Source organism: Cornus florida, unplaced genomic scaffold (genome assembly GCF_030987335.1).
Source record: "Cornus florida cultivar Cherokee Brave unplaced genomic scaffold, ASM3098733v1 CherokeeBrave_3.0.0_Hap2_Chr04, whole genome shotgun sequence".
In the NCBI taxonomy this organism is placed as follows: domain Eukaryota; kingdom Viridiplantae; phylum Streptophyta; class Magnoliopsida; order Cornales; family Cornaceae; genus Cornus; species Cornus florida.
In genome coordinates, this window is record NW_026775574.1 from 1,650,202 (window position 1) to 1,721,733 (window position 71,532).

Consider the following 71,532-nt stretch of genomic DNA (forward strand, 5'->3'; position numbering starts at 1 on the left):
CCTCGGTTCCACAATGAGTCAACTCCAGATCCCTTCCTTCAGTAGGAAGAAGGCTCTTCCCAGGGCTGTGACGACTCCTGTAGTTTCTTCCTCTCCAGCCTCAGCATTGTCCTCTACTACTACCTCCAGCACAACTCCAAATGCAATAAATACTAACCCAATCATCAATGTTCCTTCTGTCAATCCGAGCACCGCTCCTCGGACTTAGGGCTCCTCTGCCCCCGTTGCACCCGCTTAAGACAAAGAGTAAGGAAAAAGTCCCCAAGCTGATAGTGAGGGCAATCCTGATGACCAACCCCTGATGAGGAGGGTTCGGACTTCAGGGCCGAACGTGCCCATTCCCCTCCATATCAGACTGGTCACTCCTTTTAGAACTAGCACGGCCACTGCTTTTGCCTCTGGTGTAGCACCATGGACTTCTCGATTCGTCCGAATGGATGGATCGGTTGTTAAATCGAGTAACACCATGTTCAAAGATGGCCTAACCGCTATGGCCTACTACAAGAACATGTGGTCCCCAAAGATGTTGAGGTTGCCAAAGCTCTTTCCCAGAAAGAAGTGTTCAGCTGTTTTCCTTTGGCCGCTATGGAGGTAATTTCCTACCCAGGTCTTAATCACCTCAGAAATATCTTCATTTTACAATTTCTCTGAACATACGTTCGGCTTAATTAGTATTCATGTATTGTTTTGCAAACTATGTTTGGCATGATGGCCATGCAAAAACATGTTGAGGCTGCCAACGTTAAGGCACGAAAGTTTGCCAAAGACGTTAAGGTAGGTCACAAGAAGAACCAGATCATTAGCACCAAAAATGCTGAACTCATGGTGTAACTGAACAAGGTTGAAACTGGGAGGGATGGTCTGAAGAAGGAAGTAGACTCCCTTCAGAATGAGAAGAACGCTCTTCAGCTTGAGAAGAGTATCTGGCAGACCGAACGTGAGTCGCTCAAGACCGAAAGGGAAAACCTTCAGCGCTTGTTTCACGACGAACAAGCGGAGCACATGGCCTTTGAGAAGAGGGCTCTAGATGAGCGCAATGCCTTGCTTGGCATTATTAGCAAGGTTAACAGTGGGGTGGCAGCTCTGCATGGTTGCGTCTCCAGAATCGGTGCCCTGAGGTACGCTGAAGGATTCAAAAAGGGTTATAATGACTATCTTCCTACTGAGGGTCAAATCGGTTCCACTCCGGATGACATTGACAATGAACTCAACATCGATCCTCCAGGAATCTATACTGACCCAGACTCTTCTCCTGCCAAGCACATCTTTGATGAATGCCAGGAGATTGCATCTTCTGGGGTCATTCCTGCCCCTCCTTCTCCACCTTTGAACGCTCCTCCTCTGTCTATCATAGTTCCATCTGCAACCGCTGCCGAGGATGGATCTTGCAGAATCCTCTATCCATCGTGGTTCCATCCACAACCATTGCTGAGGGTGGAATCCTGCAGAATGAAACAGTGATCCAATTGGATTCCCCCCCTCACAGTGATAATGCAGCAACTGATGAGGAAAGGAACGCTAGCAACCCCGAGGGGACTGTTGAAGCTGAGCTGGTTGATAAGGCTGAGCGAGTCAATGAGGAAATGAGCACAGCTTGATTGCACTTGTATTTTCTTTTTATCATCTTTTTTGTAACTCTCATAGCTCTTTATATAAATGAAAATGATGATTTCCATTACTCATGATTTCAAACTTTGCATCGTTTGTCAATAATTGTTTGTATGAATGAGTTGCCACTTTATTTTGCATCATTTGCCTATTACTGATTGGCAAGTGTTTGGCGTTTGGCTCATAGTGCCAGCTGCCACTTTCCTTGCATAAGTGCCTGGCACTCGGCTTGAACGCCACTTGCCACTTGGCTTTTTGCTTTTTGACAAGTGTTTGGCGTTCGGCTCGTAGTGCCAGCTGCCACTTTCCTTGCATAAGTGCTTGGCGCTCAGCTTGAACGCCACTTGCCACTTGGCTTTTTGCTTTTTGGCAAGTGTTTGGCGTTCGGCTCGTAGTGCCAGCTGTCACTTTCTTTGCATAAGTGCCTGGCACTCAGCTTAAACGCCACTTGCCACTTGGCTTTTTGCTTTTTGGCAAGTGTTTGGCATTCGGCTCGTAATGCCAGCTGCCACTTTCCTTGCATAAGTGCCTGGCGCTCGGCTTGAACGCCACTTGCCACTTGGCTTTTTGCTTTTTGGCAAGTGTTTGGCGTTCGGCTCGTAGTGTCAGCTGTCACTTTCTTTGCATAAGTGCCTGGCACTCAGCTTAAACGCCACTTGCCACTTGGCTTTTTGCTTTTTGGCAAGTGTTTGGCATTCGGCTCGTAATGCCACCTGCCACTTTCCTTGCATAAGTGCCTGGCGCTCGGCTTGAACGCCACTTGCCACTTGGCTTTTTGCTTTTTGGCAAGTGTTTGGCGTTCAAGAAGGCAATGCTTCTACCAATCTTTCGAGGTTTTGTCAATTTGCAATTATACACTCTAAAGTAAATATTGCTTCAAACAAAAATTTATTTTCATTGATAATACCTTTTCAAAGATGTGGCATTCCAAGGCTTGTTTACCAGCCTTCCAGCCATAGTTTCCAACACATATGCCCCATTTCCTATAACTTCCGCAATTCTATACGGTCCTTCCCAAGGTGACATCATTTTCTTGATAATTCTAACTTTTCTTTTCAGAACTAAATCACTGAGTACAAAATCCCTATGCCTCACCTTCCTGTTATGGCTATTCATAAGTGTTTGCTGATATGACGCAAGTCTTTCTACCGCAGCATTCCTCTTTTCCTCAAGCAAATTGAGTTTAAACCTCAGCATATGATCATTCTGCTCCTGATTCAATGCTAGGCTTCGAACAATGGGAACTTGATGCTCCACCGGTATTACTGCCTCGATACCATACGCCATAGCAAACGGGTTCTCCCCGGTCGGTCGCCTCGGTGTCATTCTGTATACCCACAGAACGTTCGGGAGTTCATCCAACCACTTCCCTTTCTCATCTTCAAGCTTCTTCTTTATGCAAGTGAAGATCGTTCTATTTATGATCTCAGCCTGACCATTCGCCTGTGGATGGCTGACCGCTGCTAACTTCTGATTGATTCCATATTCTTCTAGTAACTCTCTCACCTTCTTGCTATCGAGGTTAGTCCCATTGTCCATGACGATTGACCTCGGTACACCAAACCGACAAATGATATTACTCCAAATGAAACGCCTCACGTGAGTCTGAGTGACACTAGGGTACGGTTCTACCTCTACCCATTTGGTGAAGTAATCTGTTGCGAGTAGAACATACTTATTTTGTGACCTAGCGGTTGGTAACGGGCCAACCACATCCATCCCCCATTGCGCAAAAGGCCATGGTTTGGCCATTACGTGCAAGTCTTCTGGTGGTTGGTGGATCAGGGGTCCGTATCGTTGGCACTTATCACATCTTCTCGAAAATTCCTCTGCGTCCCGTGACATGTTCGGCCAGAAGTACCTTTGTGTCATTGCTTTGTGCGCTAGGGATCTCCTAAATGATTGCCATATACGCCTTCATGAATGGTTCGCAATATTTGCTGAGCTTCTGCAGGGGTTACACACTTTAGATAAAGCCCTAAATAAGACCTCCAGTACAACTGGTTGTGTACCACGGCATACTTCGCAGCATTCGATCTGATCTTCCTTGCTTCATCCCTTCGTTCAGGCAAAACACCATCTCGGATATATGCCATAATTGGATCTATCCAGCTTGCCTCATATGGTATGACGTTTACCTGCCATGGGTCCGAACTTGACGACTTCTCCAATATAGATGGCTGGCGCAGTACACCAACTGGAATCACCCTTGCCAATGTCTAACCCGAGCTCGATGCACTGCAGGCCAAATGGTCAGCATCTTCATTGTGCTCCCGCGGCACTTGCGTGAACTTGATCTGATCGAAATTTCTGGCCTCGTGCATAACGGCTGAACGGTATGCTTCCATAGTCTCATCTTTGGTACCATACTCCTCAGTCACTTGTCGAATGATCAGCTGCGAGTCACTGAAAGCGACTAAGCTTTTGACTTTTAGTTCCTTGGCCAACCTTAAACCAGCCAATAGCGCTTCACACTCTGCTTCATTGTTGGTTGCCCTAAACTCAAGCTTGATTGCTTGGCTGAGCGCAGTGCCCTCTGGCGTTTGCAGTTTGACCCCGATTCCTACCCCCATTTGATCTGAGAAGCCATCAACGAAGAGCTTCCATGAGGATTCTTGTAATACCCCTAGTTTTAAAAAGGATAAAATGGGAATTTAATTTGGATTTTTATAGCATTTTTATTTAATTATGTGACTTATGTGGTTTATTTGCTTACTTGATTTAGTGTGAATTTATTTTAAATTAATTGGTTACTTGTAATTATTTATTTGTTTTATTTAATTGGTTAATTGTAATTATATATTGGTTTTATTTCATTGTTTAATTGTGATTAAATTTACTTATTTGATTTATGGGTTTTAAATGAAGTGTATTAGAGTATGCTTTGTAATTAATGATATTAGGGTTTTGTCCTATGAAATTAGATTAGCCGACAGATGGTTAGACTAGATTAGGATTAGGGTTGTTCATAGGTCTATATATATATAGAACATTATATGTCGGCAAGGGTTTTTGGTGAAACACCTTATTCACGTATTGGAAAACAGAAAAACAGAGAGGTGAGGGTTTACAAATATGAAGGAAAACTGGGAGAGGTTTCCAGCCATGGATTGAAGCTCATGTCAAGGAGGAAGGTGGGGTTTACTGTGAGATAGAACTAAGCAGTAGGAAGGTTGCCGGTAGTCGTCCGTTCGTCGGAAACTCCATAGACGGCGTTATAAGGTTTCAAACCGAAACCTAAAGGTAAGTTTCATTCTATCTCATTCCTGTAAACTTGTGTTTTGTGCATTCTATACAGTCTCCAGGAATTAATTAAATTTTTAAAACTGGTGTTTGATGCATATTTGCCGGACTATAAACTGATTAACGTATAGACAACTGAAGTTTGTTTTCTTTGCATAAACTGTTTAGATTATGTTTTAAACTCTTGTAAATTAATTCATAAAGGAATGTAAGGAGTTTCTAGGACTGTTGGGACTTATCTTGCACCTTAAAAACTTTAAGAAAACTTTTAGAACAGAGGATAGAATTTTACCAGAATCAAGGAAGACGAACAGAGAAAACATAAACTGTTTTTGTTTTCGGTTTAGATTTTTGTCAATTAATTCATAATGGAATTTGAGAAGTTTCTAGGATTGTTAGGACTTATTTTGAACCTTAAAAATCTTTAACAAAAGTGGGATAGAGGACTGAAGTTTTGCCGGAAGCCGAAAAAGGCAGACAAAGGAAACGGAGAACGAAAAACGGAGGTTCAAAAAGTGGAGGAGCCTCCACCCTTCAATGGAGCCGGCTCCATTGAAGTGGAGCAGGCTCCACACTCTGCTCCATTGAAGGGGAGCAGGCTCCACACTCTTGTGGAGGCGGCTCCAAGAGGGTAGAGCAGGCTCCACACTTTTGTGGAGCCGGCTCTTCTTTTGGAAATGCACAGTAAGTGCGTTTTATTGATTTTTCTTGTTACAGGGGCTTAAATGAAATTAATGGAAAGTGATATGGGGTTATAAATGTGTAAAATTAACCTATTAAAACCTTAAAATAGTTAGTATATGCTAGTGTATTAATATTAATGGACATCATGAATTTTTAAAGATTAATGTGCATGCTGTCCAGGAAGGAGGAAGTCTTAAATGTCTAGTTTGGTTAGCTAATTGAATGGACTGGAATGAAAGATATTTTAGGGATGTTGTATTAAAGATATTTATGATATATTTAAGTTCCATGAGGGTTGGTTGGGTTGTGGTTGTGGACGTCATGTAATTTAAATACATTGTTGCATGCTGTCAGGAGTGGATGAGCTTTTATTTGCCGGTTTATTTTAACCAGTTTATTTGGGTAAGTATAAAATACCGTTGGGGTTTTATATAATGTGCAGTGAGACTTCTTAGTTGACATATTATGTCAGGCACTGGTTTTAAGATGGAGGATTAAAAAGGACGTCATGTAATGAAACGATAATTCTCATGCCGTCAGGGATTAGGGAAGATTTCTATTACTAGTCTTTGTTTTAATAATTTAAATGAACTAGTAAGAGAGTATGGTTAGGGATGTCTAGTATAATGTGCTCAGGTCATGTTGCTGATAGTCATTATACCATGATGTTGATGTTAATTGATGAACTGTTTAATTTATGTTTTATCAATTATATGGATGTGGATAATATAAATTATTTATCATTAATTACACAATTTATTTGGAGGATTTATGATTATAACTATTTAATTTATGTTTTATTAATTATATGGATGTGGATGATATAAATTGTTTACCATTAATTTAACAATTTATTTGGAGGATTTATGATTATAATCATACACATGATGCATGATAGGATTTTAATAATATCTGATTTCTATTATGTTGGTTTCTGGATTTATTTGATGTTCATTTGAGTGTGCATCATTTGTGGATCATTTGCATTATATGTACCGGTATGGGACGGTGACATATCAGGGATGGATTAGATAAAAAAAGCTAAGTCCTACCCCTTCATATATAAGGAATGGATTAACTAAAACAGTTAAATCCTATATGGATGCATGTCCTGTCAACTAAAATAGTTGAACGACATAATGGATATTTGTTCTATCTGTTTGCACTAGGAAGGAATTTATATATATACTTATGGGATTGTGATACGAGCTTGAGTCTCCTGATCATAGTTATGGTGCGTATATCGCAAAGGTTGGTTAGCTAGATATAGCTGATGTTCCCTGGTAAGTCTAGGTACTTGGCCGCTGGAAAGCGTGTTTTTATGTCACCTTCTACCCAGGCTGAACTATGTTATAGGCTAGTGAGCATCCTATAGTGTGTGTATATATATATGGACTATTTTAGATATTACCGAGCTATCTAGGATATATCTGCGTTTTGGGTTTATGTACGGATTGTAGTAGGATGGAACTTGCATGTGGGCCTGACCCACCTTTATTTTTCAGGTGTTCGTGAGTACCAAGCTTAGGGCTTGATCGTGGTGATGCAGATACTAACTACTTACTCTTCCGACTATATAAGATTTCCTTTCTTATTTTAGTTTTGAATTTGTATCTTGTAAATTTATTTAACAGTTGGATTTATTAGGGGTCTACTGGATGGATTCCCGAGTTATACGGATTTGAAGGATTTAAATAATATTAATTTATTATTTAAAGTTTGATGATGTTTATTTTAGATTCCTTTCAGCATTATTTTATTTTTAATTCAGTTTTTATTCCTGCTTGTTTACATATTGATTGTTTGGTATCCCTCGGATCTGTACTCGGACTTGATCACCCGTGGCTCTAGAATCGAGGGGTATCACAGTTGGTATCAGAGCACTCCAGGTTCTAGTGTCCTTAGGAGTGTCTTTCGTTAGAAGTCTTCCGCGTTGCGTCTCTTAAAAACTTAAAGCCATATTAGGAATCGTTGTACTCTTTTACGGTTCGTTAGGAGGACTAGGTGATGTCAATTATATTTCATAATTATGGAACGGTTGACACTAGGAGGAGGATGGGGTCCAAGGCGACAGCAATTCAGATCCAGAGGAGTAGAGGAGTACGTTATCGAGTTCTTTATCAGAAGCAGAACTTGGGATTGAAGGTTTAGTTCCGGTTGGCGCTACTTTTAGAAGTATAAGCCAAGGAAAAATTAGGAGTGTGTTTTAGGTCACCGTATAAAGGGACCAACACGATTTCAATTGTTCTCATAAAGGAGACAACCAGGGAATAGGAGTCCAAAGAGGATTCTAGTGGGGGAGTTTTTAACATACCCCAAAAAAGAGGGTATTGAATCTTGGAAAGCAAGGATCACGCGAGCGTGATCTTGTTCCCTAATAGTATAGTGAACGATACTTGTACAGTTGGTGTGGATTGACCTACATATAGTTAAACTTTCGTTTTACCTTAAAAAAAAGGTAGATAAAGAAATGCTTCAAGGGTTCAGGAATCGGATGGAGTGCTTCTCAAAACGAGACAATGATTTTATATCACGTTTCGGGGAGTATGGGAATTAGGTTGCGACGGTCTAAGTTGCTTCATTACAGCCTCAGTAGACGGTTTGCATTCCGTGTATAAAGAGGATGAGGGTTAAGTCTTTGGAATTTGTTGAGGCAAAGGGATTTTGTTTTGAGCTATGGTTTGAGCTTAGGTTTCAAGGTTGGATGATTACCTCCGAAACTGTAAAAAGGAGATTGTGAACCAATCAGGTAAAGTTGATTTCTAAAAGAGATTTTCTTTGCTAGGAGGAACGATGTGTTACGTAGATTTTTATTGTGTTTTTTTTGTGTGTTTGCATTATGTGTTTCATTTTCGTTAATTAGTCAGGATCGGGATTACGGTTTAGTTGGGAACACAAGTGAGTGATCAATCAACTACCGTTTTGGAGGAATAGCATTAATTACGCTAGGATTTTAGGCATATGGTCATGGGATTTGGTATGTATACCTAACTTTAGCCAATCTAAGGAACCTAGAAATGCGTAGTTATAGTATGTTTCCAGGATCGGATAAGTAAACTGGCAGTTCGAGTCAAATGATATAGGTTCATTGGATAAATTGTAACGTCACGATGGTTTATAGAAGGAAATGACTTGGCTGAATATCTTTTCGGAAACTTTAAACAGGTGTTCCCAAGTCAGCAGGAGGATTTTGTATTAAGTACTTGTTGGAACGACACCGACTAAGGATAGTAGACGGATTAACTATTCATCGGTCTATCCTTAATCAAGAATTTGGTTCATGAAGGCGTGTCGTTAGGAGGAGTTACCGGAGTTGTATATTGAGGATGAAGCAAAGTCTCTTCATTGGCATAAATAATGTGGAAATTTTTTTTTAGGTCACAGTTCGCAACAAATAGTTGTTGCTCGGAAACTGTTGACTAATTGGAGGATGAAAAGATCCCATATGCGTTTGAAGTTAAACAAAATGGGAAGAGGATGTAAGGACTGAGGTTCACAACTCTTAGTTCTTAATGGGTTTTGGAGGAAACATGATGCTTCGTAAAAGGCAGCAGATGTTTGGAAGGTAGGTAGGAGGAGGGACATAGTGATTTGTCTCAAAGTCTGATATCTTGTAGATAATCTAGATAGCCCGTCAGATATCAGCAGATCCTTGCAGCTACTTCTTATACTCGAGCAGGACTGACAGAGTAGTTTCCACGGATCTCGATGAAGGATTGCTGATTTTACACAAGGATCAGGATTCTAGTTGGGATATTGGTTGCCTGATAAAATTAAATCAGTTTCACTTTGTCTATTTTGGAACTAGTAAGATATTAGTTCCTATGAATAGCACGGATCATGTGACGGCTTAGATGGATAGATATGGTGAGTCACACTTTGCATTAAGTTTCATCTGGTGGAAGTAATAGGGAGGAGGATGATCATATTAACCGATATGGTAATTGAACCTGCGGTGGTTATTACGCAATACGTTGCATTTTAGCACGTGGAAATAATAACACTTGCTATTACTAGGGAAATGGAGACGGTCAACTTGGAATATTTGGGCTGACCCCACAGGAGGTAGTATCTTACTCAGATGCATTTAGGGTACTGAAGGAGGATTGTTAGTTGTTTTTCTGATTCTAGGAAGGTCGGAGTGACTGAGATGTAAAATTCATAAATTTTACAGTGCAGCCAAATGGATAGAAGTTACAGCACGACTTATCAGGTTCGTCTTGGTGAGCCAGTACGGATAGAGACATGTATATCACTGTCTCCAATGTATCACCTGCTAATAAGGTGGAAAATTGAGGCTTGGATATCATTGGAGATTTTAGCCACTTCCTATATCAACAGAGAAGTAGGACTAATCAGGAGGTGGATGGTTGGTAGAAAGTACTAACATTGGTTGACATTTTAATTCCATATGGATTAAGAGTCATGGATCAAGCAAGATCGATTATGGACATCATTGTTAGTCGGGTTTGTTTTGACGTGTTGTGTCAGTTCTATATTGCACTGATCACGAAATTATAGTATGTGGTTATCTCTTATGGGAGCTAAACATTGCTATATCAATGGAGTTTTCGAAAGTGTTGGAGCAACAACTACGCTTCGCATCTCTGGATGGAAAATTTGATCACAATATAATATTGGATCATGGCAAATATGCTTAGGATGTATATCCTGGGTTGGCAAGGGTAATTGAAAGCGTTACTTATCTTTTCAGTTATTATCTGTGCTATTGTTGGCATAAGGAGGTTAATGCGACAATGTTTGGAATTTTGGATAGGTTGTTGTACGGATCTCTCACTGGTTGGTCTAGTATGGAAGCAAGGTTATATAATAAGACCTTGTCTTCTTTAAGGATACATCGGAGAAAAATACTCTCTTTTGGTAATGATTGCGCGTAGGTTGGAGGCGGCAGTCAGAGGTTGTAGATAGTTGAACTCGTACATAGGGGTATTCTATTAGGAAGTGGTTATTTGGGAGGATTTCTGTATAGGAAGCAATGTATTTTGGAGGAAGGTTAGTTTTTATGTATTACATTAACTTTTCATGGATTTTGTTAATCGAGTTAGGCAGATGACTATACTATAGCGTTACCAACTTGTTAAGCGCTGGATGCATAGAAATTTTATGCGTTTGTTCTATGGAACTTGGAGGACTAGGGATTGTTACCCTTCGCTACATATTGGGTAAGATGGGATCGTTGATAGATACAACCTAAGAGTTATACATTTATGCTATTTTCTTATACATAGAAACTTAGTATATTGTTGGATATGTTGGAAATTTGGTGGAGCTCATCTAAAAAGGTTGTGCCACACAAAAACGGAAATGGATTTTGCAAAGTCATTAATTTAGAGTTTCGTGAATTCCAAGGACGGAATTCCTTTTGTTAGGGGGGAAGAATGTACTACCCCTAGTTTTAAAAAGGATAAAATGGGAATTTAATTTGGATTTTTATAGCATTTTTATTTAATTATGGGACTTATGTGGTTTATTTGCTTAGTTGATTTAGTGTGAATTTATTTTAAATTAATTGATTACTTGTAATTATTTATTTGTTTTATTTAATTGGTTAATTGTAATTATATATTGGTTTTATTTCATTGTTTAATTGTGATTAAATTTACTTATTTGATTTATGGGTTTTAAATGACGTGTATTAGAGTATGCTTTGTTATTAATGATATTAGGGTTTTGTTCTATGAAATTAGATTAGCCGACAGATGGTTAGACTGGATTAGGATTAGGGTTATTCATAGGTTTATATATACATAGAACATTATATGTTGGCAAGGGTTTTTGGTGAAACACCTTATTCACATATTAGAAAACAGAAAAACAGAGAGGTGAAGGTTTAAAAATATGAAGGGAAACTGGGAGAGGTTTCCAGCCATGGATTGAAGCCATTGTCAAGGAGGAAGGTGGGGTTTACTGTGAGATAGAACTAAGCAGTAGGAAGGTTGCCGATAGTCGTCCGTTCGTCGGAAACTCCATAGACGGCGTTATAAGGTTTCAAACCGAAACCTAAAGGCAAGTTTCATTCTATCTCCTTCCTGTAAACTTGTGTTCTGTGCATTCTATATAGTCTCCAGGAATTAATTAAATTTATAAAACTGGTGTTTGATGCATATTTGCCGGACTGTAAACTGATTAACGTATAGATAACTGAAGTTTGTTTTCTTTGCATAAACTGTTTGGATTATGTTTTAAACTCTTGTAAATTAATTCATAAAGGAATGTAAGGAGTTTCTAGGACTATTGGGACTTATCTTGCACCTTAAGAACTTTAAGAAAACTTTTGGAACAGAGGATAGAACTTTACCGGAATCAAGGAAGACGAATAGAGAAAACATAAACTGTTTTTTTTTTTCGGTTTAGATTTTTGTCAATTAATTCATAATGGAATTTGAGAAGTTTCTAGGATTGTTAGGAATTATTTTGAACCTTAAAAATCTTTAACAAAAGTGTGATAGAGGACTGAAGCTTTGCCGGAAGCAGAAAAAGGCAGCCGGAGGAAACGGAGAACGAAAAACGAAGGTTCAAAGAGTGGAGGAGCCTCCACCCTTCAATGGAGCCGGCTCCATTGAAGTGGAGCAGGCTCCACACTCTTGTGGAGGCGGCTCCAAGAGGGTAGAGCAGGCTCCACACTTTTGTGGAGCCGGCTCTTCTTTTGGAAATGCACAGTAAGTGCGTTTTATTGATTTTTCTTGTTACAGGGGCTTAAATGAAATTAATGGAAAGTGATATGGGGTTATAAATGTGTAAAATTAACCTATTAAAACCTTAAAATAATTAGTATATGCTAGTGTGTTAATATTAATGGACATCATGAATTTTTAAAGATTAATGTGCATGCTGTCCAAGAAGGAGGAAGTCTTAAATGTCTAGTTTGGTTAGCCAATTGAATGGACTGGAATGAAAGATATTTTAGGGATGTTGTATTAAAGATATTTATGATATATTTAAGTTCCATGAGGGTTGGTTGGGTTGTGGTTGTGGACGTCATGTAATTTAAATACATTGTTGCATGCTGTTATGAGTGGATGAGCTTTTATTTGCCGGTTTATTTTAACCAGTTTATTTGGGTAAGTATAAAATACCGTTGGGGTTTTATATAATGTGCATTGAGACTTCTTAGTGTTTTAAGATGGAGGATTAAAAAGGACGTCATGTAATAAAACGATAATTCTCATGCCGTCAGGGATTAAGGAGGATTTCTATTACTAGTCTTTGTTTTAATAATTTAAATGAACTAGTAAGAGAGTATGGTTAGGGATGTCTAGTATAATGTGCTCAGGTCATGTTGCTGATAGTCATTATACCATGATGTCGATGTTAATTGATGAACTGTTTAATTTATGTTTTATCAATTATATGGATGTGGATAATATAAATTGTTTATCATTAATTACACAATTTATTTGGAGAATTTATGATTATAACTGTTTAATGTATGTCTTATCAATTATATGGATGTGGATGATATAAATTGTTTATCATTAATTTTACAATTTATTTGGAGGATTTGTGATTATAATCATACACAGGATGCATGATAGGATTTTAATAATATCTGATTTCTATTATGCTGGTTTCTGGATTTATTTAATGTTCATTTGAGTGTGCATCATTTGTGGATCATTTGCATTATATGTACCGGTATGGGACGGTGACATATCAGGGATAGATTAGATTAAAAAAGCTAAGTCCTACCCCTTCATACATAAGGAATGGATTAACTAAAATAGTTAAATCCTACATGGATGCATGTCCTGTCAACTAAAATAGTTGAACGACATAATGGATATTTGTTCTATCTACTTGCACTAGGAAGGAATTTATATATATACTTATGGGACTGTGATACGAGCTTGAGTCTCCTGATCACGGTTATGGTGCGTATATCGCAAAGGTTGGTTAGCTAGATATAGCTGATGTTCCCTGGTAGGTCTAGGTACTTGGCCGCTGGAAAGCGTGTTTTTATGTCACTTTCTACCCAGGCTGAACTATGTTATAGGCTAGTGAGCATCCTATAGTGTGTATATATATATATATATATATGGACTATTTTAGATATTGCCGAGCTATCTAGGATGTATCTGAGTATCGGGTTTATGTACGGATTGTAGTAGGATGGAACTTGCATGTGGGCCTGACCCACCTTTATTTTCCAGGTGTTCGTGAGTACCAAGCTTAGGGATTGATCGTGGTGATGCAGATACAGTTACTTACTCTTTCGACTATATAGGATTTTCTTTCTTATTTTAGTTTTGAATTTGTATCCTGTAAATTTATTTATCAGTTGGTTTTATTAGGGGTCTACTGGATGGATTCTCGAGTTATACTGATTTGAAGGATTTAAATAATATTAATTTATTATTAAAAGTTTGAGGATGTTTATTTTAGATTCCTTTCAGCGCATTATTATTTTATTTTTAATTCAGTTTTTATTCCTGCTTGTTTACATATTGATTGTTTGGTATCCCTCGGATCTGTGCTCAGACTTGATCACCCGTGGCTCTAGAATCGAGGGGTATCACAATTCTTCCAAGCATGCCTCTGGCTCTTCCACATCACACTCTAGTAAGAAATCAGCCACTGCTTGCCCTTTGATGGCCGTTCGGGGTTCATACATGATATCAAAAGAGCTTAACTCTATCGCCCACTTCGTCATTTGTCCGGACAGATCGGGCTTATGCAGGATCACCCTTATGGGAAATGTGGTCAGAACGACTATTGGATGGGATTCAAAATAGTGCCTGAGCTTCCTTTTTGCGTTCACCAAAGACAAGATCACCCGTTCGGCCTTTGAATATCTTCGCTCTGGCTCGGCCAATGTTTTGCTTACATAAAAGACTGGGAACTGCTTACCCTCAGCACACCGGAGTAGAACATCGTTGGTTGAAACGCTAGACACTCCGAGGTATAAGAAGAGTTTTTCACCTGGCTCTGGGGCATTCAAAACTGGTGGGTTCCGCATATATTCTTTCAGATTGGTCAGTGCCTTCCTTTGCTCATTCCTCCAGGACTACTTTCCGTGTCCTCTGATTATATCAAAGAATGGTTTACACCGATCAAATAACTTAGAAATAAACCGACTCAATGCCGCTATGCGCCCGGTAAGAGCCTGAACTTCCTTAATAGTGCACGGTTCTGTATTGTTAAGCAGGGCTTCCGCTTGGGTTGGGTTGATCTCAATCCCTCTGTTGTTAACCACATGGCCAAGGAATTGCCCTGATCCCACGCCGAATGAGCACTTTGTCGGATTTAACCTCATTCCATACCTTCTTAATACATTAAACACTTCTTGCAAATGGTTCAAATGATGTCCCTTCTGCTTGCTCTTTACCACCATATTATCGATGTATGCCTCCACTGTTTTGCCCATTTGCTCTTTAAAAATTTTGCTAACCAACCTTTGGTACGTAGCCCCAGCATTTTTCAATCCGAACGGCATGACCTTGTAACAATAGATCCCTCGCTCGGTGATAAAAGAAGTCTTTTATTCATCGTTCGGATCCATAGGAATTTGATTATAGCCTGAATAAACATCAAGAAAAGTTAACAGCTCATATCCTGTTGTAGCGTCCACCATTTGATCAATCTTCAAAAGTGGAAAGTTATCCTTCGGGCAGGCCTTATTTAGATTGGTGAAGTCAATACAAACTCTCCATTTTCCATTCTTCTTTTGTATTACAACCACATTTGACAACCTGCTCGGGTATTGTACTTCTCCAATGAACCCAGCCTCCAACAATCGGTTTACCTCCTCAGCAATGATCTGGTTGCGTTCCGGGGCGAACCTCCTCTGTTTCTGCTTCACAGGCCTAACGTTCGGATCAACTTTAAGGGAGTGACAAAAGACAAAAGGGTCGATCCCTGGCATGTTTGAATGGCTCCAAGCGAACACATCTGCATTTTGAGAAAGGAAATCAATTAACTGGCGTTTTTCCTTATCTGAAAGTCGCGATCCTACTTTGTGGTTCAGTCTAGCCTCAAATGATCAATTTGAACTTCATCTAGAGGCTCTTCGGTCAGCATCATGGACTCCTCCTCCCTGCTCATGCCGAGGGGAGGTTCCTGTAATTGCTATTGGGCATCAACTGATTAGATGGGAGCCTTGCCCTTGCCTGCGGCCCTCAGGGTCACTGAATAGCATTCCTTTGCTGCAACCTGATCCCCATGGATATCAATCACCTTGCTCCCGTCTGGGCTTAGGTACCTCATCACTTGGTGTAGGGTTGAGGGGACTCCTTGTACCCTATGGATCCATCCTCTCCCCATCAACAAATTGTAAGAGGGATAGATCTCCACTACGACAAAACTTTCGACCAAGTCCCTCTCAGGTGCTCGGACCACCAATTCCACTGTGCCAATCAGTTCAACTCGTTTGCCATCAAACCCCAACAACGGATTTCCAGTAGACTTGAGCTCCTCCGGCTTAATTTAAAGCCGATCAAAAGTGACTCTAGGCATAATATTCGCACTGCTACCCAGATCGACAAGCACTCTGCGTACCAAACATTCTGCCACTGTCAGACTGACAACCAAGGGATCCTCATGTGAAATCTGAACTCGCATCAGGTCTGTCCTATCGAACCGTATCTGCATGGCCGAACTCTATTGGTGCAGGGTGTTGACATTGCCTACTCACCTCTTCATTTGCGCTTGGCGGAAGCGTGTTCGGAGCAATTCCTCAGATTCTACGGTTTGCTCGGGTCGGCCATGGATTGCGTTGATTATCCGTACGGGCTAAGCGTTATGGTGGTTCGGTTTTTGGTTTCTCTTAACCTGCTCAGCTGGATAACTTTGCTCTTGCACCGATCCTTGAACATACCCTGCAAACTCTCCCCTAGCGATCAACATCTCCACTTGTCTCCTTAAGTTCCTGCATTCATTAGTCTGATGACCAAAATCACTATGAAAAACACAATGTTTGGATTGATCCCGCTGCTCAAGCGGTTGTCTAATTGGTAAAAGAGGGCGAAACTTATCTTTGTTCTCTTGGTATAGCCGAGTGTAACTTTGAATGGAGTAATCAGGTCATCCTCTCTAGACCTCTTCTCTGTCTTTCAGGAGGTCTGACGTTGCGTAGGAACTTGCTTCTGCCGTATTTTCGCTTTGGACTTCTCTTCCGTGGAGATGATGGATAGCTTCCTAGTGTTAGCTGCTTCTTCCTCTTCCAGGTGTACGAAACCATCAGCCCTCTCATTTAGCTCGTCCATTGTCTTCGGCGTGTTTACCACCAGACTGGTATTGAATGGTGTCCCTCGGGTCATAGCTAACTTGAACACCTGAACTGCTGTGGAAGGATGGCACTCTATCACCATGCTCTTGGTTAGGTTAAACCTAGTAAGAAAAGCTTGGAGACGCTCGTCGTCATGTTGTTTCATGGTGAACAAGCTGGAGATATCCTTTGCCGGGCGCTTATTCCCATAGTATTGGCTTATGAATCGATCACACAAGTTACGGAAGCTGTCTACCGAGCCCCTCGGCAGGTTCTTAAACCAATTGAGCGTCGGTCCAGCTAAGCTTGTAGGAAAACACTTGCACATCAAAGGATCATTTTCTGTGTTCAGTGCCATCTTCAACTGAATGTGATAGACATGATCGATCGGATCGGTCGTTCTGTTGAACAGAATAAAAATAGGCATGGAAAACTTCCTCGGGCTCGGAGCATTCAGGATCTCATTGGTGAACGGCGAATCAACCGTCCGTGCTGCCAAACGGAAGGCTTCATTCTTTCTTTCAAACCTTGTGACAACTCTTTGGTCTATAGATCTTCTTTCCGAACTCCTATAATCGTATGTGGCCATTGAAGGCCGATAAGGTGGATCGATCGACCTTTCCTCTGTGAACCACAGTGAATTAACCTTGTGACAATCAAACTCCATACCCTGCTCGTGATTGTGCCTTTCCTGATGCGGATTGAGAGCTGTATTGTCATCCCGCCTAATATGCTCACGATGAGGATCGAGATGTACAGATCCTTCTCGATCCTCAGCTCGACGAGCAGTTGGCGGTATATTCTCCATCCTAACCTCCTCGCGATGGAGATTGACGTGCTTATCTCCTTCTTGCTCACCTTGATGTGCGTCATCAGGTCGTACGCCTCTTTCACCTACCGGAGGCCGTCGCGTCGCAATCGGAACCTCTTAACGTTCCATTCCAGCTCTCAACTCTGCATTTTCTTTTCTCAGTGCCTCGATCATGTTCATCAGTTCGTCAAGCTTCATCTGCTAGTTATTCTCCACTGGATTCGAATTCTCTTCTCCGATCATCATTTCGGATCGTAGCAAAGTCATCAACCGCAAATTTCTGATCAGATCTAAGTTTTGCCAATGCTGACGCTCTAGATCTGGATTCTAGTGCAGCTGAATGCTGATTGCCAAATTCGGCAATTTCAGCGACTTTTGACTGTTCAACTCTCCAAAATAAGCACAAAGCTGAACTCCGTAGATCAAACGCCGATTTCTCCGGTCTCAATTTTACCGACCTCAATTCTGCCTTCAACGATCAGGCTTCGTCCTCAAACGCTACACTACTAGATCAAATCAATCTGAGTGAATCATCAATCAATCCTCTTCAGTTCCCACAGATAGCGCCATTAAAGATGCATGAATTTTCTAAGTTGACAGAATTTCATTACACTTCAAAAATTTTCTTCCCCTATTCCTCCTTTCTCCTTTCTATTTATAGATCATTTGCATTACTCCAGAGCCTTCTTCACTAATTTCCACTGCTGGGCCTATCCTCAAGGTTCAGTGGTTATGGGTCTGAATCCTCCTTGAAGGCCTTTTTTAATCAGTCCAATACACCCGGTCTGCTTTGTGGACGTCAAGATCGGGCCCTTGTCAATTGTCAGGCCCATACTTCATTATGTGAATTGGATCTGGCCCAAGCCGTCTTTGGCGCCCTCCAGCTATATCCCACATCCTCAAGACTATATATATCATCTATTAACGTTTACTAAATAGAGCCGACGTCCAACCCAAGCTCAATAGGTTTTAACTCGGCCCGAGTGCGTCTATGGACCAGTCCAATCTGGTCTAGTGGTCCTCAAGAGGGGTGGGTCGGACTTGAACTAAGGTCCCACTGCCCAGTGTATGCCACTGGGCCCACTCCGCACGTTTTATATAATGCAAGTTTACTAGAGCCACTGTGGGTCAAATATATCATCAAATATATATATATATATATATATATATATATATATATATATATTTCCCTAGTTAGAACTTAGATCACGACTTCCTTCACCCCAAGTGTACAAAGATGGACAAACCAAATTTAAAGGTTCTTGGGTTGTGATTTCAAAAGCTATATTTCTTTTACAACTAAATGATACTTTTTGTTTTTAAAATAAAAGTTACATGGTTAAGAGAAAAAATTATTATATTGTATCATAAACAATTAAAATGAAATTTTATTTTCTTTCCAAATTAAAATTGGAAAAAGCTATACACTACTAAATGAAGAAAGAATAATTAAGTCAGTCTCCCTCCAAGGTGATATATTTCATAGTCTAAAAGGAAATTTTGGTTTAATTTCATAATCTAAAGACAATTTGTCTAACACATAATCTCTATGGTTTTGAAAAACGACAAAGGTTATTGTAATGGGTCAGACGCTTGTTCCTAATTTAAAGTTTAAATTATTGAGTAATGCTACATGTACATCTATATATACATATTTTACTTCTCATCCAAATTCTATGTAAAATACCTCTCACATGCTCTCATTGTAATTTGTCACCCTGTACGATCAGGATATTTCTGAACTAGGCATTTTGCATGACACAAGAACTGAGTTTGGCTCGGTATCATTGCAAAGAATTGGACAATTACTTTCTGACCCAAAAAATTAAAATATTAACAACTATTCTTTTGATGTTTATACTTAAAAATGGAAAATTCTCATGCCAGCATAAATTCATAGTTCTTATAAAATGGAATAAGAAAAAATAAACCATACAAAACTTGAAAGACTAAATTGCATAGGCCAAGAATGCCATATTTGTCACATAACAAAATTTACAACGCCATATATAAAAGGAATATAACTCAGCAACATATAAAGGGCTATTGCCTCAAATTGAATTACTCTGTAGATGATGCAGAGTTGGGTTTTGGTGTCACGTTTTGCTTATTTATGCACGATAGCGAAATATAGATATCGCTTAGATTTGTTTTTATTAAATATGGAAACATTTTGATAGAAACATACAGTAATATAAAGGGGTCTCTCTCATTTCTCTCTCTTCTTTCTCTCTCTTTGGATTTCTCTCTCCTCTCTCCTCTCTCCTCAGAAGGTCAAAAAAAACCCTAAGAGCTGTTTACCCACAAGTAAGTTCTCTCTCCTCTTTCTCAAATATAACTTTACCATTTCTCTCTCTTATATATGAATTTTTCCCTCTTTGTACTGGTCTTGCTTGTCATTTTTATTTCTATATATAAATTTCTGAGAAGGTCTTTTATATTTCGGAAATTTCTTCCTCGTATGAGATCCAAGTTAAAAACGATAAAAATTTCAACTTTTCTTTTGAAATTACATTTATGTGGTTTTCTTAATATCAGAGCATTGGATTGATGTTGGTATTGCTATTTTTTTTTTGGTTTCTTCAATCTAGTGGTTTAGATCTTCTTTCCCAGTGCGATTGTAGTTTGAAGCTTGTGCCTTTCTGTGTTTGGTTCGGTTTTCATTTCTTTTTAATGGTTGTCTTTTCTTATTCGCATTGTTATCAGGATGACAATGCCAATAATAAGTTTATTGGAAGTTCCAATTGGTGCTGTTTTTTTCTGGGCATTGGTCCCATTTTTCAATCAACCTTATGGCTGTTTGGATGTTCTCACCTTTACGTGTGATTCACAATTGCATTGCCTCTAATGGCTGAATTGAAAATCTAGTGAAGATTTAAACACATGTTTTTTTGTGATGATATGTAGTTTTGATGGACGATGATGGATTGAATATGCGGAATTGGGGTTATTATGAACCTTCCCTCAAAGGGCATCTTGGTCTGCAGCTCATGTCATCTGTGGCAGAGCGAGACACAAAATCTTTCCTATCTGGGCGTGATCATACTGTAATGGTCAGTGCAAATGGGGCTTTTCACCCTCGGGATTGCATGGTTTCAGAAGCACCTGTACACATGGACTATGTGAGGGACAGTTGGGTAAACCAGAGAGATAAATTTCTTAATATGTTACCGGGAAACCCGAATTTTGCAGTTTTTCCTAGACCTTCTGGAAGTAACCCCATGCAAATTTTACAGCCCCCTGATTCATTAAAGGACGTGAGGGTGGGTATGGAAGATCCAGGCATTAGGAAGGAGGGTGTCTCTTTAAAGAAAAGGACAGGTGGTAGCATCCCCAAAACTCCAAAATCAAAGAAGACTAAGAAAGACCCTGCTGTCCTAAAGGAGAATGGAAACCCTTCTGTTCAACGAGCTAAACCAGTGAAGAATATGGATGTTGTCATAAACGGGATCGATATGGACATTTCAGGCATTCCTATACCTGTTTGCTCATGCACTGGAACTCCTCAGCAGTGTTATCGATGGGGTTGTTGTGGTTGGCAATCTGCTTGTTGTACCACAACGATATCGATGTACCCCTTGCCAATGAGCACCAAAAGACGTGGAGCAAGGATAGCTGGAAGGAAGATGAGTCAGGGTGCTTTCAAGAAGGTATTGGAGAAACTCGCAGCTGAAGGTTATAACTTCTCTAACCCAATTGATCTGAGGAGTCACTGGGCGAAACATGGTACCAACAAGTTCGTCACAATCAGGTAGATTTACATTGTGGTTACCGTTACCGGACTCTCATTGAATCTGGTCTGCTTTACCTGTATATGTCTGTGGCCTGTTGCAGAAGTTTATCTGTTCTGATGTAGTCCATGAATATTCAGATTATACGTGTTCTTGAACTCAGAAACCTGGAGTTCTTTGGAAATGTTGTTTAATTTTCCTGTTCATGTTTGAAAGGCTATCATTTCTGGCCTCCAGAATGTAGGATGGTGCACAAGTTTTATTTATTGGATCATTTTGGGATTATATCCTTTCGTATTTCCATTTGTTGTTGAAGATTAGCAATTGAATGTTGCCTTTGCCGCTTGTTTTTCTAAAGACATGGCAGCATTTTTTGGGTTTATGATTGCTATTATTTATATTTTTAAATGCAAAAGTGTTATAATTGATTTGGCCATGACTGGTAATTTGATGATATTGTTGTGAAATTGCATAAGAAGGTAACTAGTTTTGTTATCACCAATTTTATTATGCCAGTTATTTATTGCTCATAAATCAATTTGGAAGAATTTCCCATGATCTATATACGTTAATGTGACTTGTGAGCATTGCGCTTCTAGCAGGTATATGAAATTTGTGAGAAAATGTCTCAATTTTTTTAGCAAAGAGATGACTACATGTCTTATTTGTGTTCATGGTCTTGAAAATATACATTTTATTTGTCTTCTGTTATTATGATTTTGCTTACGGAAATATGCATGTCAGCCGAGTAAAAAATATATAAAATAGTGTGTTTCTTCCTCGGAAAGAATGCACAATTAATTAACTATTGTGATGTTGTGGCCCGAATTTGGTGTTGGGTGGAAAATTTTAGACCCATTTTTGCTCATGGGTCGTGTACCCTAAGTAGTACTCTCTTGTAGACCAATATATAAAGGCATTTAGGGTTTCGAGTGTGTTGTGAGAGAGGCACTGAAATTCCTATAGAATTGAGAGTGAGGGGCTGAAACTTGTAACCTCTGATTTTACACATGATGAAGACTTTTGCCAGATCTCCACCGTGGACACAGGCTCTGCCGAACCATGTATAAATCCTTGTGTTCTTTATGTGGTGTGCTTATTTTTCTGTCGTGTTTCGTAATCGTTGCTTAGTTCGCTGCGTTTGTCGTAACAATTATCAAATAATGAAGAAAGTTCATTGTATTGGACACCGACAAAGATGCATGATAAACACATTTCCAACTAGTGTTGGCACTTTGAAGAGTGTCTGAATTTAATTATTGATGGGAAGCGGTCGTGCTTATGCCAACAAAAAAATTCTTCATTTTCTGGGTAGTGTCCTAAGTATACTTGTCCTTTTTATTAACTTATTGATGGAAAGACATGCAGCTCATGCCCAGACAAGTCAGTATGACATAGGTGTTACTTAATGTCTCATCAGAACTAATGAAGCATGGGATATGTGGTACAGAACTTCACTAATCCAGACCATTTTTTTTTCTTTTTCCTCACTTCTCTGGAAAGATGCATGGTGAAAGAAGTTTTCTTTTCCCTAAGGAGAGTGTAAATTAGTTTTCTTTGGAGTTCGAAGCAGTTGCAAAAATGTTCTTATTTTATTTTGGAAGAGGGGGATTTGAAGTGGACAAATATGATATACAGTATCTTAATTAGTTTGAGAATTTTAATAGTGGTTAAAGCTTCTGACTATATTAAAATATATTAGTAGTTTTTTTTTTTTTTTTTTTTTTGTAACGACAAAACACATATATGATTAGGTTTTATTTGTATGCTATTTGCTGATAATATTGTCTTAATTGATGGAAGTAGAGTAGGGATACATGCTAACTTAGAGGTTTAGAAAGAAGTTCTTGAATAAAGGTGGAGTCAAAGGTGAACTAAAAAGTAAGATAAGAAATGTAATTTTAACAAACTAGAAAAACTAGTAGGGATGTATTTAGGTTCCAGGATTGAGAGATACCAAAACGTGAACATCTTTGTTATCTAGATTCAATTAGTAAAAAAGAGTGAGAAATTGAAGATGATGTTAATCATACAATTAAAGCATAATGGATTAAATGGAGAGTGCTTCTGGAATATTGCGTGATTGATATATATATATCTAAAATTAAAAGGTAACTTTTTATATAACAATTACTAGACCAACCATACTTTATGGGACAAAATATTGGGTGGCTAAGAAACTACCTGTCACAAAATGAGGTTGAGATGGATGGATGTATGAAAAACAAGGATAAATAGAAATGTACACATTGCTGATGTGGTAAAAGTAGTTTCCATTAGAGATGAAATGAGGGTAAATCGATCAAGATGCTTTCATCATGTACATCAAAGATTAATTAATGGCATCAGTAAAAAGGTGGTTTGTATCTACATTGAATTTAGCATTTGGGATGGGGCAAAATTAATACTAAAATGAGTTGAAATTGAGAATGAGATGTGATAGCATGTCATTTGACTGTGCTTGTAGTCTTAGATAGAGTGGAATGGTGAAGTATAATACAAGTAGCTGATTTGAAATAGCTAGTAAAAGGCTGCGTTGAGTTGAGAAATCCCCTGTGCTTAATTAACCGCTTGCTCTGTTATTGTAGTAGTTGCATGTTCTAATTAGATCTCATAGCTTTATAAATTTTTACTAAAGAACCATGAACTGATTTAAACCAATAAAATCTTTAAAAAAACTAATACATTTCACTAACAGATGGTTGATTGTTCAGAATCTATAAAAGGGAGAATGCATCAAGCAGTTCTTTTGTGATTTATCATAGATGACAATATTTATCCCAAGTTTATATATAAGATGCAAATTTGTTTGAACAATAGACTTATTGTAAATCCATGGAGGAGTTAGTTGATTTTTTGGACTGTATGAGAGCTTAGAGGCCCTATTAGGCCTTGTGTATGAGAGCTTAGAGGCCCTATGGCCTAACTACGGATATTAGGGCAGGAGCAAATTCCAATTTAGAATGAAAAGGGAAGTAGAGGTGGACGGGGAGGTTTTGGAGTGGTTTTAATGCTTTGGTTTAGTAGTAAGGGTGGAAAACGTATTCACACAAGAAGGTGGAGGCCTTTCTTCTTTTTATTCACTTAGTTTATTTTCTTACATATAAAAGTAAGGTTAAAGGACAACAATGTAAAGGGATTGGGAGCCCATTTCTCCCATTCCTCGTACTTTTGGGAGGAAATCATATGGTGGACCCAGAGAGAGCATGACCCCCTCTCCTCTATTCCTTTTCCTCTTCTGTCCTACCAAACTATGGAAAGCCCGTCCATCCCTCTCCTTACACCAACTCTTCCCTCCTACCAGATGCACATTATTAATACTGAGTTGTTAATGTTCTCTATGGAGAAAATTGCATAGGGGAACATTTCCGTGCCAAAATCTGGCAAGCATCTAACTGAATCTATTCAACCTACAGCAGAACTGATCCTTTTCCTGATCAACCTATTGAGGAAATGCTTTCCTATAGGTACGAGGATCATTCACCTTTCGGATGAATCAATCATTTAGAGAAATCCCATACATCATGCAATAGTGGATCTCCCAACCCATCCTTCCTGAATTCTACAATTATTTTCCTAAATGTGCTATGTTTATTACAACCAAAAGTTGGATATCAATGCTGCTACTATGAATTTTTAACGTCCGTCTCTGTCAAATTCTTGACTCTTAGTCTTGGATGGTAAACAGAGAGAAGTAGTATGTCAGAGAACTTGAGAGGGAGCTCATAGGGTAGTTTAGCTTGCCTCCTGTACAAGGGTGAAGGCTTTATGAAGTATTTTGAATGTGGTAGGAAGGTGTCACACTGCATTAAAGTCCCATTGCGCTGCTGCCTTTTCTAATTTACTCGTCCCGTTCCATCCATATTTCCTACTAATATGCATGACAACCTCGTATGTGACTCAGATCAGTAATATTTTGAAGATTCGAGATGATGTCCCTTATCATAGGAACTTCCTCGCTAGACTTCTAGTTGTTTTGCAAATTACATTGCATCCCTCTTCTTCATCTCCATTTTTTTTTTTTGTATAATTTTTTAGTGAAAATGTTAGCCTCATCTCCCTTCATTTCTGTAGAGTTCTATATATGGAGTACATCTTTCTCAAACAATTTGAATCTTGGAGAACTCAGTTTCACTTTTATGTTTTTTTCCTTCCCCTTTAGTGTGTGGGGATAAGTAACCTACGACTCCATCTTTAGGTGACTGTCAGTTCTTTTTTAGAAAAGAATGAACTTCTTAGTTTCTATCTTCATAGTAGTCTATGCATGATTACCTGTTATTAGGTTGTATTAGATGCTCTGAAATAGTGGTGTAGAATTGGTGTAATATCCCTATTGTGGTTTCATTTACAAATTAATAAGTCTCCTTAAGTTGCAGGATGGCATCCCTTAATTGTTTCAGTTTCTACCAGTTGGTAACTATTGTGCAGTGCACTCTGCTCCGATGTGGTCTGACATGCTTATTGAATTGATTCAATATTTTCTACATGAAATCATAGTAGTTGAAACTAGAAAAAGGTTGGGCGTCTGTACTGATTTTTTTTCTCTCTTTCTTTTTTCCCGTCTATCTTGAGTTAGGCCTTTGCAGTATAACCATATTGTATACATATTTCAATACAAGATCTGTCATTTCTCTTCTTCAAATTAGTCAACATAGTTTTCTTATTGATGATTTATTTTGCTCCCTTGTCCATGAGAGCTAGATGATTGTGACCTGAACAATCTGAAGTATTTTTGGTGGACAAAAGTCTCTATTAGATTATTTGCATTTCTATAACTTGGTCACTGTGTACTTATCAATAATAATAATAATAATAACTTGGTCACTGTGTGGATATGCAGGAGATACCACTAGGTTAACTAGTATCAGGTAACAACTGGAAGTTGCTCAAACTCACCCCAACGCATCTTAGTGTTATTCATTGAGGATTTTGTGAGATGAAGATAAGCCTGGGCCATTAATTGTTTGTGGTAGAGGGTGGTTTTGGGGGCGAAATGTTGCGTCTTAAGCTTTATATGAGCCTTTCTAATCACGTTTATGGGATAGCTCCAATGTTTTAGAAGTTAATAACTGTGACATGATTAGGGTTTGTACCAGTTGCAGTTCACTGAGGATTTTAAAGTTTATTGTTTTAATAGTTATGCTATTTTAATCCAGAGACTTTGTTCCATAGAAGTTGTTAAATGCTGTTAGATCTTGTCTGATCACTTCTGCTTAAATATGTCTTATTTGAATCGGTATAAATTAGGCACTCTCTCTCTCTACCTTTAGAGGTAAAAAGATTTGAAGTTGTGTATGAGACAGCCGAATGATGCTTTTTGTGATTTGCAACTTTGAATTCTCGGAATAATTAGGTTCTTTAGGTCTGCTTGAAGTTATTTTGGCCTGGAAAGTTATGTGTATTTATGCAACAAATATATATATATATATGTATATTGGTATTGACTATTGAGTGAGAAATCCCCGAAATTGATGTATTTAGTAATCATAAGGAGGGTAACTAAAGCAGTAAAGCTACATCCACCCACTGCCTACTAGGAAGAAGCCCAAAAATCACAAATTGAGATCAACAAAACAGGGAAAATAATAACAATAATAATAGAAAATCCCTAAATTGTTGCTTATAAGGACAGTCAATCTTCTTGGAAAGGAGACAAAACCAACTCCAACTACTACAAGAAACTAATTAAATCTGGCGATCCTTCATTATTAGCATCTAGGTGGATAAGTGGAAGAGTTGAAGAATCTGCAGAAGGATCTTCTTTTGTCGCAGTAGTTTTTCCTATATTGAAAGAACAAGTTTCTCCATTAACCTTTACTAAATCTTCATCAAACAACTCCCACTTATCGGTGATTATGGTGTCGAAAGCAGTCACTGAATCCTTCCCTGCATCATCGGTATCCTCTTTCTTAACCAAATTGCTATTGATTATGAGCTCAAGTTCTCGGATGTCTTCTTCTTGGACTTGCTTGACTTTGGCACACTGTGATGCATTCAGAACGCCCGACTCTCTGCAAAATTCCAAGTACAAAGAGAGTTCTTCACCCTGCACTGTTGCTTTCTTTAAAACTGTGACTGCCATGGTTGCTTCGGCTTTTCTAGCAGAACAAATCCTCAGGACGACTCTAGCGATCCCATTACATATTCTGCTATAAATGTCAAAAATCTCGATGATAATGCAGTCAATGGCTTCATGAATTAGACTCGTATTTGTTGGTTTGAGTACTCGGGGCTTGATACAAAGTAACATATCAAGCAAACCTTGCAGTTTTTGCAGCCTCGCAATCTCTTGCACCGGAGGTAATTGCTCTCCTGTCTCTTCTCCGCTTTCTTCAGGACCTTCCTGCAAATCCATGGACAAGAAGACAGATTTTTTATCAAGAAATTCATAGTAAGCGCGAACTAAAGCATTGTAGCCGGATGCTTCAACCGGATTCAAGTGTCCGTCCTTGAAGTTCGATAGATCAAATGGTAAATGTCCGATATTGTTCACGGTGGGAACCCCACAGAAGAAAACACCATGCATGAGCACTAAACCCTTGAGGGCCACCACCCAGCTCCGAGTCTTGTCCATACGCATGTAAAGAGCCCGCAAGAAAGGGCTGAGGTAGGCCGGTGAGACGCGTATCCATGCAAAGACTCTCCAGGCATTTCTGTAATCGATAAGAGAATCGTCATGGCTGGTGGCTTTGATCACAGCCACCTCCATGTTGGGGTTGTGGAGCGCAGTCCTCCTCTTCAGGTTAGCAGTCCAAATGCTATTCCGGTCCTTGATCGCTCCAGAAGCCCGTTTCCACAGCTTCATCTTCATCATGAGTTTGCAGCTCTATTGCCCTCCAGAAGCGCTTTTGATATTGTTTTGCAGTTCTTCCATTTCTTCAACATCTCAGCAGCATTCATCAATTTTGGACATGTGGAGAATGGCCAATGAAATCCAAGAAGAAGGCGCCAATTTTGCCGGCCAATTAAAAGTTTAAATAAATAGTATGTAGTTCAATTTTAGTGATTTAAGAAACACTCTTAAAAACAGTCGACATTTTATAATAATCAAAACAATCAACGAATCAAGAGGTTTGTGAACTGAGTAAATGATAGAGTTCGATAGTCGAACAAATCAAACTAATTTTATGCGAGTACGAACTGATGTTATTATGATCTCAAAACGGAATTGTCCAACTTTCGAACTCTAAATTATTATTTTTGTGAGTAAAGTGAATAAAGCTTGTGCTAAGTAAGCATAGAAATAACCATTTTAATTTAAACGTAAAATGACCTTTAATCCTAAACAAGTTTTAAATAAATTATTTGTTTTAGAGAGTTTATGAGCGCAAGGTTTAAATAAGTTATTTGTTTTAGAGAGTTTATGGCCTTAATTCCTAAGCAAGTTTTAAATAAGTTACGGAGTACTTGTTTTAGAGAGTTTAGTTAATGCAAGGCAAACTTCCGTCTAATAGGCATGTATGCATACAATTAGTATATACTTTGCAAGCTTATGATTTCTACAAGCAGAAAATCATATATATGTGTGTGTGTGTGTGTGTGTGTGTGTGTGTGTGGGGTCCTGAATCTAGCAAAATGCCAAGGAGGGGAACAATTGTTTTATCCATTTTATCAATTAGTAGGCATCCTAGAGAAATTAACTTTTGAAGTGAAAATCATGTTTGACATATTTTTGTCAGATTTCATGTGGACCCATCGAACTAGGCAATTGAAAGGAAAGCTTAGAAAATATGGAGGAAAATTAGGGAACATGAAAAAAGGAGACACTGTGAGGGTAAATATAGAACCAAGATACTAGCTGACTTAATTCTTACTTTTTAGAGGTGTTGGAGGTTGGAGATTAAGTGAAAATATATATATATATGAATATCAACTAAGAAAAAAATAAAAATTTAGAGTCCGAACTAATACATTTATTCTACATTTTAATACATAAGAATGTGACAATAATGTTTAAAAAAAAAAAATTTAATAAAACGTATATCAACACTTATTATAGATTTTAAAACATAAAACATATGTTAAAATTTGAACAAATGTGTTCAAAATTATTTACAACACAAAAATTAATTGCTACAGAGCAATCGGGCTGTTTTCGCTGTCTTCTCATTTAATCAAAGCTAAGAAAATTAGTGATGCCATTTTCTCCATAGATGTCTTATCTTTAGGTTGCCAATATAATTTCTATGTTCCCAAACATGAAGAGGAGTAAATATAGCACTTTCTTTTCTTTGCTAATCTGTTCCTTTTGATTCCTTGATCAAGCTTATCCTACACACTCTTAATTTGTTCTCTCACTGATTAAGGTTAGTCTTAAAAGAATTAAAGAGAAAAAGATGGTTAGGCATAAAATAGCAAGTAAACCAATCAAGCTAAAGAGAAAAATAATAATAATAAAAAAATAATGGCATTAGTAAGAAAATAAAAAATATATATAATAATAATAATTATTATTATTATTACTATTTTTTTTTTTTTTTTGGGTAAAAAGAAGTATATAACACTTGACCACACTACTTTTGCAGATTAGTAGTACTTAGTTTATGGAAATGAACAACGGCTGGTAAAGAGGGGTAAAGGCAAGCCGTCGTCTCGCGCTTTCCGCTCTCCCTCTCTTTCTTTTCTTTCCTTTTCTTGGGTTTAGGGTTTACCATACCACTCCAATGGAAAGGAAAACCTTCTTCTTTCTCTCTCTACTAAGCAGTGTCTCTTTACTGCAACAACACACCACACCACACTCTTCTCTCTCTAACAAATATTTGTCTTGCCCATTTCTGCAAAACCAAGAAAAGATGAAAAGTCGAAGATTGGTATATTTTTCAAACGAACTACTGCTACTGTTGGCTCTTAAAGCAAAACAAAGTGCAAAAGCGCTGCTTTCTCTCTCTCACACACATAAACACAAACATTTGGATAGGGACCCAATAAAGAAAGAAAAAGGTTAACTAGGTGAAGAAAATGGTGGGAATCTTTTCTCGCTTTTCACTGTACAGGCAATCCCACCGTGCCACCTCTGTCCCCATGGTAAAATTCTCTCTTTCTGTTACAATTGCTAAATTCATTCATTAATTGTTTTTATTTTTACTTTTTATGTCCTTCTAGGATAATCTTAGTATGTCCTTTCTCTACATGGGTTTTTCATGTGAGAGTGATTTTGTAAGACCCTTCATACCCTCTCTCTGATTTTACTATACATCTATATGGAAATCTGAATTGTTGGTTTTTGTGGAGGTATTCATAATTTTATTATATATGTTTACTTGCTTTTGTTAATATACTACTGAACTTTTTATAATTTAGGACAAAGAAAGCCTAATTCCAGTGATAGATGAAACCAGAGAGACAAGGCTGAGGGGCGGTATGGATGTTCACCAAAATGGGTTCCAAAGCGAAGTCGAATTTTGGCCAGTAGAGCACCCAATTGAGCCACTGGATGAAGACCGACCCGTCAAATGCCCAATGCCTGACTCTTCTATCATCAATGTAAGAAGATGTCATTTTTTTTGTTATTATAACTTTTGTTGAGTTTATATATATATATAGTCATTGTCACATTTAGTAGCTACTAACTGTAACTTCATATAATTTGCTGTTGGTAACCAAAGCTTTTCACTACATTCTAATTTCCCATTTCTCATGACTCCCATTGGCAATTTGTGTGTGTTTTTCTGTTCTTTTCTTTTCTTGTTGTTAATTTTGTTGCTGTTGGTTACGGGTCTAAAGGGATGACAAATTAGGGAAACAGATGGTGAGAATTATTGTTATTTGGTGAGGATTAGTTTAGTAATCTCAAGAACAAATTACAAAATAATCGATTGTTCACACATCTGAAAGCACAATGCAAGCTGAGGGGTTCAATGTTCACACATCTGATTAAGCTTCAGGGCAATGCTTCGTAAACCAGCTTCTAGCAAGATGGCATCTTAGTACTAAAAGACATGATTTCTAAGAGCATATTTGGAGCACACAATTTATGTATTTTCTTAAAACTGTTTTTACAATTACCGGAAACGGGATATAGCACTTTCGGACTGTCTGTTCTTTCCCATGAAGCAAAGAATAATTTGTTTAAAATACAGTATTCTGTTTAATAATTGTGGTTATTACGAAAAAAATTACTTCCCCATTCTTAAAGATGTTAGTAAAATTTTTAAATGAAGATATATTGCTCATTGCTCAGGTATGTATATCTTGAAAGCTTCGTTTTGCAGTTTCCAGAATCAATTTTTTGAGTAAGTATTTATATTGCAACCTTGGAGATGGATTTTTTTTTTTTACCATTCTGATGATATCCAATAAATTCAACTCTAAAAAGTAAGCTAGAAAAACTAAAAAGAAGAAAAATAAAATAAAATAAAACAAACCGAACTAAAGTACAAACCTACAAGTGCTAAGTTTAACGAACAATTTCATGCCTTCCTGACACACAATCATGGAGACACCTAGGTTGGTAATGCATCAGTAATCATCTTGTAAAAGTTTAGATTACATACATTTTCGTGGTTTAGATGGGGAATTCAGCAGGACCAGTAGAATGGTTACCGACTCTTCTGATGCTATTCTGTTTTTCAAACTAGGATGTAGCGGTGTCAGGAAATCTATCTTAGCTTCTTTACTGTGTAGAATTATATTCGACAGAAGTAATTCTCTTTCAAACATTGTACATACTATAGCATTTGATAGTCTAGCATGGCTTTAAAAGAAATTACCATCTTGTTAGAAATATTTATATGTACATGGATCGGATGACATCTTATACAGTAGATTGTAATTCATCCGTATGAACTGTTTGAAACAAATATGAAAGCTAAATATTTATATGTCCATGGATTGGATGACATCTTATACAGTAGATTGTAATACATCTGTATGACCTGTCTGAAACAAATATGAAAGCTAAATATTTATATGTTCATGGATCGGACGACGTCTTACAGAGTAGATTGTAATTCATGTGTATGAACTGTTTGAAACAAATATGAAAGCTAAATATTTATATGTTCATGGATCGGATGACATACAGTAGATTGTACTTCATGTGTATGAAACAAATAGGAAAGATAAATATTTTAAAACTTACAATACATTCAACCTTTTCATTAAAAGGATGGGCAAATACATGAGGAGCGGTTCCCAGAGAGCTTGAGGAAGAGAACAGAACAATCAGCAGTAGTGAACAAAGAAGGAATGATGGTGATGTCTAGGGAGCCTCCTGTTCGAGCAGTACGGAAGAGGCACCACACACTTACTCGCAGAGACCAGACAATAACCCCTTTATTGAGAATGCCACCTCTCCATCCTCTTCCAGCCCAGAATGTTACTATATTCCAAATGCTTCAGCACTTTGACAAGTTCCAATCCTGACAAGGTACAATAAATAAGATGATCTCTCATCTAGATGTAAGAGGGACTTCTTTGTAACTGTATTAGTATCTTCAGATTGTATTCTGTATATTTATCATCAAACCTTGTTGTAGCTCACTCATATCGTTTACATAATTATATCTAGTGATATTTTGTAAGAATATATTTCCTTATAGAGAATGTACTTGTTTGGGTTGTAGTAGTCATGCCATCTTCGGAAAAGATGCTTGAACCATAATCATAAAAAGTTATTGTGTTGAAGATCAATCTCCAATTAATTAGTTAGTTACATTTGGAAAAGACATGGTCACCTAAGCACGACTTGTAATGCTCGATTCATTGCTTGATCTTGTGATCTAATAGTCAAAATTTAATCTAGTTTCAAGCTGTCAACTGAATCAACCTGCATAAGTTCTCAACGTTTCAAAGGGGTCTCTGGCATTGAGACTGCTGAAGCCCTTGCTCTTCGAGAAGCTATTAATCTTGTATCCGGTTGGGTTTCTATGGAGGTAGATTTTGAGGGGTACTGTAAATCAGTGATGCAGTTGATCCCTAACTCTGATCATGCTGCTATTATCATTGAAGATGTGATTTCACTTTTGCAGCTAGTTGCCGATCTATTGTGTAAATGGGCTGTCAAAAACAAATCTTCGGATTTGGAGGGGATGTGTGGCCCTCTTGGTTGTTGTCAGCTATAGAAAGGGACCTTCTTTCTATTGTTAGTGTTCCTTTAATTCAGTCAGGGGGGAAAAAAAAAAGGTTAAGGCAGCTCAATTTTTACTTAAAGCATGCCATGTTTTTTTTTTTTTTTTTTTCGGTAGGATATGCATGATTTCCTGTTCAATGTTCCAGTACATACATATAGAGAAACCATTGCTTATACCATCTCACATGGTTTGTAGAAAAAGAATCTCCATTCAGTGTAATCAAATCTACTACACTTCTGAAAGATTGGCAGGATCAGACCCTGCATTGCCAACGGCATCATAAGGGCTATGTTGCTTTGAACTCCGAAGGAGCTTTAGAATTTGAAGTTGGAGTAGGAATCACTGATCATAATTGGATGGTTGAATTGCATTCAGCAATGTTCCTGGACATGTTAGTGATAAAGTTCTAGTTTGAGTCATGATTATAGAAGAATCTTGAAACCTGTAGGAGCAATAATAATCTGGTTAGAAAGATATAGGGATTGCACAAGACAAGTGATCTTCCTGTTATAAACTATGAAGTGCATCACTTTACTGCTCATTTGCCCTTTGTAATCTAATTTTTCATTCCGCTTTTCTTCCAAGTCTTCGTTTAGTTTTTGTCATAGTTCCTCAGGATTAGCTCATAGTTCTTCCCACTTTCAGCTTTTCTCATACTGTTCATACATTTCTGCGCGACTTTATATTGATCAGGGTTACTCTCACCCATAATTTTTTAGGCTACTTTTTTACTCAGCTGAGCTTTGGTTTATGACCCATTTTTCTATAGTCACATCTTCCTTTTCTTCGTTACTCCAATTAAAATTCTATAGTTCTGCTCTTTTTTCTCATGAAAATTATAGTAATTCAGAATCACCAACATAGATGAGATCTGGGTTTTCTTTTCCTCAACCAGTCATTTAGAAATGACATGCTTTCAACTACATTTGCAGGATCCATGTACATCATGTCCATCCATCGTCTTTAAGTACTTGATTGTGAAACTACTTCTATTATGTCATAAAGTCCTTCCAAGCTGGGGTCAAACTTAAATACTCATGCAATTAGATTAGTTTGGCTCTGGTAGTCTCTCTAGCACTCAGGTATTCAACTCCGAAACATCTGGCTTTTGTTTAATTTGGCACATGCTCCTGATATTCAAGCCAAATAGGCCTTACTATTGTCTCCTACTGGTTTTCTTCTCTCTGATCATGTATTCTATATATTAATATTATATCAGATAAAGTAAGACGGGAAGGTTATACCATTGGGCTAGAGACCCTTTGAGGTATCCTACTTTTAATGACCATTCCAGCAAATCTCAACCCAAAAAACAAGTTAAGGGCATGTTTTTTAGGCCAAACCAATTGATGTCGATCTCCCACAACAGCTAAGTTACTCCCCACACATCCTCCTCCAATTTTTATAGCGTCTTACTTGTTGCTTCAATTTGTCACATTTTTTTCATCAGCATTGTTCAATAACTTCCTGAAGTCATTTTTAGGAACAATGAGAGAGACAGAGAGAGAGAGAGAGACACGTCCATGGCTTGTAAGGAAACAAGCTCAAAAGAAACAAAAAAAAAAATTAAAAAATAAAAATAAAACCAAGAAACTAACCAACCAGGGCAAAACCTAGTTTAAAATGAAAAGCAGAAGTCATCAAAACATGGAGTGCGAATCTGATACAGATAAGGCCATGGCTTGACATCCCTCAAGGCAAAGCATCAAAAGCAATCTGAGGTGCAGGAAACTTGGATCCAAAAAAACAACATTACCAAGTGCTTGCAGAACCTTATTTAATTCGCCGAAAATGTAAATAGACTGTCTAGCAATCATGACCGCATCATAATATATCATTTCTCTTTCTTTTTTATCTTCCCATTTTTAGGTCCTAGATGCCATCTGGATTCAGAAAAGCAACAAAATTTGGCAAGGACACAAAAATCAAATGAGATTGATCCTTATACGTACAGAATTGATATGATTATACATTCTCAAACATCAGTTTCATTCAACAAGGGAAATACAAAGTGCAACAGCCATGCCCAATATCAGTGAGGTTAACTGGATTCCTGTACTTTTCAAAGCTGAGCTACCATTGTTCGTTTCTGCCAGCACTCCAGCAACTGCAACGTAGATAAAACCACCCGCGGTGAATCCCTGCAAAAATGAACACAAACAGATTAAGGAAGCGTTCAAAATCACATCATCCAAATAAATGCAACTAAAGCATTCCTCAAACACAAACTTTTACCTCAATCAAAGCTGAGTATCCTGGATCATGTCCCAACAACAAAGCCTGTAGGGAAACATAATTAAGATTCTTTTACTTCTTTTTACATTATTTGAGATTAAAAATATCAATAGTTTGTTATATGGGACACTACTAACCAATCCAGTTCCTGCAAGTGCCACCAGGGCTGAGAGAAAGTTGAAGAAGAGGGCTTTGGAGACACTAAAACCAGACCTTACCAAAATTCCAAAATCACCTATCTGCACAAATGGTCCAAACCAAGATAAACCCAAAAGGGGAAAATATTTGAAATGTTGTATTTCTATTATTATTATTATTATTACTATATACAATTATATTAATTAATAGCAACATAATGAGACAAAATATTTAATTTATCTACTTGAATTGCCATGTTTAGATGAATTGTAAAACTTGAATATTGCAGCCTAATAAATTTCATATGCTAATGTACGTTATGTACACACTACTACTCCCATACGGCATTAATTCTTCTCAAAAAGGGGAAATGGCGGATGGGGTAATGGACATGATTAAGGCATGTTCAACACGATTTAGGGGTCATATCAAACAAGGATGTCTCTTCACAAGATACGTGACATGATTTTCTTGAACAATAAAATTATTATCCAACAAATTAAACTTTAAAATAGTTGGTTGTTAACATATAACAGAGTAGGCAAGCACCTGGACTCAAATCTCACCACCATTCTAATAACTATAATTGATGCACCAATAAAGCAAAATTATGATGGAGATCTGCCTGCACATGAAATGCGGCACCTTAAAGTAGAACAATATTAAAGTTACACCCTCTCTTTCTTTCTTTTTTTGATAAATAAATAATTCATTAAAAAAAGCGTTCAAGAGGGGAACGCATCCCTAACAAATCAAATAAACCTGTGAACCGTAAGGCCCCAAGGAAGCCAAAAACTCAATAGTCTCCTCAGCAAAAGAACAGACTCTACCCGAACCCCAAAAACAAAGAGAGCTAATAACATAAGATTTCAGAACAGTGATGGAAGATTCCTCCCCTTCAAAGGATCTTCTATTTCACTCCCTCCACAAACACCACTAAAGACATAAAGGCGCCATCCTCCAGAACCCTCGAGCCTGTGCTCCCACCCAACCCCCTCTCCAGGTGTCCATCAGGCCTCTTGTAGATCTAGGCATGACCCAAGAAACTCCAAACAAACGTAGTAAAAGGTTCCAACAATCAACCGCCACTGGACAATGCAAGAGAAGATAATCCACCGACTCGCCATTGCACTTACACATGCAACACCAATTCACCGTGATAAGCTTTCTCCTTCTCAAATTATCCAATGTCAAAATTTTACCCAACAACCGTCCAAGCCAAAAAGGCCACTTTCAATGGCGCCTTAGTACGCCACACAGCCTTCCACGGGAATACCACCCCATCCAAGTCCACCAGGCATCCAAAAAAAGATCTCACACTAAACATTCATTCCCCTAGCAGATGAAATCCAAACAAGAGAATCCCTACCTCCTCCCCGAATCACCTGACCATACAACAACTCTAAAAAACCAAACACATCATCCATCTCCCAATCCTGAAAAGATCGCTGAAACAGCGTATCCCAAACCGGTCTCCCACTATCAAGACAATCGCAGTAAGCCACCAAGGCATGCCTATCCACCGCAATCCAAACAGTCTAGGGAAAGAACACGCTAACGTGCGATCTCCACACCACATATCCTCCCAAAACCGAAGATTCTGTAGGAGTCGATTGCTACGAATTCTTATTGCTCCTTTTCTCCATTCAACTTTTTTGGTGCACCCAAGGGTACTAGCCTTCTTATTATTGAAACTGTTTATATTATCTAATATTCGTATTACATTTTCAACAATTAAATAAAATTTTCACTTGAAGTTGAAGTAATAATGTTAATAATGTAACATAAGGAATTCGTCACCCCCATCCCCTAAAAAAAATGAAAAAGAAAAAGGAAAATGAAACATAAGGAACATAATAATACAGTTTAATGTACAATTGTATAATAGGTGTTAGGTGCACGTCTAACCATACGTGCAACCATATGTATTGGACCCATACCTGTGATTGCCATGTATTTCAATAAGTACTTCACACATTTTTTGGAGGTAGCCTAAAGCCCAAAAGGATGAAAAAACCAAAGGGATATATCCTATGGTCGTGTTTGCCTATGTGATTTATCATTTTTGTCCCTGTTTTTTCGCAACTCCCAAGTGAAAACCTGAAATAGACAAATCCTTTCAATCTAAAATCTTCTAATATCAAACAAGAACCTTCACCTCGAACTTAAGAGACGAAAGACGTGAAGTCGCCTTTAATGGCTTACCCCTCATATCTCGAGCCAAATGCTGATTAGGAAATGACTTCCAGGGTGGCATCCATCGCATACCTTGACTGGTATAGGAGAGATGTCAGGGACATAATGCTCGAATAGACTCCGGCATACTGATTATAATTCACGAGTTATTCGAAGTATGCCAAAACTCAAAAGGTATTGATGTAAAATCCATCTTTTCCATTCTCTTATCCAAAATTCTTTTTAAGGATTGTGTTCCAAAAACAGTAATATATTATGCAGGACTTTTAATTCTTTTGGTGATAATATTATCTTTGGCAATCATCATCTTTTGGAACCGTTCTTGAACGACTATATTTCTATGGAAAAAATAGAACATCGTGTAGAAGTCTTTGCCAAGGATTTTCAGGTTATCCTATGGTTGTTCAAGGACCCTTTCATACATTATGTTAGGTATCAAGAAAAATCAATTCTGGCTGCAGAGGGTGATGAATGAATAGAAATATTACCTTGTAAATTTCTGGAAATCTCATTTTTACGTGTGATCTCAATCAGTAACGATCTATATAAACCAATTATCCAGTTATTCCCTCGACTTTCTGGGATATCTTTCAAATGTGCGCCCAAACCCCTCAATGGTATGAAGTCAAATGCTAAAAAATTCATTCCTAATAGATAATGCAATTAAGGAGTTTCATACCATAGTCCCATTATTTCTCTGAATGGATCATTAGCTAAACCGATATTTTGTAACGTATTAGAGAATCCAATTAGTAAGCCGGTATGGGCCGATTTATCAGATTCTGATATTATTAAGAAATCACAAACTTGTTCATATTATTAGATACACCACCTTTTCTTATTCTTATTTTCTTTTTATAAATACATACCCACACACACACACACACACACATACATATGTATATATACATATCAGTGAGTTCCATATGCGAAATTTAGTGTTGCAGACAATCCACATATGTAAATAGGAAAATGACGACAATTTGCATTTTTACCTTCCTTCATATTCTGTTTCATGGTAACAATGCATTTTAGGGAAAATATTGCTTGCTTCTCGTGGGGAATCTTATAATCAAGTCAGTGGAATAACCCACTTGCTCACATGTTATCTTGACAGAGATAACTGCATTCTTGCATCCTCTTAAAGCAAAGGTCAAGATTTGAAATTTCTATTAAGGAAAATGAAATTATTAAAAATATATTCATAATTGGGCAGTAGATACAGTCATAATAAACAAAGATAACTATTTGTTGCATGATCCCTTTCTAATCTATTAATTTAACCAATCAAGAAAATTTATTATTATGTCTAAATTGATTTAACTGTTCAAACTACTAAAATATCTCCATAAATAAAATAAAGGTATGAAAGGGAACCTCTTGAGGAAGCTCATGCGCAAGCAAAAATAGAGTCCTCGACCACCCACCGACAGATCCATAAAGGAGGAAAGCACTGCCCAAAGCCATGCCATCCGTAAAATTGTGCTGCAATTTACACAAGTTATATATGAATACACTAAAATTTAAAGTCAAACGTATCAAGTAAATTTGTATAATAATAAAATTTTCCTCAAAGACATAAATGCATAAGCTTCAATACAAATCCCGGAGAAACAAACTTTGCTTTCGAAAGTGAATAAAAAATTCAAAGCAAGGATCACATACTACACCATCAGAAAAGAGATTGAGATAACCAAAGACAAGATTTGACGGTGATCGAGCAGGTTCTTTATCATTTAAGGATTTAATATTTTTGGTGGAGCCAATTGCAGCATCTAAATTGGGCTCATCTTCATCAGCACCAGTGGCGACGTTTCGCTGCAAAAAACAATCATGTTAGATAGGATCCAATAACACAGAAATTGGAGGAAGATGAATTTTCCAATGACTATAAAAAAATAATAATAATAATAAATAAAAATAAAAAAAATTAAATTGGTTGTTTAGTATGACTTGTTATTGAAAAGGCATCTTCCCTTTTTCCCGCAAACCACTGATTTGTTATCTTATAGGAACTTCCAACTAAATCAGGAAAAAGATCCAGAAAAATACGGAAAACAAACACTCCAACTTGGCTTGTCTGAAACATATTGAAAGGGTACAAGAAAAAATAGGTAATGAACCAATTGCCCTAGAAAGTATATGATGAGGCAACCTTACATAGATCATATTGATTATTTACTTGCACTAGAATGTGATAAGTTAGTTCTAAATGTAAAGCCAATTATTATATAATTCATACAAGTCAATATACAGAACTCTTGATTTATAAAAAATAAAAATAAAGGAAAAAAAAATCAAACCAAAGATAAAATAAGAAGATTTTATTCAGGAAAAATAAAAAAAAAAATAAGAAGATTTTTTTTTTGGTTGGTCAAACTTTAATTTTGTAGAAGATAGGCATACCATGTTTTGGTGATAAGTTTAGTTTTATAGAAGATAGACAAGCCATGTTTTAGATCACCAAAGCAGGTTCTCGGTTCACTGGGATACTACTTTGAATGAAAAGTAAGAGTCTTTTTTGCACATGGCATACGATAATATATATAAACATTACATGTGTTTGTGGCTAGGCTTGAGCTTTTCTAGACATGGTCTAAGCTAAAAATCTAGGCCGAACTGTTTGGCCTTAAGCATGGGTTCAACTTTCAGAAAGGGCTTGTCCAGCAGTAGTTCCGGGTGGATCTCAGCATAACGCAAAATCTAGAAGTAATCTAGAACTTACCTTCCTAAGAGATTCAGGCTGACTTCGTTTACGTCCAGATAAACATTCATCAGACACTCCATTCAACACTTCTCCTTCGGATGGAATTTCGGTTATACTTCCATTTTTTTCATCAACAGACTGCTGCTGAGCATTACCATGAGCATCATTGTCATCCTTTAACTTTTTATTGTTTTCCTGATGATGATTGTGATGGTGATGGTGATGGCTATGACTCCATTCATTAGCTCCTCCAGACATTTCATCAACATACCTCACAACCTTTTCTACAAGAAGAAAGAGTACAATTCCAGCTGCAACAGAAAATATGACACAAAAAGAATTTAAGCTGTTGTAATACAATTTGCAAAGCACCTGATTGAAACTAGAGCACTAAACCAGACAAACAAAACCTAAAACATCAGGAAGCCGAAAGTGAATGAAAAGTTTATCAATATGAAGTTAATGATGAAATTATAACATGGCAATTAAATAAGTCAAAGAACAACACCTTGACTCCGATTTAGCAATATTCTTTTTTCCCCAGTGGAATGTAGCAGAGTTATTTCAGACAATATGCAGGACCAATGATTTGTCTCAACCCAAGGTTTTTAATGTTCCTTATTCTGAACCACATCAGAGTCTTTAATATTGCCAAATTTGATAAAGATCCTTAGTTCCTTTGTATATACTGTATTTAATGTTCCTTTGTTTACATATTGCCATATTGGTGATAAAGATCCTTAGTTCTTCAGAAAAGGTGCAAAATTTTGACTTTTATGATCTTGACCATGATATATAAAAAGTTATTCTAACACAGTAGTATGCCACCGAATGGAGCATTTTGGAAGGTTCTGAAAATGGGAATCTATGAGGTTCTAACATGCTGCTAGGGCTGCAAATGAACCGAGCTGTTCATGAACAGCTTGGGCTCGGCTCATTAAAAGCTCGGTTTGGACTCGTTCGTTTAGTAAATGAGCCGAGCCCGAGCTCAATTTTCAGGCTCGTTTAATAAACGAGCCGAGCTTGAGCAACCTTGAGCTTGGCTCATTGGGCTCGTGAACAAGCTCGTTAAGTAAAAGGGCAATTTTGTAATATCATTCCACGTTTAAAACGTTGAGCCCATATTCAGTATTTAAGATGTTTATAGCCCATACAAGTTTGGTCCACTTCTAACCATCCCATTAATAAGGCCTAAAGACTTGCAATTAAATAGCTCAGGCTCAAAGACTTGTAATTAAATAGCCCATCATCTAAATCAGATTGAATCACATCCGTTAATATAATATAATTCATCCCAGCCACTGATTTGATAAGTTAAAAAGAGATAAAAGAATAACCCTAGAAGCACAAGTCTACGGTGGCACATCCTCTTCACTTCCGAAAGATCTTGCCAGCAGTCCCCATCATGCGAACACAGAGCTCATCTCTCTCTAAAGGATCTCAAGGTCGACCGGTTAGAGTAGTGCAACAATACTGTAGATCAAGGATAAAACTTAAGAAGGTTTGATTTCATTTTAAATTTTGTTCAGTTTTTCTATTTTTTCTTTCTTGGAGTGCGATTTCTTTCTTGTTGGAGATGGAAATAAAGATTTCATCAATTCAATGTTTGATTTCTTTCTGACCGGAGATGGAAATTGGATTTCTTGGAAGAGGTAACGGCGATCTCTTGAATCAATGATTGTTTGGTATGCTACCGATCCCGAGCCCGAGCCCAAGCTTTTCGAATTTCTAATGAGCCGAGCCCGAGCTTAGTTAGGATAAGCTCGGCCAAGCCCGAGCACCTCTCTGAAGATAACGAGCCGAGCCCAAGCAACCCAAAGCTTGGCTCGGTTCATTTGCAGCCCTACATGTTGCATACAACATGCTATATGTTTGAATTTATTCATGTAATGTTCTTTTGCCTGTTCTCTTTCAGCCTCTTGTAACATAGAGTTTTATACTGCATAAAGCATTCAACAACTCCACTCCAAGCCTTCAAATACATATACAGATTGACATTACATTGGAACAACAAGAAACACACATTACAACAATGAAATGCTGACACGCATAAATTAATGTTCTTTTTGCAGCAAATAGAATAGACTAGTAAATGATACAAAAATTAAATACATGCAAACACATTGTCAGTGATGAAGCCAAAGATTTACTTTGGCCGGTGGGGGTTGGTGTGTGTGTGTGTGTTGGGGAGGGGGGGATACTGAACATGATAGAATAAATTTTTTTTTTCTTCTTCCAACTAACATAACGGCTAGCAAAAGATAGGAAGGCAAAAAATAGAAGCCAGTAATGGTGCAGTAATCAAGGTTTAGATATTTCATTATTCGTAAATAATTGCAATAAAAAAATCAGAAACAAAAAATACGGACACTAATTTCATAAAATTGCAGTAATAAATTAAAGAAAAGGAGGAAAATAATAATAATAAGAGAGGAAAAAGGTTACTACACATACATCATGCAAGAAGAAGAAATTTTAAGAGGAAAGAAGAAAGAGAGGGGGGGAGGGGGGGGTTATGGTCTAATTGCACAAGGAAAATGCAAAATATTTTGAAGGGATCAAAGAAATTTGGAGGAGAAGAAGGAAAAGAGAGAAGAAAACGAAAAATTATAGAGATGTTTAGAAAGGGGGACATTTTGTAAGATTTTACAAAGTTTCATAAACACAAGTAAATAGAAAAAATTAGGGTCCAGCTGTGGGGGCAGAGCCTAATGTGGCTCTGTCATTGTATATAGTTCTAACAAACTACAAGAAGAAAAAATAGAGGAAAAAAAGAATTGATGCTAAACATCATCATCAACTTCACCGTTAGAAATCCTGGGTCTATTATTTATTCAATTGACATTACAAGATTTTCCTAGTAAAAGATAAATCAATGGAAACAAGTTCAGCTCTTTCAATGTGTTCTATCAGACTATCACCAATGTTTTGTACCATTATTGCAAATTAATATAATTCAGGCATTGTTATTCATCGTTTAGTCATGCAACGTACTAAGTTTTCTGCCAAGATGGCAAGATGTGACATGATACAACAAGTTACGACATTCGAGAGAACTTATTGACAACATTACTACAAACCTATATGGCCAATGCTAATAAATTTAAGTCCATACTTAAAGTACATTACTAAAAGTTTTATACATCTTTACCGCATTATCATTTCCCGGTGCATCACCTCTGATACATCTTAATTGTTTTATATTGAAGGCACCCGAGAAATGAGAATTTGAACCACATGCAGAACCAAGAACACCAATTTCAATTCATAATTCTAAAATTTGTATTAACATCAGAAAAGGACCTTGTAACCTTAAACTTAGGCTATGACTCACTGCAGACCCAACAGCATGAAATATACACTAAAATCCCACAAAAGTAAATGTTGAAGGATGTCTAGCGCTGGCTCTAGCACAGAAAGCAGTTCCTCCAAGAACTAGCAGTTCATAGCTATATGAAAACTTATTTTATAATTCTAAGAGCCTTCTCTCATCAATATCAATTTACCATTAACACAAAATTATTGATTTGAAACCTCAAAACGAGCTTGCACTCGGTTCATTCTATTGAGGCCTTAGGTTGATTGAAACATGCTTATTGAATATTGGTTCATCAATTTGCTAAACAATTTTTAGCCATGCATTATTCTACAAACATCAGATTTTTCAGTATGGGAACACAAATTTCTCTGCACATTAATACAGATACAATGATTAGAAAAAGGGCTATATAGTATATCTACAAGAAATCAAATGGGTAGGTCCAAAAGATAGACAAATTGAGAACACGGGATATAAACTTTACTACGCCAGAAAAGATAGACAGAGAAATGGAGTATGGATAATCATTAATAAGAATTACAAGAAGATGACGTAACTATTATTCAAAAAGAGGATAGGAAAATATTAGTAATACTTGTATTAAGAGAAAATATAGTTAGCATTTATGCACCACAAGCAGGACTAGATGAAACACATTTAAAGGGCTTTCAATTAAGACAGAAAGCTAAAGTGTTGCAGAATCAATTTAGATTCATGCCAGGGAGCTCAACAATGAAGGCTATTACTTTTTTTTTGATAAGTAAGAATTTTATAAAAAAGCGCTCAAAGGAGAGCGAAACCCAAGGATACAAGAAGAAAAAACCAAAAAGGCCTCAAGCCTTCAAAGAGGCCAAAAACATAACAATCTCCTCAACAGAACAATAATCTCTCCCTGAGACCCAACAAAAGAGAGTAGAAATAATAGAAAACTTAAGTATAGAAATGGGTTTCTCCTTGCCATCGAAGTATCTTCGATTCCTCTCGAGCCAAATGCACCACCAAACACAGAGAGGGATAGCCCTCCAAGCATCCCGGATGAGCGCCCCAACAGAGACACCTCTCCAAGCCTCAATCAACCCTCTAGAGGAACAGGGCATAACCCAGGGAACCCCAAACAACCCAATCATCAAATCCCAACAATCTCTGGCCATACTGCAATGCAACAGAAGGTGATCCACTGTCTCCTCATCACAACGACACAAGTAACAGTGATTGATAACCACCTGCATTCTCCTCCTCAAATTATCCTGGGTTAAAATCCTACCCAAGACAGACGTCCAAGCAAAAAAGGCCACCTTAAGGGGAGCCTTGGAACGCCAAATAGCCTTCCAAGGGAAAGTGCCACCCTCCCAATCAGAAAGGCACCTGAAAAAGGATCTCACCTCGAAACGACCCTGAGAGTGTGGACTCCAAAGCCAACAATCAGCCTCCTCATGAGAGATCACCTGACGATACAGTAACTCCAAAAAACAAGTGACCTCCTCAATTTTCCAATCCTGAAAATGCCTCCTAAACTGAACGTCCCAAGTTAGTCTTCCGTTATCAAGGTGATAACAGTCAACCACCAAGGCCTGCCTGTCAGAAGCAATCCTGTAAAGCCGAGGGAAAGAAAGAGCAAGGGGAAGATCCCCACACCAAAGGTCCTCCCAAAATCTGATCCTCCTACCATCCCTGATCCTAAAGCGAACATGATTACGAAAAACGTCCCATCCCTTTCGAATGCAAGTCCAAACCCCCACACCCCTAGGACCACGCCCCTCAAGAGAACACCACCCACCACTGATTTCCCCAAACTTGCTGGCAATAACTTTCCTCCAAAGCCAAAGTCTCTCAACCCCAAATCTCCAAAGCCATTTCCCAAGAAGAGCCCTATTGAAAGGCAACAACCTTCGAATCCCTAATCCTCCACTCCGAAGGGGACGACACACTTGCTCCCAACGAACCAGATGATATTTGAACTCCTCTCCTCTCCCACCCCAAAGAAAATTCCGCTGCAAACTCTCAATTCTCTCCGCCACCGAAGAAGGAATCTGAAAAAGGGAGATAAAATAGGTGGGAAGGCAAGAGAGAGTGCTCTTGATTAGAGTGACCCGCCCCCCTTTGGAAAGGTACTGCTTCTTCCAACCTGCCAGTCTCTTCTCAAATCTATCCACCACCGGATCCCAACTCCCCACACATCTCGAAGGAGCACCCAGAGGCAAACCTAAATAAGAAATAGGAAATGAGCCAGTGCCACATCCGAGGATCTGAGCAAACTTCTCAATATCAGGAACATCCCCGACCGGCACTAAAACACTCTTTCCAACATTCACTTTAAGCCCAGAGACGACTTGGAACCAAATCAAAACACATCTCAAATGTCTCAGCTGGGACGCATCAGCATCACAAAGAACCAAGGTATCATCAGCAAACATCAAGTGAGAAATCTCTAACTGACTAGCGACATCTCTACCCACCCGAAAGCCTCTCAACAATCCCAGAACAACAGCCTTTTTCAACAACCTACTAAGAGCCTCTATTACAAAAAGAAAAAGGAAAGGAGAAAGCGGATCCCCCTGTCTCAAGCCCCTCGAACTAGAGAAAAACCTTGTCGGAGCTCATTCACAAGGACAGAAAAACGCGCACTAGAGATACAAAACAGAATCCATCACCTCCAACGCTCCCCAAAACCCATCCTCTCCATCAAGTAGGTGAGGAAACTCCAACACACATGGTCGTAAGCCTTCTCAATGTCCAACTTACACAAAACACCCGGAACCTCACTACTCAGCCTGGAGTCCACACATTCACTAGCAATAAGAACCGAATCCAAAATCTAACGACCTCCCACAAAAGCATTTTGAGAATCAGAAATGACGCCATCCAGAACCTTCCTCAGCCTAGTGGCTAAGACTTTGGCAAGTATCTTGTAAAAACAACCCACCAAACAAATAGGACGAAAATCCCTAACATCCAGCGCTCCTCCCTTTTTCGGAACAAGGGCAATGAAAGTGGCATTCAAGCTCTTTTCAAAAGAGCCATGAGCATGGAAAGCATGAAAAGAGCCCATCACATCATCTCGGACCACTTCCCAACACTCCAAAAGAAATGGTAAAGAAAAGTCATCTGGACCTGGGGCTTTATCCCCATTACAGTTCTTCAAAGCAGACAAAACTTCCTCTTCAGAGAAAGGGACCTCCAAAAGAGAACAATCCTCATCCGAAATAGAGTCAAAATGAAGCCCAGCAAGTAAAGGTCTCCACTCAACCGGTTCAGAGAACAAAACTGAAAAGTAATCAGCAAAACTCTTACAAATCTCATCTTCCTTGCAAAACATCTCCCCTTCCACCCGAATCCTCCCGATATGATTGCCTCGTTTGTGAGCATTAGCAAGTCTGAAAAAATTTCGTGTTGTTGTCACCTTCCTTGAGCCACAAAGCTCTAGACTTTTGCCTCCAAGAAATTTCCTCCATGACCGCAATCTCAGCAAACTCCGCCTGACACTCCACCCTCCTAAGCTTCAAGGAATCTGACAAAGATCCTTGACCCTCCAATCTATCAATGTCTGCAATCTCAGAAAAAACCCGATTCTCCCTCCACGCAAGATTACCGAAAATCTCTTTGTTCCAGACTTTGAGGTCACTTTTCAAAAACCGCAGCTTACCTGCAAAGGAATGACTAGGGGTGCCAGCAACAACATACCCCACCCACCAAGATCGGACACGATCCAAAAAACCTTCAGCCCGAAGCCACATATTCTCAAACCTGAAAGGGGATCTTCTACTGCGCAACCCACCACAGTCCAACATCAAAGGAACATGGTCAGACAAAGGACGAGCTAAAGTGGTCTGGATAACATCCGAAAAGTGCTCCTCCCAATCACTCGACACCAGGAATCTGTCAAGTCTAGAGAAGATAGGGGGAGAACGACCACTCGACCAAGTGAAGGGCCCACCCACCAAAGGCAGATCAATCAAACCAAAAACATCAATAAACTCTGAGAAAGCCTCCATCTCGACCGTCCACCTACCACCTGACGATCTCTCAAACGGGAAACGAACAACATTGAAATCCCCACCAATACACCAAGGCAAAGACCATCTCCTATGAACCTCTCCCAGCTCCGCCCAAAGCAAATGACGCACACAATCCTCAGTAGGGCCATAAATACCAGAAAAAATCCAACGAAAATCATCCTCCAACACAGAGAAAATGCAGGAAGCAGAGAAACGCCCAACCTGAGAATCCATCATAGAGACCCACCGATTATCCCACATCATAAGAACACCACCAGCAGAATCAATAGCATCCAGAGCAAACCACTCCACAAATCTACCTCCCCATAAACTACGCACCAACAAATCCGTCATCGTCTCAAATCCGTCATTGTTTTAATGGATGAAACTATAAAAGAAATTTGTAACAAATCAGAGGTTTGTCGGGAAGCTCTAGAAATTTTTTTTTTTTTTTTGATAAGTAAATGGGAAGCTCTAGATTTAAAAAGGTTTAACAAAAGTATAAACAAAATTGAGTATAAGGAGTGCAAATTTAGTAAATCTAAAAATACACATGGGGATACAATGAAGATTGAAGACCTTGAAGTACAAAAAAGTGAACATTTTCGTTATTTAGGCTCAGTTATCTGTAACGTAAGAGAAATTGGAGATGATGTTAATCATGGAATCAAGACAGGATGGATTAAATGGAGTGCATCTAGTATATTGTGTGATTGCAATCCCTAGGGATGGCAACGGGGTGGGTTTGGGCGGGGTAGGGTTCCCCCGCCCCCCGTTAACGAATCCCCGCCCTGTCCCTGCCCAAAGCCGCCCCTCCACTCACCCCGTCCCCGCCCCCGTTTAATTCCCCCACCCTGTTTTTCCCATATTATCATGCAATGTTATGCTCCTCATTTATCCCCACTTGTTACTAAAAAGGGAAATAAAAAAGAAGGAACAAGCACATAACAAATAAAGCCAGATTGAAAGAAAATTTGAAATACAGTGATTTGAAGCAAATGAACAGCACACAATAAATAAACCCAGACAATGTCTTATACAGTGACTTGAAGCAAATGGCTCAAATGAACAACACACAACAAATAAATCCAGACAATGTCTTATACAGTGACTTGAAGCAAATGGCTCAAATGAACAACACACAACAAATAAACCCAAACAATGTCTTATTCAGTGATTTGAAGCAGATGGGTGTTAAGATTAAAAAAGAAAAAGAAACCCTAATTTTAAGGCCAAAACATGACATTCAGATTGAAAGAAAAATTGAAACCCACTCATTTCTATTTCTTTATTATTTGTGTCGTTGTGGCCAAATAACTCATCAAAAATTGAAAGTGGGGTGAAGAGATTTGGGAGTAGAATAATAGGATTTGAAGAATGAACTGATCTTTGATTGCATGTTTTGAATCAATTGTCGGTCTTATTGAGATGTAGAGTTGAGTTCAAAATGAAAGAAAGAAACCTTGATTCTAAGTGAATAGAGATAGAGAGAGTACAAAGAAGAGGAGAAAATAACTGACCAGAGAGATGCACTTGGGGACTGGGGTGGTGAGCTGGTGACGGTGAGGCTGACGGAGAGATGTGATTGGTGGCCGGCAACAGAAAGCTGAGGGAGACGGATAGGCTATGGGACTGGCTACCTCTCTAAGGGTACGACTGATTTAAGTAAGTAAAAGAGACAAATTTGTTTTTAGGGCACATATATATGTGGTAAAATAATAAATTTCAAATATAAACAGGGTGGAGTGACTTTCCCCATCCCCGCCCCGCACCCGCCCAGGTTTTTACTCCTAAAACCCGTCCTTGCCCAAATCCCTTAAACGGTCCACCAAAACTGGTTTAAACAAGGCGGGGGCAGGGCAAATTGCCATCCCCACATATCCCATTAAAATTGAAAGAGATGAACTGTAAAGCAGCTATTAGACTGGTTATACTCTTTGAGACAGAATATTGGGCAGTTAGGAAACAACAAATGCATAAAGTGAGAGTGGCAGAAATGCGAATGTTAGAGATGAATGAGCAAAAAAATAAGAAAGGATGGAATTAGAAAAGAAACACATTCTTGAGATGATTGAAATAGCATCAAATGGAAATAAAATGAGAGAAATTTGATTATGATAGTTTGAACACTTGCACAACAAGCAATTCAGTGAGCCAGTTAGGAATAGTGACATAGTCCCCATTGACGGTATTGCTAGGGGAAAGGAAAGACCAAAGTTAACGCGAGTAGAGTTAGTAAGAAAGTATATGATAACATGTAATTTGACTGAGGCAATGGCCTTAAATAGAGTGGAATGAAAAAAAAATTGGATTCAAATAGGCAATCTTAAGTAGTCAGGAGAAGGGTTTTGTTTGTTGTTATTATTGTTGTATTACTAAAGTTATAAGAGAAGATACAAAAAATTAATGCATGCTTTACATTGCAAATCTAAATTATGACAGGAAAAAAAAAAAAAAAAAAAAAAAAAAAAAAAAAAAAACATTTCGTTGAGATTGATAAGCAAATCTTGCTCACATATTTTTGACTTACCCAAAATGGACAATCCTACGGAAAGATCTTTTAAAGAATGTGAATGCTGGTGTCCAAAATCAACATGATCATGAGCATGTTCATTGTGATCGTGAGAATGGGAATGTTCACCTCCTGCAAAGCAATACCACCAAAATGAGAAAGGTAGCGGAGCCAACTAGTGCTGCAAGCAGAAGAATGATATCCTTTCATATCAATGATACATTACCAAAGGCATGTGGCAATTGGTGAAGAAAAGCATCCCCTAACATTGCTCCTGCCTGCAAGTGGCAAACTAATAGGAGGTCAAAGGAGCAATTAGAAAAAGAATTTAAATAGGCAGAACCCTAGGGCAAATAAAAGTCAACAAAATTTGAAAATTAGAACATCAATGACCATAAGATCTATGGAACAGAAAAATGCCCAATATCAGTTTGTAATAAAATAATATATTGTGCAAGAGACAACTTGAAAATCCATTACACTGTCCCCCCTCAATTAACAGAACTTTCTTGATGAGTAGAAAGCCTCATTCCCAACAGCAATTAAAAATATATCACACATTCAATAACTTAAATTTAAGTACAGTTTCCAAGAAAATCTAGAACTTAATTGGTAGAATATTATATGAGAATTTATTTAAAAGATTGAATGAAAATCAATTTCTAAAATGGAGATATAGAATCCCAACCACATTTTTTTAAGTACGGAACCCAAATATACTATATATATATATATACACACACACATTCTTCTACCAAGCATACTATGCTGATTAGAAGATGAGTACAATCAATATTGCTGACAGCATATATAGGGAATATTCATATAGACCCAATAATGATGATAAATAAACAAGAACTTTCCAACCCTGGAGAAATTCAAAACCGAACAAAAAAAGTTGGCATCTCTTCCACAGGATACTCATTTCACAACCAGTTCAGTTTGGTTATGTTCAAGTGTCAATTAATAACTCAAGTAAAATGAATAAACTACTGGAGCAGAATTGGCTTCTGTTCAGGAGAATATCAATGGGGGGGATAAAGGCAGCTGAAAAACATATTGCTTTAATTGAAACAATTTGTTTATGTGGGACCAAAAGTGGGTAACTACCTTTTCACCATTGGTATTTTATCTGTGGCAAAAATTATCCAAACTATTTTTGTAAAATCAACAATCTAACACCTCCCTCACTCCATTACTTTGCACTGAATACTGGCCAATTCCTGTATCTATCACCCAAAATGTACACATGCATATGAAGTGCAGGTTGAATAACAGTTCAATACCAAACTTCTAGTAGAAAACAATGTTTTGAATAAGTCATCACAAGAACTTGGCAAGACCTTGATAAATTGCATCATACATTGATGATATGATACACATTACATATAAATGTATAATATGGTTAAGTATAGTTTCTTTTTCTTTTTTTCTTTTTTCTTTATTCTTTTATTTTTTCCCCTTTTTGCGTGTGTAAATAACATTGGACACCCCAAAATTTCAAATGTAGCATTACTCATTTAGTATTCAAATTTTATCAAGGACAAAAAAGTAACAAATACATTAGTGAAGTACCAAGATAATTACAATTTACAAAAGTAAGGAAATGACAAATCACAATGTTTTATAATCGTGAGATGATTCATGCAAATTCATATAGTTTAATGATTAGCATCAACAGCAATTCTGATGAAACAACTGATACATAAAATTTATGTATTCAATAGACATTAACGGCCTAAAATCTACAACTGCAAGAAGCAATTCGGATTCATTAAGAAAAAGGGGAAAAAATGTTTGAAGAATCTGACCCCAAATAAGGCCAACGAATCAACAACTGCATTTGATGGTTTTCCGTGTACTGCAACAAATAATAGAACATCAGTTTTTCAGGCACTGGACCGCAAATAAAGGGCAATGAAAACTTTAACAAAAGCACTTGCTTCAATAACAAATGCATGAACATGAAATGACAATAAAGCTACTTACTAAATATTACAGGCAAAATAATCAGACAAACTAGGGAAGCCATGCTCACCAACAGCGAGCAGCCAATCGCATTAATCCAAAGACCTGTTGAGTGTGACAATAAAAAAGGGTTGAATTAGAATGTCAAACTCGCATACCCAAACTATTTAATCCGAAGAAATTCTTTATTCTTTTTCATCTGTTGCTTGTTATCCCAAAAATATGAGTAATTAAACAGTTACAAAAACAGAAGCTACTGGATACTGCATATAAATCGTCCCTAATCAGAACAGGAAATGGTTACTTGAGATTCCACATTACCCAATACTTTAGCAACAGAATTTCAGAAAGAGAGTGGAAATTAACAGTTGATACCTAAAACACTAGCAACGACAGAGTAGAGCCTAATACAAATTTCAATAAAATTACCGAGACCAGAGAGGTCGGAAGCAGCATGATCGTCGTGGTGGTGCTCGTGATCTAGGTGGGACCCAAAGCCGTAGAGTTTGAGATCCTCTTCTTCGGCCAATTCCTCCGGAAGCTTCTTCGACCCAATAGTCCTCTCCTCATGGGAAAGATGATGATGGTCGTGATTGTGGAGATGGTCTCCATGATGATTACAGTGGTGATGATGAACATTTGTTTCATGGATCGCAGAATGGTGACCGTCGTGGCCAGAGCTCAGATTCAAAATGAACCCACACACAAGGCCTAATAAAAGGAAAAGTGAACAGATCTGGTTACTCGAAAACGCCATTTCTAGTGGACTGAATTTGAAACCCTAATTTTGGGTTGGGTTTGGTTACTACTGAAGTACTAGAACTAGGAAGGACGGCGTTTGCAAGTGCCTTCAATGGTGATGATGCAAACAATAGCTAGAAACAGTAGAATTATGCCGACGATGACTCCGAATGTCACTACATCCATTTTCGTCTTTTTTGTACCATTTTATACTTTCCTACTATCATTCCTCCTTTTTAGTGCCTTCCTTTAGCAGAGCAGAGGCGAGCATCATCATCAAATCTCAACTCAGGTGGCCCACCAGACCTTACATCCGAATACTTACCAACCAAAAAAAATGATACTCCGTAATTCCGCTCTCATGAAGTGGGAGCGGGTGTGGGGGCAACCAAAAAAATTATACAAAAATAGCAAAATTTAAATCAAAAATAGGAAATAATGTGCACCCCATTTAAAATAATTTAGTGAGTTATGTTATAGTTACCCAAAAAAACGAAAAAATTATTTATATATGAATTTAATGTTTGCTTTAACTCATTAAAACTCTAAATAAAAAACTTTTTATATGTTCAAGAATACACCTTCCATGAATACATATTTTTTTCCATATATTTAATCTCGATTAAATATTATGATTAAAAATCATTAAATTTGAGATTGGACTAAACAATTAGAAATGTATGAGACCAAAATGTTAACATTGTTGACCAGAAATTTCAACTTGAATCCAACACTTTAATTATTTAAAAAGTGTGTGTATATATATATATATATTAAGTATCATTGGACTAATATCTTGATGGTATAAATTTAGAATTAATGTGTTGGAAACAAATGTAATTGTGTGAAAAAACTCGGCAACACGTTACTATAATAATAGAGTTACTATAATAATAGAGGATCTGGCTCATTGACTTTACAATTAATTATTTAGATCCACTTGTAAAATTACAATGGTAACAAAATATGTCTCCATGTACTAAACCAATTCATTTAAGAAAATATTATTTGGCTATTTTTTTTTTTTTTCACATTTGGCTATATTCAACAGCATAAAATTAAAACTTTGAAATAAAAATTAGTAAAATTGAATAAAATTTTAAAATTGAAATTAATAGAATTGAAGAAAATTTTAAAATTACTGTAAGGTTAAATTATTTACTCCTTAATTTAGGTTAATTGATAAGTAATTAGTTTCATATTATTATATAATTAGTTACCTAATTTAGTTAGGTATTAATCTATAAATTGATTGTAATACTCATCGTGAATATATCGAATAAAGTTTTTTAATTCGCATATTCGTTTTCTGAATTTCAAGATGACGCATATTCGTTTTCTGAATTTCAAGATGATATCAGGGCCATCTTGAATCGTACCTTTGAATCTTTTGAATTTACCCTTGAAATTCATAGACCCATACACATATCCATACTCGTACACATACCCATACCCATACACAAACCCATACCCGCTGCTATTTCAGTCCACACCGAATCAGTTAGCGCTGAATCCGTCGCCGGATAAGTCGCCGTCGCCGAATAAGTAGCTGGAACTACAGCCCGCGCCATCGCCGGAACTGCAGTCCACGCCGGAAGTCCACGCTAGCCATCTCTGCCATCCGCCGCCGCGAGCTCTCCTTTCCCGAGTTCGCCGCTGCCGCTACTCCATAACCGCCGAGCTCTCTGAAGTCGCCGATCTGAACCGGATTTGGTCTCGCAGCGCTGATCTCTTGACGACCCACCACCGCTGCATCGCCGATCATCTTCCTCGACCGGAGCTCACAGCCGAGCTCTACCACCGGTTTTTTCCCGTTTTCCAAAGCCTTCTGATTTGTTTGGTTGTTTTTTGTTCTTCAGATATATATATATATATATACATATATATATATATTGTATTGTATTGTATTCAAAAAAAAAAAAAATCAAAACCCTCTGTTTGGCCATAGGTGTAATCCTATTCCAGTTCTGGATTAGTTCAAAACTAAACCAGTTTTTGTAACCTCATTTGAAAACTAGTTCTGTGATAAACCAGTTCACAAAAAAAAAAAAAAAAAAAAAAAAAAAAAAAAAAAAAAAATTGAATGGAAAAAATATTGAATCATTTTGAGCAGACAAATCTACCTACAAATGCACTTATTGCAATGAGACTGGTCATACCAAAAGTTGTTGTTTCAAACTTGTGAGATATCCGGCATGGTGGGATCATCAGCGTTGGAAGAAGAATTCAACAAAGACCTCCACTACAGCAATTGTCAAGACAACAGATACTGGTGGTAAGAATTTCAATATTTCTACACATGTTGCTAATAGTGCATGGATAATTGATTCTAATGCCATAGATCATATGACATTTGATTCTAGGCAAGTCTCACCTCTTAATTCATCCTCACACAAATTTGTTTCTACTGACAATGGGACTTCGAACCCAGTTATTGGGGACGGATCTTTAACACTCACTGATAATCTGCATTTAGATTCTGTTTTAGTTGTTCCATCTTTAGATTCTAATCTTTTATCAGTTTCCCAAATCACCACTGCTTTATCTTGTGTTGTCATTTTTTGGCCTGATTTTTGTGTGTTTAAGGACATCCAAACAAAGCAGACGATTGGTTGTGGTATTAGGCGCGGAAAACTGTATTACTTGGACTTGATGTCCAAAAGTTCCAACAAGCTACGACAAGCATTGACAGTGGATGGTTCTGAGTGGGAGAGAGAAAAATCTGAAATCTGGCTGTGGCATCGACGTCTGGGACATGCTTCATTTGGTTATTTGAAAAAATTATTTCCAAGTTTGTTTGCAAACCTTGATGCTTCTAGTTTCCGCTGTGATGTTTGTGAAGTAGCAAAGAGCCACCGTGTTTCATATCCATTGTGTTTGCATAAAAGTCCACTTCCTTTTATGCTTATACATTCTGATGTTTGGGGTCCGTCCAAAGTCACTACTTTAGGTGGTTCCCGTTGGTTTGTTACTTTTATTGATGACTGCACCAAGATGACCTGGTTGTGCTTGATGAAGTCCAAAGGTGAAGTGAACTTATTGTTTCAGAAGTTTCAAAAATGGTTGAAACTCAATACAATGCACATGTTCAAGTTCTCCGTAGTGACAATGGTGGAGAATATCAGAGTTTTACCCTTCAGCAGTATTTGGAAGCACGTGGAACTATTCATCAAACCACTTGTTCCAATACACCCCAGCAAAACGGGGTTGCAGAGCGAAAAAATCGACACTTGTTGGAGGTTGTTCGTGCTTCATTGATAGAAGCGCATATGCCATTATCGTACTGGGGAGAAGCACTTGCCTCTGCAGCATATCTTATCAATCGAGTACCTTCCAGTTCTATTGCCTTCCAGACTCCATTGCAAGCTCTCACTGACGCAGTTGTTGCCCCAACCATCCCAAATCTACCTCCTTATGTCTTTGGTTGTGTAGTTTTTGTACACCTCCATAAGCATCAACGCAACAAGCTAACTCCTCGAGCATTGCGATGTGTTTTTCTCGGATATGCTACTTATCAAAAGGGGTATCGCTGTTATCACCCTCCCACTCGACGAATGTTTATCACAATGGATGTTGTCTTTCATGAAGACTCGATGTATTTTTCCTCTGCGTCTCAACTTCAGGGGGAGTACCAGAACGAAATTCAGACTCTAGATTATGATTATCACATTTTTAAGGACGGCGATTCTAATGTTAATGACTCACAAGGCAGACCAACCAATCAGGAATCAGGCGAATTGGATTCGCGTAGTATAAGTTTGGATCAAAGTGGTGATGAACGCCCAGAAATGGAAAGTATGGCACCAACCTCATCGTCGTCCGAGTTCGAGTCCCTCGCAACTGATATATCAAACCAATCACCTGCTGAGGATGTTCCTGATTTAGTGTCTGAGCCACTCAGAAAACAATTACCACCGCGTCACACTAGAGGTATTCCTAAACCCACATATGAACCCGAACTTTCTAGTAAAGTTAAGTATCCCATAAGCAATTATGTGTCAAACCATCGATTGTCAGAATCAAATTTGTCATTTGTAAATCAATTATCTACTGTATCTATTCCTAACAGTGTGCAGGAAGCCTTAGCTGACCCTAAATGGAAAGCAGCTATGCACGAGGAGATGAAATCCTTGCAGAAAAATAAAACTTGGGAACTCATTGATCCTCCACCAGGAAAGAAACCAGTTGGATGTCGATGGATTTACACTATGAAGTATAAAGCGGATGGCACAGTTGAACGCTTTAAAGTAAGATTGGTGGCGAAAGGTTACACCCAAACCTATGGAATCGATTACACAGAGACATTCGCACCTGTAGCCAAAATAAACACAGTTCATGTCTTGTTGTCTTTAGCTGCGAACTTGGATTGGCCATTGCAACAATTCGATGTGAAGAATGCCTTTCTGCATGGTGAATTATCTAAAGAAGTCTACATAGATCTCCCACCAGGATGCACGATACCCAAAAAGTATAGTCGGAAGGTCTGCAGGTTAAAGAAATCATTATATGGGTTGAAACAATCTCCAAGAGCATGGTTTTGAAGATTCACAAAGTCTATGATAGCCTTTGGCTACCGTCAGAGCAATTCAGACCATACGTTATTTCTGAAGAAACAACAGGGTAAGATCACTGCACTCATTGTATATGTAGATGACATGGTGGTTACAGGGAATGATCCTGAAGAAATGAAGGCTCTCAAGAAGTATTTGTCCAGAGATTCGAAATGAAAGCTCTAGGTCTTTTGAGATATTTTCTTGGGATCGAAGTATCTCGATCTAATAAAGGAATATTTCTATCTCAAAGAAAATATGCTTTAGATCTATTACAAGAGACTAGCATGACAGTATGTCAACCAGCTGAGACACCAGTGGAAGAAGGACTGAAGTTATGTGTTGAGTCCAACCAAGTACCTACTAATAAAGGAAGATACCAAAGACTTGTAGGGAGATTGATGTATTTAGCACACACAAGACCGGATCTGGCTTATGCATTAAGCATTGTTAGCCAGTTTATGCATGATCTTGGAGAGCAACATATGAATGCAGTTATGCGCATTTTGAGGTATCTGAAATCTGCTCCTGGAAAAGGAATGCTAGTTATCAAAACATAGATGCATGTACTGATGCTGACTGGGCTGGAGCTATAGATGATAGGCGATCTATTGCTGGTTACTTCACTTTTGTAGGAGGTAATTTTGTTACATGGAGAAGCAAGAAACAAAATGTTGTTGCTCGCTCGAGTGTAGAAGCTGAATTCAGAGGTATGGCGCTTGGACTTTGTGAAACTTTGTGGTTAAGACTTCTCTTGCGGGATTTGGGTTATCTACCTAGGCAACCGATTAGACTTTATTGTGACAATAAAGCAGCATGTGATATTGCTCATAATCCAGTTCAACATGATCGTACAAAGCATATCGAAATAGACAGATTCTTCATTAAAGAGAAGTTAGATGAAAAAATTGTGGAGTTGCCTAAGATTTGATCTGATGATCAACTAGCCGACATTCTCACCAAAGCAGTCTCAAATCAAGTATTTTCAAAAATTTTAGACAAGTTGGGCATGTGTGACATCGATGCACCAACTTGAGGGGGAGTGTTGAGATTTTATTTTTTGTAATCCGGGATTATACAGATTGTATAGCTGTAGGATTGAATTATTTACTCCTTGATTTAGGGCTAATTGGTAGGTCATTAGTTTCCTATTATTGTATAATTAGTTACCTAGTTTAGCAAGGTATTAGTCTATAAATTGAATGTAATACTTGTTATGAATGATATCGAATAGAGTTTTTTAATTCTCATATTCGTTTTCTGAATTTCAAGACATACAACCGAACATATTAATAAAATTTTCAAATCGTGTGAATAAATACAACCATCTTAGGGTTATTAATCTCATCACCAAAGATAATGCATGACAAATCCGGTCTGGAATGGATCATGACTATTCCGATTAGTGTGGGTTCAAAGTCGAGCATAAGAATTTAGGTTCAAAGCATCCTTTAAAGTTTAATCCAACAATCCATTTTCATATAACTGGGCCCGTTTGGCATGCATTTTGTTTTAGGCGTTTTGTTTTTGGTTAAAACAGAAACAATGTTTTTACTATTGGAATGTTTTGGCAAAAATCGGAAGCACGTTTGGGAACGATGTTTTTTTGTGGAAATGTCAAAAACAGAAACATGAAAAACATGTTTGGTAAGCCATGCGTTTTAAGAATTTTGAAAACAACACATATTTGGTAACTCCAACTGTTGTATAAAAAAAATAAAAAATAAAATTAAAAAAAAAAGTGTGTGTTTGGTTGTCATTGTTTTTAATTTATTTTTATAAATTTTAAATATATTTATAAATTTATTTCTATATAAATAGTCTATATATTTTTAATAAATATATTGAAATTTGAACACACAAACATACATACATATATATATATATAGCCAAAGTGTAATTACAGAAGCAACTGTTTCAGCGAGACCAATGTTTTGGCATCAATTTGAGGCTTGATGACATGTAGAGTTCTATCTTTTTACTGTGTTCTTATGATCTAGATTTTAAGATCACCTTTTTCATTTCTAATCCATCTATTTGGAGTCAAACTTCACAAAACATCTATCAAGGAGTCATAACATAAAAAAATTTAAAAAATAAAAAAAAAAAATTTAAAATCACCCTGCTAGAATGGAAGCTTGCAAGGAAGCTTCTCAAATTATACTCATTCTTCTGTATTAGGAAAAATGACAAAGAAATTGAGAACAAATTAAACAGTAGATTAAATTAAACAGGAGATATAATTCAAAGTTCAAACACAATCACTTCATTGTTTACAAATTTCAACAACAGAATTCAAAAACGAAGAAAAAGATGCTTAACAAATAAAAAGATGTTTCCTTATGTTTTCTTTACAGGAGACATACTTCAAAAAACACAAATTTCACTTCCATGGAACAAGCTTCAATAGTAGGACACGTCATCTTCATAACAGCACACATCACCTTCAAGAGAATATCAACACACTTCATATCTGTAATGGTAGAATTTAAGTTGAAAAATATTAACAATAATATTAGCTAGTAATAGTAATAGTAAAAGCAAAATAATAACAGCAAAAATGATATATATTACATATATATATTACAAGCCCACAATAGCAACACATATATTACATATAAAAGAAAAAACATACCATCAGTTTCAGGAAGATCAAGAGTGCCCAAGAGAATTTCAGATTCGATCAGCAATAGTATTACGCAACTGATCCATTTCTCGAGAAGGATCGTCACCATCAAATAAATCATTAGGCTGATATTGATTTCTAATGAAGTTGTGTAAAAAACACATCGGCTGAAGGGATTGAAGCACAGGTCTCCATGGCAACAACTTATTTATTAAAAAAAATCAAATAACAACATATCCCTCAAAATGCCTATTATCTACCTAGCATGAACTCATGGTTCCTCAACCTCAGCAATGAGCTTGCAAGAGAGAGCACCAAATTTTACAAGTTCCATGCAAAAATTCAGATTACTAAATAGTTCATCATTGAGATATGAACATGTAAAAGCAAAATTATAGAAGATTTGTTTAAATCATGAAAATCAAATGAGGGAGACATAAAATTTAACATTGGTATAATATATAAAAATTAGGAATCTAGAGTGAATCAAAATTTTATACACCAATCAGTATGCAATATCAAAAAATCAAATTGTTACATGTTATATTCGCCTTTCCTGGTTCCCACTTTTAACAAGCAAAAGAGAAATCAAGAATTTTGCAAAATGACAAAAGGTCTCAATCATACATCCATACCTCAGATAGGAATACAAATACATTGTAGAAGACTACACACAACTTAATAAGAAATTCACTTAAACAAATCTTTTCCTGAAAAAGTGAATTCAGGTGATAATAAATCAAGATTCATTATTAACAATCTAATAATGTACAGTTGCTTTAAAATAGAAAGTTGTATGTCAAATCTTCAAATCAAATAGAACAATAGACTCCAACACAACACTATTGTAGTAATTAATCTAAAAAACTGAAATAAAAATTTAGGATTTATACAAATATAAGATTATTAGGCTCCAACACAGCACTGTTGTGGTAATTAATCCAAAAACCGAAAGAAAAATTTAGGGTTTCCACAAATATTGGTTTCCCTTCAAATATAAGCTCAAATCTAACAATATAGAAGAGTTTTATGTTCGTAAAATTGAAAGAAAAATTACGGTTTTCAGGAAGAATAATTTTTTTTAAAAAAACCTCCAAAATCAAAGAATATTACACACCATCTATGAATTTCCAACAAAAAAACTAAAAAAAATACATAAAAACAGTCAATATGTTGAACTTAATCGAACAAAGTTAAACCAAATGGGTCAAACATGGCTTCTTCTTCAACGAAAAGTGTAAAGAGCTTTAGATCGGTGGTGGTTTTAAGCAAAAAGACTTAAATTGATCGAAGTTTTTAAGACCCAAGCACTGTATAGTCGAATCGCCCTAAATCACCACAGAGAACATCGATGGAGGAGAGAGAAAGTTGGGGTGCAAAATGACCTAAAATATTTAAGCGTCGCCTTTATACTTGTTGTAGAGTGTTATAAGTTTGGCCGAATTACTTCCTCCGCTACAGTGCATGAAGTGGGCCAAACAATGCTGAAACAACTTAAAACACCATTTTGGTGTTTCAAGTTTTGGGCCTTTTTCTTAAAATGTTTTACAACTGTTCCAAACAAAACATAAAGAACCAAACATACTTTGGGCCACTTTTGGGCTACTGTAGCGACCTGCAACAAAAACACATGAAGTAAAACAGATACCAAACAGGAAAGCATTCATCTGCACCTCAGACTCGCTAACACCAGCTATAAACAACCCAGATAACATACACCCTTCTCTTCATGTCTACTATACGATCTGCACTACAAGAGAAAATAATACATTTACATGCAAAAGTAGAACACAACCAAAACTCCCAACATATAATAATCAGCTGCCTATATTTCAACAAACAACAACAACAATTATATGTCACAGCTTCCGGCACCTGTTATTCTTCAATCGAATTAGCACCCAGATGCATGATCCTCAAATGTCAGAGAGATACCATTTTCCGAGTACTTGTAACAAATTACAACCATAATACTAGCGTACATTCCTTTTTTATATTCACAAGATTTCCACCGGACCACTGCATAATCCAGCATACAGTCGTTGAATCATAGGAGGTTGCTTATTTCTGCACAAGACAATTGAGATACAAGGTTAAGTGACAGAAAATATGAAGTAGGCTATAAAACATTTCGGAAATTTAATTGAAACAGCACCCCAATATATTGGACACCAGTCATATATTCAATCAATCTTCTTCGCAACAGAGGAAAAATATTTATTTGTTTCCATTCTCAGATTCATGTGTGCGGTGGCTGGTAAGTTTTTTTTTTTTTCCTAAATACTGCTGGTAAGTTTGAATGACAGACCTACCAAAACCACCAAATACCAGGCCACTGAAGAACCCATATTCTATACACTATAAATTGGTGTTTGTGTAAACATGGTAAATTCATTGACGAGTAATTGACTAACACTGAAGATTACCAGCAAAGTATAATTTTTGTTCCTATTTATTTCTTTTGTTGAACAACACCCATGCTAGCTACCATCCAACAGGAGTATTCCACCTCGTATGAACTGATGTGTGCAATCACCTTTTGGAGCATTTTAAATAGGTCAATTTCCTTACAATTATAGACACGTTACAGAATTCAATATTGATAACTTGTCAACCTTTCTGAACGTATAGGCTTATGATTTCGTTTTTATGAGTGGCTCCATTGAAGAAAATTGTATATGTGATGGAAGATTCGTTGTCCTGTGATGTCCTAGTGCTAACAAATCTGAAATTTTCATCATCAACTGGCACAAAAGATGAATAAAGAACAATAACACAAGACATACCATTTCAACATTCAAGTTCAACCTTGAAGAGGAGACCCTGGCTCAGAACCACAAATCGTTGAAAATGATATGGCATCTTCTTCTGTCATGGCCACAAAGTTCAGTGGTGAAGTAGACAGTCTTCTCATTTCTTTAAAATACCCATTTTGATGCCGAAAATAGGAGCGTGGCGTTAGAAGCTCTGCAGTTGGACCAGCAGAGTTTCGGTGAGGTGTTGGAGTCGTGGATCCATTTCCATTCACTCGATGTCCATTTGCCTTCCAAACATTATTATTGCTTCTTCTTGGACTGGGTTTCGACCCATACATTGCTTTCTTCTCTGAGAGCAGCAGATCTTGGAGCTTCTTTTGGTCCTGAACAGAGGATAAGAACCATTCAACAGAATATCCTAAGAAAAGATGGAATGTCTACATGAGGCATTTAAAAAAAAAAAAAGAACAAGTACTAAGGTTGAGTTTTGATCTAAAAGAATACAGTTTTTGTTTGGTTAAATGAAATTACCTTGTATCGTTTCCTCTCCTCTTCTTTCTGCTGTATGGTTAGTTTGTAGTCCTCCAAGATTGATACCAATCGGGCCTGCAAAAGATGTTGAATACAAGTTGATTTGAATAACAGCACCACCAGAATAGAGTGTGATCTAGAATCTCATGCTACCAAAAAACTCACCCCATCATAAAGAAACAACTTATTTTTCTCATCTTCCCACGCTAATGTCTTACTTATCAAATTGTTAATCATCGCTGAAAAGAGTAGCTTGTTAGCTCCAAAGGATAGTGACAGCTCAGGCAAAAGATGACATTATTTATCATGCCATAATGGAATACCTGGAATCTTATTTACAGTAATTCGAGCACGTTCTGCACGCTTTAAATTTATGTGAGCACCTCTTCCAGAACTGTACTTCTTGTCATCCTGAGAATCAGCAAGAGCTCTTAGAAATTAACAATATCCAGAAGTTCTCACTTTAAACGGTAAAATGTAGATAAGAAATTATGATTTATTCACATAAATTTTACTCTTTTAAGATAAAAGAACAGAAATAACTGACACAATTCAAGGCACTAGACTCCTTTATTCAGAAGTGACAGGCTATATAACCACAATCATTTACCTACCCAAAATAATAATAATTAAATAAAATAAAACAAGAAGAAAAAGTAAAACTATACTTATGTATAGCTTACTTGATTATACTCCTCGAGCCATTTTTCCTCTTCACAGGCAGAAAGCCATCGTTCTATCCTATCCATAACTTCCTTTCGGCTCAAAGCTTCTGCTTTTGCTTTGTTTATTTGTGATTCAATGTTTGCCAGAAGTTCGCCAGGATCTACAAGACCTGAACAACAGAATTATTTTAAATGCATTATTTTGCAAAACAAGTTCAAAATGTTAGAAGCAAGCAGTTTACTGTATAAAGACAATATATTATTACTGGAATCTATCATTGCATTAGACTTCTCAGCAGTTGTGCTTTGATCAGGTTCAATATGGATCTTATAGCATATATCCTCCAACTCTGACCTCCTTTTCATAACCAGCTCTTTCATTCTGCTTGCTTTCAGTTTAGTGAGCCTCTCCACTTCTGCTGATGCCTGACAGAAAGAAATGCATATTTTAGTAATGAAATTTCCAACTAGTAATAATTAACAAAGTGAGGCTGCTTTCAAACCTGCTCGAGAATCTCTATTGAAAGAGCACCTGGTTCCACAAGTTCCAGTTCTGACAATCCAAGAACAGAGGTAATCCTTACAAAGTTGCTTCTATCTTCCTTTGTTGAGTCCATCAAATTCCAAAGTTCAAATAGTGACGCGACAGTATCTTTCAGCTGCATTTCACAACAGTGATTACCTTAGATAACAAGAGAGAACTGAAGATCCGCTCTTAACTATTGGGGCATAAGATTACCTTCTGAAATCGAACTTTTCTTTCCGTCTTCAACCTAAGAATGGCCTGCTGCAGGCCTCCCAACGTGCTGTCACTCATGTTAGTGGACTGTTCCAGTCTTGTCCCGTGCAAGCTTGGATGCACATCAGTCACTATCTTGCCAAAATCCAACCCAAGCACACCACATAAGTAATGCACCTCATTCACATACTCCAATACTTTATGAAGCCGTTCAGACTGCAAGAAGCAAGAAATGCATCACTATTTCAAATTGAATTACATCATTCAGAATAGTTAAACTGCCTTTATTCTTCAGTATAAGCATGTGAAAATTTCTCTTGTATAATTGCAAACTGTTTACACTGCAGAATCAATATAATGACAACAGGCAACAACATCGCAGAATTTCACTTAACATTTGCATGGGCACAATGCCAAAAGGCACAAAATTCATGGGACCGTGTAAACTGCAAATAGAAAGCAAAAATTCAGTTCCAGTTCTGTTCGTCGCCTGCTATGCTAATTTGAAACAAACATCAATTGCTTATCCGGAGTGATTGATGTCTGCATGTGTGGAGTTAAACTAGTTTCTTGCTTCACTAATATAAAATGCTCAAAGCTTTGGTTCAAAGTCTTTAGCTGTTACACTTGTAAAGATTTCCAGACCTTGAGAAATGTGTCAATAGTGTTCAACCAAATAATACTTGAAAGGTAATGACTTGAGGAATATGTCATCCATTCACATTAAGTGTTTGGTACAAAACACAAGCAGTCACCATCTATCAGGAAGCTAATGTGACAAGTACTGACAACTAAACATATTTTGATTTAACCTTTCGGGGGACAAAAAAAAATTATTTTGCTGTATGCACAGTTAACTAAAGGTGGCATGAAAATAGAACAATAAGGGCATCACCTGAAAAGGCAATGCCTGCATAAATACCTTCTCCTTTTGAAGAGTTTGGAGGTGTGTTTGGTATTCAGAAAGCTTTCTCAGTGACAAGTCCTGTTCTTCCAGATTTAAGAAACCCACAGCACTGGTGAGGTGACTGTATCCTGATATCTCACCAGTGATCTTCTCAATTTGAGTTTTTATCTCTGCAAATTGCTTAATTCGTTCTTCTTTTTTTAGTTTTAGGTCTTCCACCAGTGGCATGACCAACGCTAGTTGCTCTCTCAATGATGTTGACTTCTTCTCTGTCTGGATCTGTTAATTTCATATATGCACAAGTTAAGGAGTGATATTAAAAAAGAAAGGAGGGGGAGGGGGGTGGGTTAACCTTAAAATTTTAATTGAAAATAAAGAACTAACAGATCAATGCTAATGGATAAACTAGCTTCAGCACATAGTTTACTAGCCAAACAAATAAATAACAATTACAGACAATAAATTTGAAACAATCCATAAGAGCAAATTTTTTTCTGTATATATGTACTAAAATCAAGTTCCATTTTTAGCTAAGCACATGGTATAATTTTCAAGCTAAAAACTCGGATACAAGATATACATGAAGGTAACCAATATATTATACAAATTCTGACAAATACATATAACACTAGTCGTCCCCACACTCAATAAAGCTTTCAGTCATGTCGTTATAAATATTTCAAGATAAAATCCTTTGAAGGAATTACCAAAATATAAATAATTAAATAAAGCAAAATGAAAACTCTTTGGAGGGTAAGCAATATGAACATACTTCTACATGAGTTAAGTCTTACCAACATTGATATCAAACTTATTTACATGCCAAGCCTTATTAATTTGATTATATATGGTTCAGTCATTTTAGTTTACTACATGTTTTCTTTTCAACAGTCAATGGTGCAACCAGAAGAGACCGCTGATGGTAAGTCTCCTCTTCCTTGTGCATGGTTTTGCATGGGAGTTATTTTGAATTTTCTTTGTTTCTGCATTCAAACAAAGTGAATTTTGAATCTGAAACTGTAACAAATTCATCCTAATTTCTGTTTGTTCTGTTCCTTCGACTCACATTTACTTTTCCCACAATTTAGCAACAGCTAGTAACAACACCGAAACCCATGGCATGCAGGTTTTGCCCATATCTAAAGGTAGGTCAATATAGAACCAACAATATTTAAACAAATATAAAGAAGGTCATTCAGAAATTAGAAAGGGAGATAATAGTAGGCATCAGAAATTAGGATTGACTCATGAATTTCTTGGAGTCCCATTATCATTCCCCAATTAGAAAAAGGTCAAGACTATCAAGAAAAGATTAAAAAAAAAAAACATGCTAGGAACATAGAAGTGAGGTTAAATTAGAAAACACGTTCACAACCAAAGCCGAAATCTGGAATGTAGTTCGACGCGTGAGGGAGAGAGAGAGATAGAGAGAGAGAGCTTGATTTATGAAGTCAAAGAAATTAGCATCTAAGGAATAAATGAAAAAGACAAAATCAAGAATTGGGTGCACATCAATTGGGCATTTCCCTTATTTGCATATTGATGATCAGTGCTTAATCTCAGAAGAGACTATATCACCCATCCCTGCCATTTTGTCTGATGGCAGATGTTGTACTTCCAAAAACATTATGCATGCCCATGTGAAAATTCAAACTCCACTCAAGCATATAACTAAAGAAAGGTTGTTAAGATATTGTATACAAGGATTTTTACACAAATTCATAATGAGAACCATCCATATAAACATCTCTTGCATAATTAGAACATTGAAGTACAGATTGTTGATCGGAAAGAAGCTTGTTACCAAAAAAAAATCTAATGAAGAAAAGATAACCATCAAGTTGCAGATTCAGTGCAGAATCTAGAAGAATCTGCAATATCCTTTAAGATGCAGATTTAATTGGTTCTGCACATTCAGCTTTTTCCTACAGCTAAAGAGTTGAAACGCAAAAAATGCAGGGACAAATGACCTCAGAATTGGGCAAATCCCCAAACACGTGCTCAATTTTAATATCTTGTAATATGTAATTACTTTCCAAATCTACATATATAATTGTATTATACTGTCACAGTCTCGACCTTATTGTTTCTTTGAAATAGGACACTCTCACATTCTCATACAGCTGTTGTTCTTTCTCCTTGCTCAAGTAACCTAGCTTGTTACCAAATTTCTCGGTAACAAGCTTCTTACCTAATCATTGTTGTAAAGTTAAAGACCTTAACTACTTGCATAATGACCAACGGGCCAGTGGCCTAGCGGTATTAGGCCCTTACTTCCCAAAGGGAGGTCAAGGGTTCAAGCCTCAGGAGGCATTGTCTGTAAGTACCAACGAAGAAAAAAAATAATACTTGCATAATGTATTTAATGCTAACTTTCATTAAAATAACAAACTGATGCTTTATGATCATTTGTTCCCTACTAGGGCATCACTCGTAAATTATTTTAATTAAAAAATACATTGAATCAATTCCGTCAGCTCTTCTGGGTAACTTAGCTGAGTTAATTTTGTGAACACATCAGAAAAAGCTTATTTAAATACTGACCAATCTCAAATAACTCAGTCAACTTAAGTAACTCTCAATTTCACTTTTCATTTTCAAGATAGCTTGTCAGTCTCAGTGACACAAACCACACTACAAGTAGAGTAATTTCATAATCTTCCCCACTAACAAGAATTTCGTGAAAGAAATTGCAATTGCATTTCATTCACTCTGTTGTACCAGAGTATTTGGTCTTTCTAGAATGAATAGGTACACAGAGAGAGACACAGATGCTGATAAAGACAATGACGAGGGGCATATACTTCCAACTATGATGTACTCTAGATTGAAATCAACCCCATTCTACAATAAAATTAACTGTTGGTTTACAATAAACTATAATTGAAAATAATTGATAGTATATAATGTATGCTCACAAGGAAACACATTAACAAGTTTGTTGGAAGACTGATAACAGGCTAATAAAGGCTTTATTGTTGTTAGTTATATTCAGATTTTCCAAATCTTTCTCCAGCCTCTGAAACTCAATTGAATCTTTAAGTTATTATTTTTACAAATCCTTGCTACCCGTCAACATGGATTTTGATAAATACAAAAAAATATAGAAAATTATAGAAACTGTGCCCATCATGTAAAGCACCAACAACGCATCACCATATCAGATTATGGATACGTTAAGAACTTCTATAAAATCAATTGAAATTGGTAACAATATTTTAAAGAAACTAAAGAAAATATCTAATAAATTGTGATAGTCCGGGGTGTCCTAGAGGCCAGAACAGCCATTAATAGCCATTAACGGCCAATTTGAAGTTTAAGTTGAATCAATGGTTGGCAAGGTTGCACAGCCTTCTTCAGAAATTGTATGTATAATACCAGTAAAACCTCTAAGTGACAATTTTCTATCCACTAAGATTCTGACCTTAAAAGGTTTTGACCAATTACTGTAATATAATTATTTTCCAGTTGCCATGGTAAAGAAAAGGTGAATAAGACAACCAATCAATTATACAAGTTATCTATTTCTCATTTACACTGAATTCCTTGCTGTTTGCTAGTCCCTCATCTATGAGACATTATAATTGACAGCCAAGGGCAAATAATCCAGTCCTGCTCCTACTGCACATCCCATGAACCAAGGAAAAAGGACTTTAATTCTGAATGAAATGATACCAATAGCACCAAAATAGTTCATGAACAACCCAACCCACCTTTTATTTTTGAATTTCTTGCAACTTAATTGATTCATCATTAATATTAAAATTAAGACAAACTTTAGAAAGGTGCAGTTGATTTTATCAATCTGAATGATGATTTATATACACTTCAATGACAATACGTCCAGCACCCGCATAAAGTGATCAAAGTACTTTGAAGATGCAAGTAATTTTAGCAGAAAATATCATCTGAGCTAAGCTAACATCCAACTAACCTAACCTATTTTTTGTTTAAAGTACACAGAATAAATGGAAATCAAAATTACTCTTAACAAAATAGAAGGGAACAAATATAAATAAAGGTGAGAAAAAATGATGCATCAGTGAAACAGAAAGGAAAGAACTGATAATGAGAGTTTCAGTTTGTACAGAAGCTTTCTTTTTACCGGTGACTGAAGATTGAGTTCCCCAAGAGCAGCCATGAGTGTTGCAAGCTCAGCTTCCTTTGCAGCAACCGAGTGATGAAGACGAGCTTTGGCATTGGCAGCCTCATCCACTTTTCTATGATAAACTGCTAAGCACTCCCTCTCCAGCTCCAACAACATGCGATCTTTATCAGCTTCAGTCTCACCAATGTCATTCCATATTTGCTGCTCTCATCATAACAAAAAGAACATATTTGTTATATGGCTCTGTTTTCATCTCTTAAATGATAAACATAAAAACTTGAACTTGATGGGTATGGGACACGTTTGTTATAAAATTAAGAAAAGTACACAACAACAAAAATTGGATGCAAGGAAGCAAATGAAATTTGACCCAAAGTAGTGTTATTCATCGTGAATTAAACTAAGTAAACAACAATTTCTCACAACATTAACAAAAAAAAAAAAAAGGTATGTATCTTCAAATCAGATAACAACAGATGAACTGAACATCTCCCCAATTGAAGTACCCACTGCTTCTTCCAACCACGAAAATAGTTACAGAATTAAGAAAAGCAGACAACCCACATCCATTGAACCAACCACCTACCACAACTCAGCTCATTTTGCAAAAACCCACTTAAATTCGATCCCAACAAAACACAAATCCTCTTTCAAACCAGCATAAGGAGAACCAACAACATTTGAAACCAAAATTAGTTGAGAAAGAAAAGAACCCAATAGACCAATGCACATATAAGATGTTCCAAAGATTTTATTATTATTTATTATTCATTAAAAACAACAACAAAACCAAACAAAAGAAGGTAATGGAGAGAGAGACCTGAAGTTCTGAGAGTAAAGTATTGCAACTAGTGGTGGTGCGGACACTGGTAGGAGTCCCCATTGCAAGCACCCTCCAAGAAAGGTTGAGAATCTACGTGTTTTTGCGAGAACCCAAACCCCAAGAAAGTAGTAAGATATCAACTACAGTGCTCACAGGAAAGAACAGAGGAAACGAAAAGGCTTGGAAGTTAAAAAAAAAAAAAAAAAGTAACAGAGAGAGAGAGAATTTTATAGGAAGACGGGAAGGGGAGGAATTAGAAGGGTTGGTTGTTTGAGGGTTTTAAAGTGGAATAAAGAAGAGAAGAGGAGCATCAATAAATAATGATTATATGATAAGCGAAATTTCTTCTGTGTCTACATCTCCCTGTGCTTGCTTAGTCAGATCTCTGGAGCTTCCTCAAAGCTCAAAATATGCACCTTCCTTACCCACTAATACAAATCTACAAACAGTGTGTTTCTTCAAATTAAAATAAAAAACCCAACAAAAATCAATGACGAAAGCCAAAAAAAAAAAAAGAAAAAAAAAGGGTATCTCTATCGATATATCTATCTGTTTGGTACGTATAGATAAGCCAAATGTATCAAAACACCAAGAGATCACAACCACCATGAACACTGCTTTTCATAATTTGGGAGTTCAGCTAT

The 71,532-nt window shown here is 37.3% G+C and overlaps 6 protein-coding genes across 9 annotated transcripts in view; 2 read left to right on the forward strand and 4 right to left on the reverse strand.

Moving 5' to 3' along the window:
- Positions 1-15,034: 15,034 nt before the first annotated feature.
- On the reverse strand, positions 15,035-16,143 carry LOC132304595 (uncharacterized). The gene is made up of 3 exons (XM_059802349.1): positions 16,051-16,143; positions 15,663-15,972; positions 15,035-15,444 (listed from the first exon to the last, which is right to left on the reverse strand). The coding sequence occupies exons 1-3, from the start codon at positions 16,141-16,143 to the stop codon at positions 15,035-15,037; spliced, it is 813 nt and encodes a 270-aa protein (XP_059658332.1).
- Positions 16,144-19,740: 3,597 nt separating this feature from the next.
- Positions 19,741-21,602, forward strand: LOC132302436 (protein BASIC PENTACYSTEINE2). The gene is made up of 2 exons (XM_059799299.1): positions 19,741-19,877; positions 20,478-21,602. The coding sequence occupies exon 2, from the start codon at positions 20,483-20,485 to the stop codon at positions 21,323-21,325; it is 843 nt and encodes a 280-aa protein (XP_059655282.1). The 5' UTR covers positions 19,741-19,877; positions 20,478-20,482; the 3' UTR covers positions 21,326-21,602.
- Positions 21,603-26,972: 5,370 nt separating this feature from the next.
- On the reverse strand, positions 26,973-28,112 carry LOC132304596 (putative clathrin assembly protein At1g25240). The gene has a single exon (XM_059802351.1). It carries the CDS (start codon positions 28,110-28,112, stop codon positions 26,973-26,975), a length of 1,140 nt encoding a protein of 379 aa, XP_059658334.1.
- A 1,500-nt stretch (positions 28,113-29,612) lies between these two features.
- Positions 29,613-32,878, forward strand: LOC132305542 (uncharacterized). 2 transcript variants are annotated; one of them, XM_059803172.1, is made up of 3 exons: positions 29,613-30,325; positions 30,602-30,784; positions 32,408-32,878. In XM_059803172.1, the coding sequence occupies exons 1-3, from the start codon at positions 30,260-30,262 to the stop codon at positions 32,663-32,665; spliced, it is 507 nt and encodes a 168-aa protein (XP_059659155.1). In that variant the 5' UTR covers positions 29,613-30,259; the 3' UTR covers positions 32,666-32,878. The 2 variants fall into 2 exon arrangements, with proteins under 2 accessions (XP_059659155.1, XP_059659156.1); XM_059803173.1 differs by lacking the exon at positions 29,613-30,325 and adding an exon at positions 30,387-30,457.
- Positions 32,879-35,287: 2,409 nt separating this feature from the next.
- On the reverse strand, positions 35,288-53,682 carry LOC132302437 (IAA-alanine resistance protein 1). Of its 2 annotated transcripts, XM_059799300.1 has the most exons (11): positions 52,872-53,634; positions 52,464-52,547; positions 52,286-52,335; positions 50,701-50,752; positions 50,493-50,606; positions 40,667-40,959; positions 39,607-39,759; positions 39,319-39,426; positions 35,745-35,846; positions 35,608-35,652; positions 35,288-35,513 (listed from the first exon to the last, which is right to left on the reverse strand). In XM_059799300.1, exons 1-11 carry the CDS (start codon positions 53,197-53,199, stop codon positions 35,361-35,363), a joined length of 1,482 nt encoding a protein of 493 aa, XP_059655283.1. In that variant the 5' UTR covers positions 53,200-53,634; the 3' UTR covers positions 35,288-35,360. The 2 variants fall into 2 exon arrangements, with proteins under 2 accessions (XP_059655283.1, XP_059655284.1); XM_059799301.1 differs by lacking the exons at positions 35,288-35,513; positions 35,608-35,652; positions 35,745-35,846 and adding an exon at positions 38,854-39,110 and having other exon boundaries at positions 52,872-53,682.
- A 9,463-nt stretch (positions 53,683-63,145) lies between these two features.
- The window catches only part of LOC132302438 (65-kDa microtubule-associated protein 6-like), an 8,455-nt gene continuing 68 nt past the window's right edge, over positions 63,146-71,532 (reverse strand). The window contains exons 1-11 of one of the 2 annotated variants that reach the window (XM_059799302.1): positions 70,886-71,532; positions 70,063-70,266; positions 65,973-66,236; positions 65,051-65,266; positions 64,815-64,970; positions 64,578-64,737; positions 64,330-64,481; positions 63,970-64,057; positions 63,812-63,885; positions 63,647-63,721; positions 63,146-63,498 (exon numbers count right to left, since the gene is read on the reverse strand). The exon at positions 70,886-71,532 is cut by the window's right edge and continues 64 nt beyond it. In XM_059799302.1, coding sequence (XP_059655285.1) covers positions 63,163-63,498; positions 63,647-63,721; positions 63,812-63,885; positions 63,970-64,057; positions 64,330-64,481; positions 64,578-64,737; positions 64,815-64,970; positions 65,051-65,266; positions 65,973-66,236; positions 70,063-70,266; positions 70,886-70,948 — 1,788 coding nt within the window. In that variant the 5' untranslated portion in view covers positions 70,949-71,532 and the 3' untranslated portion in view covers positions 63,146-63,162. The remainder of the gene's footprint in view (positions 63,499-63,646; positions 63,722-63,811; positions 63,886-63,969; positions 64,058-64,329; positions 64,482-64,577; positions 64,738-64,814; positions 64,971-65,050; positions 65,267-65,972; positions 66,237-70,062; positions 70,267-70,885) is intronic. The other variant, XM_059799303.1, reaches the window with a different exon arrangement.

Coding starts and splice junctions, on each gene's coding strand:
- LOC132302437 (XM_059799300.1), bottom strand. CDS start 53,199: ATGGCGTTTTCGAGTAACCAGATCTGTTCACTTTTCCTTTTATTAGGC. Junction 40,960..50,492: donor CGTAGGATTGTCCATTTTGG/GTAAGTCAAAAA, acceptor TTTCTGTTGCAG/CTGGAATTGTACTCTTTCTT. Junction 39,760..40,666: donor AGCCTGAATCTCTTAGGAAG/GTAAGTTCTAGA, acceptor TGTTTTTTGCAG/CGAAACGTCGCCACTGGTGC.
- LOC132302436 (XM_059799299.1), top strand. CDS start 20,483: ATGGACGATGATGGATTGAATATGCGGAATTGGGGTTATTATGAACCT.
- LOC132305542 (XM_059803172.1), top strand. CDS start 30,260: ATGGTGGGAATCTTTTCTCGCTTTTCACTGTACAGGCAATCCCACCGT. Junction 30,326..30,601: donor GTGCCACCTCTGTCCCCATG/GTAAAATTCTCT, acceptor TTTATAATTTAG/GACAAAGAAAGCCTAATTCC. Junction 30,785..32,407: donor CTGACTCTTCTATCATCAAT/GTAAGAAGATGT, acceptor TTTCATTAAAAG/GATGGGCAAATACATGAGGA.
- LOC132304595 (XM_059802349.1), bottom strand. CDS start 16,143: ATGCAGATACGGTTCGATAGGACAGACCTGATGCGAGTTCAGATTTCA. Junction 15,973..16,050: donor TGACAGTGGCAGAATGTTTG/GTACGCAGAGTG, acceptor CTTTAAATTAAG/CCGGAGGAGCTCAAGTCTAC. Junction 15,445..15,662: donor AGTGACCCTGAGGGCCGCAG/GCAAGGGCAAGG, acceptor CTCAAAATGCAG/ATGTGTTCGCTTGGAGCCAT.
- LOC132304596 (XM_059802351.1), bottom strand. CDS start 28,112: ATGAAGATGAAGCTGTGGAAACGGGCTTCTGGAGCGATCAAGGACCGG.